The sequence below is a fragment of the Lolium rigidum genome, chromosome 2 (genome assembly GCF_022539505.1).
Source record: "Lolium rigidum isolate FL_2022 chromosome 2, APGP_CSIRO_Lrig_0.1, whole genome shotgun sequence".
Taxonomy (NCBI): Eukaryota; Viridiplantae; Streptophyta; class Magnoliopsida; order Poales; family Poaceae; genus Lolium; species Lolium rigidum.
In genome coordinates, this window is record NC_061509.1 from 27,153,322 (window position 1) to 27,224,943 (window position 71,622).

The following is a 71,622-nucleotide window of genomic DNA, read 5'->3' on the forward strand; positions in this document are numbered from 1 at the left end:
AGGTGAGAGAGGAATAGCATTCTCTCCCCACAAGAGTCTTGACGTCAATGGGTACAAATGGCATCATGCATTCAATGTACTTCTCCTTGATCCAAGTGTCATTGATGTGGGTGGCACCAATAAGCCGGAAGGCATCGGCAACGGTGAGAAGTCTTCCATACATGACTTCATGATCTTCATCCGGTAGCCTCATGAACCCTTCGGCTTTATTCTTAAGAGCATTATACTTGTTCCTCCTTGTGCTCTCACTTCCAATGCAACTAGCGGCCAAGCCATCCCAAGCTTCCTTGGCGGTGGTGTAGTTCCGGACACGATGCAATTCCGGTGTCCCAACACTAGTTTGAATCATGTGTAAGGCGGTGTTGTTGAGTTGACTATCAATCGCTTCTCTTCTAGTCAACTTGTCGGGGTTGTATGGCTTGAAGCCCTCCAAGATGATTCTCCATAGTTCATTGGAGGCACTACAAACATGAGAGCGGAACTCAAATTGCCAAGTATCGAAATTATCAATAGAAAATTTAGGTGGGTCGCCCCGAATGTTCAAATGGGGATGGGGAACCGGTATATCGGGAGATAGGAAAGTTGGAGCTACTCGATTGTAGCTTTCACCTCCACTAGTTCCCCTAGGAGATGCACTGGTAGATTTGATAGTGTTTAAGTTATCACCTTCCACGGGTTTGGTAGATGAGGGTAAGTCCGAAGCCTCTCCCTCATCTAACGCACCCGTGTCTTTTACCTCTACACTAGGAGCCTTGGGAAGGGCCGGAGCCAAAAGCTCAGCAATCATCTTTTTCATGCTTTCCATTTTGGCTTCCATGGAGGACTTCAACGAATTGAAGTCTTCCATGGAGACCGTCTTGGCGGCCCCTTCCGAGGGCTCCTCGTCCGGCATACTCTTAGGCGGTTAAGCCCGAAATAAGAGCCGAGGCTCTGATACCAATTGAAAGGATCGTATGCCGCACCTAGAGGGGGGGTGAATAGGTGCTAACCAATTTTTAGTTCTTTTTCAATTTAGGCTTGACACAAAAAGGTAAATTCTCTAGATATGCAACTAAGTGAATTTACCTATATGACAAGGATATCAACTAAGCAAGGTATAGCTACGCAATAGGAGATAGAGTGGGATAGAGGTAACCGAGAGTGGAGCACGCGATGACACGGAGATGATTCCCGTAGTTCCCTTCCTTTGCAAGAAGGTACGTCTACGTTTGGAGGAGTGTGGTTGCTACGCAAGCCAAACCAACAGCCACGAAGGCTTCACTCGGATCTCCCGTGAGCAACGCCACGAAGGCCTAGCCCACTTCCACTAAGGGATTTCCTCGAGGCGGAAACCGGGCCTTTACAAAGTTCTTGGGGCACACATCCACAACCAAATTGGAGGCTCCCAAATCTGTAACAATACAACAATCAACAACAACACATCAACAACAAATCAACTAGGGAACCAAATAGGAACACTAGCATGAGATCCCTCAAACAAGAGAGGGGAAATGAAGAACGCTTCGGTGAGGATGTAGATCGGTGTCTTCTCCTTCGAATCTCCAAAGATCAAGAGCTTTGGTTGGGGGAGGAAGGAGATCTTGTAAATCTTGAGTTTCTTGAGGTGGCTCTAATGGAGGTGGCTTGGCAGATTTCTTGTGTAATGATTGAGCAAGCAACCAAGGTAGAAGAAGGGGGGTATTTATACCTCCCCTCAAAATGAGCCGTTGCAGCTTCCGGGGGGCCGGATAATCCGGCCTAAGTAAGGGCCGGATAATCTGCCCTCCCCCCCACGGATAATCCGGCCTTCGAGACAAAACTGTGACATTATCTGGCCAAATGTCCGGCCCCATGCCATACTTGTTTTTCTTCCAGTCCTTAGCCAAAATCGAGGGGGCCGGATATTTCCAAAATATCCGGCCCGGCCAACTTTTTCTGATATCTTTTGACAGACGATCAAATCCAACACACATGAATAAATATCTATGTAATCCCTGTACCACTTAAACAAACATTAGAGTATCACATATATTGACATCAAACACACAAAACATAATGTGAGAGATGTTCTTTCACGCACCCTGCCTGTAGACAATGCGAAACTGCAACCCCATGAGTCTAGCCATCGCCTTGCGCTGCAAAGGAGACTGCAGTTCCTGTTTTTCCAAGAATGTGAAACTGCTATGATCAGTCTTGACAATAAACTCTCCGCGTTGCAGGTATGGTCTCCACCGTTCTACTACCATAATGAGAGCCAGAAATTCCTTCTCATAAATGGATAGTTGCTGATGCTGTTTAGTCAAAGGTCTTGCATGAGTACAGCGCCGATACCTGTGTCACACGCATCAGTTTCCACTGTGAACTGCTTTTGGAAATCTGGAAGCTGCAGAACATGTGTAGTTGACATGGCCTTTTTTAGAGCCTGAAAAGCCACAGTGGCATTGTCATCTCACAAACTTTCTGTAATACCCAGTTAATCCAAGAAATCCACGCAATTCAGTTACAGTTGTTGGTTGAGGCCAATCTTGCATAGCATGCGTCTTTCTGGGATCAGTAGCCACACCCTGTGCAGATATTATGTGTCCAAGGTACTCAAGTGTTGTACAAGCAAATGATCATTTGCTGGCTTTCACGTATAACTTTTCTTCTTGTAATAGTGTCAACACTTCTTTCAAATGTTCAACATGTGCGGACATATAGGACTCTAAACCAAAATGTCATCCATAAAAACCAACACTGATCGGCGTAAACACGGCCTGAGAACAGTGTTCATCACACACTGAAATGTTGCCGGTGCATTGCATAAGCCAAAGTGCATGACTCTGAATTGGTAGTGCCCTTGATGTGTTTTGAATGCCGTTTTGGGTTCATCAGCTGGAAGCATTCTTATCCGATGGTAACCAGCCCTGAGATCCAATTTGAAAAATATCTTTGCACCAGCAAGCTCATCTAGAAGTTCATCAATGATGGGCATTGGAAAAACATTCTTGAATGTAAGATCATTGAGGCGCCGATAGTCCACACAAAATCTCCAGGACCCATCTTTGTTTTGAACCAAAAGTACTGGAGAAGCAAAAGGCGACATGCTTGGGGTAATTATGTCAGCATCTAGCATTTCCCTAATTTGTCGCTCAATTTCATCTTTATGAGCTGGACTGTATCTATATGGCCTGACATTGAATGGAGAAGCATCTGCTTTGAGAGGTATAGTATGCTCATATTGCCGTGGTGGAGGTAATTCTATAGGTTCTGCAAAAACTGACTCAAATTGAGAGAGAAGAACTTGTATTTCTGGTGGATAGGTTGATGCTCCTTGCGGTATTACAGTGGGTTCAATATGGACCACGGCCGCTGCCCACACTTCATTTCCTTTATTCCATTTAGCAAATTGTTCAATAGGAATCTCCTTGAGACATGCTGCAGTAGCAGGTTGAACGCCGTGCAGGGTGATCTGCTGTCCTTGATAAGGGAATGAGATGAACTTTTTGTTCCAATCTGTAGTCATGGGACTGTGTGTTTTGAGCCAATCGATACCCAAGATGGCATCATATCCTCCCAGGTCAAGCACACGCATGGGTTTAGTGAATGTTGATCCTTGTGACCACCAAGACAAGGCAGGCACCAGCTTGTTAGTTGCCATATATTGACCATTCGCCACCTTCACTTTCACTTCGGGCACATCAATAGTGTCACACTGAATTCTGGCCAACATGTTGGAGCTGATGAAACTAGTACTGCTTCTGGAATCAACCAATATCAACATCACCTGGTTGCCCACAAGAGCTCTTAGGCGCAAGCAGTGAGAATCTTCAGAACCAACCAAAGCGTTCAAAGATACACTTAAGAGTTGTGCTTCTGCCAAGTCCCTTATTTCCATTATATTGAGGATTTCATCAGATAATATCACCGGATCCTCTTGTATTTCCAGAGCATTGGCAGTGGCCACCATTTTCTTGCCGCACTGATGAGTAGGGTCATAAGGTTCACCGCACTTGTAACATAGGTTGTGCAGCTTTCGACATTCTCTAAGCTGCCTCTCTTTCCAGAATTCTCCAGTAGCCCCTTTGTAAGCTGGTTTGGAGGCCTCAGTTTTTTATGTCTCGTTGCGGGGTTGATAAGGTGTTCGGTGGCCTTTGCTTTTATTTTCCTCTTGAACCTCTTGCTGAACTCGAGCCAACAGGTATGCACGTTCCAATGTTACAGGTACTTGTGACTCCACCGCTGCTCTGAGTTCTGGCTTCAATCCACGAATGAACTGAGCAATGAAAAATGGCTCATCATAATGAGGGTTGTGCATCGACACTTGATACATCATGATACATCAGAGACTGAAATTCACACTGATAGTCTTCAATAGTTGTCTGTTTCAAAGCCAGCAGGGTTTTCAAGCTTTTCCGTTGGTCATCCGCACCAAACTCAGACTCCACAGCCATGATGAATTGCGGCCATTGCCCCAGTGAGTGACGCTGCTTATAAGCTTGCAGCCACACAGCAGCATTCCCCTCCATGTGCAATATCGCAGTAGTGAGCCACAGAGTTGGGTTGATATTGAAAGCACGAAAATAATCATGACATTTGTCTCGCCAGATTCTCGGATGCGTACCGTCGAATCGAGGGAATGGCATCTTCGGCATCGGAATGCGTCCGCCTGGATCATGGTTGGGGGAAACTGTTCTACCGCCGCCACCGCCACCGAACCCAGCACTACCACCACTCCCTGCTCCAGCCGATGGTCCGCTCCCACCGCCACCTGGTCCACCACCACCACCACCCCCCGATCCACCGCCGCCCAGAAATCCAGCGCCGCCCGGATCGAGGTCCAGAGCCGTGAACACGCCCTTGTCCTTGTTCGCGGTGCTTGTCGACGCGCCCTTGATGATGATGGAATTGTCGCGCTCAGGATCCTCGCGCGACGCACTGCTTTCCCCGATCTTCAATTGGCGCAGAGCGCCTGTAGGATCCGTGTTGTGTCATCATGCTTGACGTTGCTCGCTGCGATCGCCTCCACTTGGTGGTCGAGTTGGGCGCGCATCTGCTGTTGCGCGGTATCCACTCCAGCCACCACGCCGTGGAGGAGATCCAGGCTCTGCTGGAGCTTGTCGATCGCCACCGTCGTCTCCGCGGCTGAGTCACCCATACCGTCGAGCACGTACTGGGTCTGCAACGACGGCTTGGCGGGAGCCGTGGTGTGCAGCTGCTAGATCGAGCGACCGGCGCGAGGATTTACTACGCCCGAGACGAAACCGATCGAGATCGATTCCGCTTAAGCACGGCCCGACGGCGGAATGACAACTCAAAATCTAGAGCGCAAAATCGCGAAGAACACCCGCACGAGCCACCAGCGAAACGCCCAAATCTGATACCAAATGTTCTATCCCCCTTGGCAGCGTGAGGATCCAACCACCTTGACGTGTCTTGCAAGGGAATAAAGAAGAAACATAAATGAAAACGAGAGAGAGAGAGAGGAGATTTCATCTTGGAATTCGTTTCTTCCAACTTGACTTGTCCAGATACAGGGCTTCGTCTTATAACATGGCGAGGCTCAACTCACACACGCCCGACACTGACAGAAGGGTACCCACACACACACACCAACTCAACCCAGGTGCCACCAACTACCGCACTTTGCTCCAAGGTGGCGCCACACACGGCTAAGGCGTGTCCTGGGACACGACATCTGTAGCCATGGTTTAATTTCGTTAGGCAGAATCCCTTTTGTCAAGGAAATAACCAAGCAAGATATCGGAAAGTGTCTTTGACACATGGACACCAATGCTCTCCTCACTTTTAGATTTTTGAAATTTTTAAAATCTCACGTTTCTGTATCTCAAAAAATTATAACGTTAAATATATAGATAGATATATACGGGTGGGGTGTATGCAAAAAAATCCTGTTAAAAATTACTTTGTATTTTGAACAATATAAAAACGACAACTTTAAATGGTAGTAAAATAGTATTACAGTAGTGTATCCTTTTATCAGAATTTCTTTTTGTATTTCCCAAAATTTAAAGTATTTTTACCTGGACTTTTTTGCATACACTTTTCATGAACATATCTATCTACATATTTAACATCATAATTTTTAAAAACATAAAAATATCAGATTTTGAAATTTTCAAAAAGCTGAAAGTGGAGGGAGCACTGATGCCCATGTGCACCAAATCCCTGTCGGCAAGATATGCACTGCTCATGTATTTCTTGGCTAATTCAGTTCTCACTGACGTGGAAACAGAGACTCCGTTCTGCAAACTCCGAGCTTTGTCAATGAAATTTCAGATGTATTCCGAGCTCATGTATTTCTTGGCTAATTCAGTTCTCATCGTCTAAGTTCAGACCCTTGCTACGATAAGGGCGAGGCGATATATGTCTGCATTCTGCATCAGCTAAAACATGGACACCTGACATTGAAAATGCATGACTTTTATTCTACAGTGTTATGGATTTTAAAAAAAATACTTTATCATGATGAGCATGTATTCTTGTTCATAGACTTCGGCAAGCAACACTCGGAGTTCAAGAACTTGCATGGATGGATGGATATATGGGTTAGCAAGTACTCAGAACAGGCAATTTAAGATTTAAGAGCCGAGGCACCAAATGCAAGATTTAAACCCAGCTTAACATTAAACTACTTATGCAAAAACAGTTCTCCCAACCGCAGCTGTTGTCTCCAAATCTATGATTCACTCACGTGCAAGCGAGGTAGGGATTGTGAGCTTTTCATCCCGGGAGTCTCTTCCTCTCCGATGAGATCGAGCTGAGAACAGGCTTCCATGTCTTAAAATAATCTCGTGAAAATTGGCTGCATGAAACCCTGAGGATCAGCTCACTCTATTTGTGCACATCAAAATTTTGTGCATTGTAGTTTCAGCCCTCCATTGTCCAGTGACGTTTCAACCATCACCTGCGAAGGAGTAGGCCAAAAATATCTGAGTAGCTGAAATTTTCAGTATACTTGCAGAGTCCGCTAGGTTCCATGTTGGAAGTTTATACCTCTTCGATTCCATACAGCGAGAGGGCCCTATACTTGTGACCAACTAAAGATGCCATATATACATGGTAAGTAACGTATGGCTTCCTCGAACTGATACTCCTTTCATGTTCAACATACATCCAAATTATGACCAGGTCTCGATGATAAACCTACCACCCATTTTCAGCTTCGTCAGCCATCCCTCAACATGTTTTTTTGGAAAACCACCCTGCTGGCAAACAACTTGTTCCAATGCAGCTGAAACATCAGCGGGCATTCTGGTAGAAGACCCAGCAACGTATATCATGGCCTCCTCGGAGCACAAGATGTTCAACACCCTCCCGGCCTGCTCTCTTATCTTGTCTTGTACATAGACCTTTTGAGGTTGATCCCTAGAAAAAGCAGCAAAGAAACCACCACCCTTTTTAAGGGACAGCACCCCCTGCTCCTGTGCATGACTTAACCAGAATTCCTTGTACAGAAAATCACTGTCCTGATTTCTACAGCCAAAGAAGAATAGAACAGGAGCAGTTGGTTCTGCCACACTCTGTGCAGCCCTTTCCTCCACGAATGCGCGGAACGGTGCACATCCTGTTCCTGGTCCAATAAGCACGAGAGGAATCGATGGCCGTGGAGGAGGCAGGGATCCTCGTTGTATCCAGCATGGTATAATGTTCTCTTCATCTGGACAGAGCCCTGCTAGCCATGTAGAGCAGAGACCCTGCCGTGTCCTCTTCAAAGGAGTATGCCACGATACAATACTAACAGTCAAGTGTATCTGGTTTGGATGGACTAATGGGGATGACGATATGGAGAAGGCTCTTTTCTTCAGTGGAGGCGTTAGTTGTACCAACCACTCAAAAGGCATGTGCACCGAGGGAAACTCCTGCAACACCTAAAAGGAGAACAAATTCATGACACTTTTGAAGAACAAACAGTTCAAGTCAAAGGACAACAGGCATGCTATGTACTGCAGGAACTTTGTTATTAAAATCAATGGCAAGGACAGTACTTACTTCCAGAACAGTCCGGTTCTCCTTCTGATTGTACGAGTACATGTCGTTTCTTCCTTCAGGAGAAGTAAAATACTGGAGTTTTTCCTTTTCATTTTCATTTGTAGCAAAATAGCTCATGACCTACAGAAGAACATTGGTGTCTTATGAGCATAGAGATGGCATGTTAGTCATATATAAACATCAGGTTTTCAGAGGCCAATGTAACATATCAAAGAACTATAAAATATGTGCATCAGATGAAGCATTCGGGCTAATTTTCCTTCTTGCCTCAAAGAAATATCGCCGAGGGGAAGCTGATGTAACATCCATTGTTAAAGCAACAAAGGTCTTTAGCTTGACGGGATCCATAAAACTGTTCATAGGTGAACCTTTGGAAAGTTTGTTCCCACCCTTTGCTTGAATCTGGGAAGAATTTTTTTTTTGTTTCCACTTAGGTTAGCAACATAACTGCAACAAGTTGACTAGTTGAGAAGATATACAACAAGATATAACCACATCTACATGTCCCTTTTAATGGATAAAGTCAAGAATCGTGCACTAATAGAGAAAAAAAAAGGTATACTGTCTAAACCAAGATAAACTGCTAGCTGCTAGACAAAAAATCCTGCTAAAGGCAGTTATATTTGATTTTCCAACAAAGGAATGTGCACATAGCTACTATTGTGGGCCGCGAAAGTGTTAAGAAACTAAAGCTACCTCTGTAGCAGAGAAACACACAGAAAGAAGAAACAAAAACTGAATCCAAAAAGCGACAAAAACAGATCCACATACCATTATGTAACATTCTGGATCCAACTTACAGCGTTTAATGAAATTATCAATAGCTGACGGATTCTGACTTGGTAGTATTTCTAGGACATCGCCAACTTGATAACTGATGGGCTAAAATGGAAAAAAGTAAACAATCTTTAGTTTCTTTCACATGTTCAGAAGATGGTTACAACCGAATATGATCATATGGATCAAAGAACATACAGAACATCGATCTTCCAATTCAAAGTGGCGGACATCTCTGTCAGAATTTCCCTTGGTCAAACATTGATTTGTTACCTAAAATGGTTAGCAGTATCATCAATGACAGAAACTAAGCGAAAAAATGGTACAACTAAATTATATTGCATCATTAATTTATTTTATAGTCACAATACCTACGAAGCATCCCCATAATGAACAATTACTCTCCCCAGCCTGAGTTTGTTACACCACAGCCCAGTTATTCTTTGTTCACGGAAATCCCAGCTATTATGTAGAAATTTGTTAATCCAGCATAAGGTGCCTCACGTGGTCATGCCCTCATCACCAGTCAACAGAAATTCTACCATGCAAGGGCGTGCATAATACTTCAAGGCCGTATAAAAATAGCCTACCGCCTACCAGTTAGGAAATCTACTTCTATGAAAATGAGTTCAAACCTTTCAGCCAGTGAAGAATTTGGTGGGTTACAGCAAATTAAAGTTCCTGACTCAGCGACCTAATACACAAGAGATAGGGTGATATCTTATATGTAAATGCAGAAGATTCCCTACAGATGGATGTATATCCACATGTAGAATTTCTTGTTAAGCTACACATTCATAAGGATAAATAAAAACTGTTTTCAACTATAAAGCTCTTACAGAGGGTGCAGAACAAAATACCATTTGTAACATGAATTGTGGTTCTCCTTCATTATGGCACTTTAGAGCAGGAGACATTGAGCGTGATCTCTCAATTAACATTTTGGGGTCTGGGGAAGATGACAGAGAGAATTTATAAGAAATATTAAGGGCCTTTACAGATTACTGGTAAACATTAGCAAAACTGAGACCTCCCACCTGAAATGGCAGCATCTTCTGGAGCAGAGTAATAGATGACTTCAACCATTGCATCCCCCAAAGTATTTAAATTAGGATGAGTGGCATCAGATATTCTTGGTAACAGTGGCGAATTTTTTTGATTCAGAGATTTCCACAAAGACTGCAACCATGGATCCAGAGCTCCTTCATATCTGGTATATAAAAAAAAAATTCAGTACTTCCTCCAATTCATATTACTAGACACATTTGAGTACTCCCTCTTCAGCAACCATGGAGTAGATAATTGATTTGGAACTCCCCGAAAAAGATGCTTTCCATCAAAATGTTAAAAACAATGTTTAAATGTAACCGAAAAATCATGTTATTTGACTTCTCAAGAGCCCACACATGAATATAAAAAATATATCAACTACAAAAGAAAAGAGGATAATAAAAGCATACCCTGAATTATCTTGATCATTTCCCAAGCCTTTTTGTATGATTCGATCTGCACCAAGATCAAAAAGCCTTTGATCGAGCATTATTGCAGGAAACTGCAGCGCAAACACAGCTCTAAAGAGGAAAATAGAAACAAGAAGCATGTACGATTTTGAAAAATCATAATAGTGATGATTGCAGAGTAATAATAATCTACTAGCCAAGATTTTCTTGAAAAGAAAATTAGCATAAAAACATGGCAATACGGCCGAGAAAGTAATGAGAAATCAGCATGGTTGGTCATGCAGCAAATATGCATGTTTTGGAACATAAAAAAAAGTTACTTCCTGATTGTGATGTAAAACTGGCTATTCCAATATGAACTTGTTATTTTGATGATGTTTCTACCTAAGCATTTGAATATGGCATAACTCTAGCAATGTTTGCAACATTTTCACAATCTGTGAAGTAACTGAAAAAACCTTTGACTAATGATAGGTAAGGCACAAACAAGTTGTATCTCCAAAATCATCCTTTGCATCTGCCACCAAAACAGATGAATAGAGTCTTGGTATAACCATATACTTCTTTTATAATCCTGCACACCATCACGTGTTGCTAGTACTTTGGAATGCCATATCAATAATTAATTCCCCAAAATTAACTAACTCCAGATCATTTCAACATATGAACCAAATGTTTGTATTAAAATTTATAAACAGCACATAGCGCAATAGCAGGCTGCAGAATCTAGTCTGAAGACTCACATTGTACTTCGCATAGCTTGAATCGCCGAGCCCAAACACAGCATAATGTAACCCTTCCAGCCACTGTGCACCCAGATGCTTTTTGCGAAGGTATTTCCAAAAATCCTGATCCGAAACCCAAACAAAAAATGTCGATCAGAAAAATCGGCACTCTAAGAACTACCAAACAAAAGAATTGTCTCAATCTCCCTACCTTCATGGGATCTGGGGGATCGCCTTGCCCCATGGTGGACACAATGAAGACCGCATACGTTTCACCTGGCAAGTAACTCTGCACAAACAAGTGGAAGTAGCAAGTGATGTTCATATGACATCACACGGATGGTTTTTCAGGGGTGGAGTTTTCTAGGGTTCCCAGCTTACGGGATTGAATCTATCCATGGAGAGGACGTCGACAGCTGGGCAGCCTCCGCGCTCAGCCTCTCGGCCTACACGTTCAGCAACGTCGATGGCGTTGCCAGTTTGCGATGCGTAGAGTACGACGAGGCGTCTGGCCAGCGGTGATGACGAGGGCGCCATGGAGAGGAGGTGCCTTGGGAGAACAAATGGAGTTTGGCCTACACGTTCCACATCCAGTCTATCAGACCCAGGCATAAATCATGTTTGACAGAGATACAAAGTAAGAAAGTTCATTATGTCTTTTTCAATGTCTAGTTCTATTGCAACAACTTCTACAAGGACAACCAACTCCAAATTTATCATCATCAAAAACACATTCAAAAGCACCAAGAAGGCCTGATTCATGTTGCGCACCCACTCTTGGGAATGAAAGTCATTACCATCCCATCCGATATACACATTCTACTAGGGTGTTCTACCAGCATGATTTAAATGCCAACAGAAAACTAAAAACAAACAAATAAGGTAAGAGAATTTTCTGCTTTGACTAATGAGTGATGATGCCTCGTATTTCATAAACTAGCCATTAGAGAAGTATAGGTTTTTGCCACAAATAGACAATGGGTATGTTGCAGAAATACCGTGTATACATGTTTTTATAATCACCGCAAACATACCCAAATACATAACTCGAATTAAATAAAGCATAATACAGTCGTTCAAAAACGGAAACAACCAAAGTTGGGTCACATTTCATCTTAATAAACTGGTAAAAAGGGAAGAAATCAGCACACAATCGTTTCATAAGAAAAATAACAGTGAATAAAAAACCATGAGAAAGATTACGTGCACTCTATCTTATATCTTAGCCAACAAATGCTCTAATATAATTCAGTGTCATAATTCAGGGACCATACTTTGGTAGCTTCAAAGGTATTAGACAGGGGGATCCTTTTGCTCCCTTCTTGTTCAACATGGGTACCAACAGTCTCTCCAAAATGATTGTCTTGAAATGGTTTGCTGAAAGGCTTGGCTGATAATTTGGTGGAACAGGGTGTGGCTATTCTTCAATATGCTGGATGACATGGAGGGAGCTAGAAACTTGAAATTGATGCTATATATTTTTGAATCTATGTCAGGCTTAAAAATTAACTTTGAGAAGAGTGAGACTGAATCTGTTTAATTTTCAAAAGTGGGAGTTGGCCTATTAATTATCTGGCCAGAAGACTGTGGCTGAAATGCATTTTATTGAAGAAAAAGTAAAAAAGAGTATGGGTGGTTGGATGGGTGGAGCTATGTCTATTGGAGGGAGACTGGTCAAAATTGATGCTTGCCTATCTAATATTGCAGTATACCAAATGTCCATGAGATTACTGCACAAGTCAACTGTTGAAGCAATCTCAAAACCCATTAGAGCTCTCTTTTGGGCTGGTGATGCCAATAAAAGAAAATACCACTTTGTCAAATGGAGATGGATTTGTAAGCCCAAATGCAAAGGAGCCTTAGGGATCAAGGATTTGTACAAATTCAATATAAGCTTGATGTGCAAGCGGTGGTGGAAATTGGAAAAAGAAGAGGGGCCTTGGCAAGAGTTCATGAGGAGAAAATATCTGGGAGATGCAGGGATTCAATGGGCTAGACACGGGAATGGTGACTCCCCCTTGTGGTCAGATATGCTTCATGTCAGGGATATATATTTGTGTGGCAGAAGAATGAAAGTGGGAAATGGTTGCAGAACTAGTTTCTGAGAAGATGTTTGGTGTGGACACTCACCACTTAAAGACAAATTCCTTGAGATTTATGATATTTGTAATGAACAAAAAATTTCTTTGGCTGCTGCTGCCCAGTTGGGCTGGAGACTGACCTTCACGAGATGGTTAACCACTGATCTATATGTGCAATGGGATGGGCTGGTGAATATTTTGAATCAGGTGACCCTATCTGATGAGGTGGACAAATCAGGCTGGAAATGGACTAAAATGGTCAATTTACAGTAAAAAGCTTGTACAAACAGCTGTGCAGGAATGGTCTGGATAGATCTTTCAAACACTTGTGGAAAAGTAAAATCCCATTGAAAATCAAAGTGTGGCATTGGCTGATCTGGCATAATGCCATAGCTAAAAAAGATAATTTGATGAAAAGGAACTGGACAGGGGATCCTCTTTGCCAATTCTGTTCCACACATGAAACCATTTTGCATCTTTTCTTTTCTTGCCCTGCAGCTAAGTATGTTTGGAGCTTGGTGAGGACGGCTGTGGGTGCTTCTACCCGTCCTAGATCATTTGCTCAGTACTTCTGGTGGATGCCACAGGTCTCCCATGTGAGTCGCAACGTTCAGATCGCCGGCATGGCAGCCATTTGCTGGGCGATTTGGAAAACGCGTAACAGTTCCTGTTTTGAGCGAAATTTTTAAAAAAATCCAGTTGATCTAATTTGTCTTGCTTTTGCCTTTATGAAATACTGGGCAGGTCTTCACCCGGAGGCTGACGCGGTGCAGCTCCGACAAGGCGCGGATGCCCTCCTCAACCTGGCCCTGGGTGCTGGAGTTGGTGATGGTGGAGGAAGCACAGCAATGGCTGGCACTCGTTGTCTGACCAACCAAGCTGGTGAAGACATGGAGACTGACGCACAAGATGCTGCTGATGATATGGAATCCTGATAACTATCTGGAACAAAGAAAATGGCTCTCTGTTCCGTTCGTCGTCTGTCGTGCTTTTGATCCAAAACTTGTCCTCTTTGTTGTTGCTGGGAAGGCACTTGCTCCCTCTATGAGCATGTTTGAGGTGGATGTGAACTTATGTTATAGTTTGGGTAGCCTGATTCTTTTTGATGTAAATATAACTGACGAAGAACGGCTGACGTTGTATTTTTGTTATCTCTAGTAATGAAAATTCGATCCCTGTGGGGAGTCGCTTGGAAAAAAAGTGTCATAACTCTGCAAACCAGCTTGCAGGAATAGGTCATCTAAAATAAAATAAAATAAAAGTTTGCATGAATAGGCCAAACAGGGAAAAGGAGGAATCGCCCTAAAATCAATCAGCAAAGAGGAGCGCAAAGAGAATGAAATTGGTGGAGGAAAGGTAACAGGATGAACAAATCTGCTAAAATTGGATGTGTACTGCTTGAGCCTCTAGGTAGGAGAGGATGCAAACCTGAACTGAACGCGGCGGTGTGCGGGCAGCCGGGGCCACGAGAGGGGAAGCAAGCTTGTTTTGACGGCCGCGAGGAAGGCTGCCAGAGAGAACGGAGGAAGAGGTCGACGGCGCCGCCAGAGGAGGAGAACCCGCTGTCTCTCGCCGGGAGAAGAAACTCAGAGCGGCGGCCGCGTTCTCGTCGCGCGGATTTCTTCTACTCTGAGTACAAAAAGAAAAACAAGGGACCCCTATTCATGGCTTTTCCGCTTGGGAATCCTATTCTCTAGCATAAGCCGGTTGCATCTAGTAATCGTAGGCCCCCGCTGATTCCGTGAAAGTAGGAATGCTCATAGCTGTATCCAATGATATGAGATAAACAAGTGTTCCACATTCTAAAGAATCACAAAAAACGACACTTCATACATCCATTTTATTTTCGTTTGGCTAAATTATTTTTCGTGATTATTTGACTACACAAGTTTGAGGTTCTGGCTCCCCCACCATGTCCGAGTAGATATCGGGAGTTGCTCCTTGAGATTCTCTAGGAAGATTATCTTTACGAATTGAAAGGTAGGCTTATTCATTGTACATTAAGATTGAATACAGATGGAATAAGGTTACTGCTGTGTTTTTGCTGAGCAGATTCCTCCAAAAAAACGCTAGGCTGGTTTTGCACTACTTGTTCGCTATGTTGTGAACTGTATAAACGAATTGTACTAGCCTTTCCACCAGTTAGGACTTGGAATAATGTTACTACTATGTTTCTAGCTTCATAACTATGCCGAGCAGATTCCTCCAGAAAAAATGTCACGCTGGTTTCGCACTACTTGTTCGCTATGTTTGTAAAGTGTATTAGTGGATTCTACCAGCTCTTTTTGTCAGTTTGAATTTTTGGTTGCGTTGATCAGTGCATGAAGATTGAGATGGTATTAGAGTCCAGGGATCTCAAGTTCATGTCTAGTCCCAGGGTCTCTTTATTCATACTTAGGTTTGCTTTTCTTCTTCTGTTCACGTCTTGGCTTTCTCTTCCCAGGGCCTCTTTATTTATACTTGTATTTGCCTTCTTCTATTCACGTATTGGCTTTCTCTTCTCCCTTCATGTGGCAGAAATGTGCTCGTTGAATTCAGATTACTAGACCTCCATTGCTCGATACATCGACCATGATCACCTTTATCCCAAAATTTTGAGCCAGTTACCCTGTGTATCCATGGCGTGAAAAGCAGCCCACTTGCATCCCATGGATGTATCAGCACTCCACTGACAAAAAGAACTCAACTCAACACACAATATTTGAGATTTAAGGGCTGAGACACATAATTTCAAAATTTAAACCCAACTTAGACAGTAAACTACGTTTAGATAACAGCTCTCCAACCACAGGTTCTGTCTCTCGGTTAATGATTCTCAGGTGTGTTGCCCCGTTCGGACCATGGAACCTCTATAGAAGTTTATACAAAGGAAAAAGACCCAGAGATTTACAAAGTGGTCGAAACCGACAGTCATCCAGTTGCCTTACTGTTCTACGGGAGTCTCTTCACCTCCGACAGGATCAAGTTAGCTATATAGGCTTTCAGACCTCAAAATGATCTCATGAAAATTGGCTTTGTGCAGTCCCAGCATGGAGGCCCCGATGATCAGCTCACTCTATTAGTGCACATCAAAATTGCCTCTTTCAGCCCTTCTTTGTCCAATGATGTCTCCACCATCACCTGCATAGGAGTAGACCAACACTACGTGAGCAACTGAAAGTTTCAGCACTCATGCTGATTCGGATAAGCTTAACATTAAAAGCTCGTACCTCTTGCACATTGTTTCCATACCGCGCAAGGACCTTATATTTGCGGCCAACCAAAGATGCCATGTATACCTGGTAAGTATTAGATGGCTTCAGTTCCAGGAACCAGACTGCATAACTGTGTGACCACTAAACATTTAAGTTTTATTCATCTCACCTGAAACGTTGGAGCTAATCCTGGGCTACGGAAGAACCTTCCTTTGTACACATCTTTAACTTGCTCAATGTTTTTCAGCTGCTCGATCAGGGAATCCACCTCAGGCCACTACAATACAGCAGCCTTAGTTTCAACACCCCTAACCATGAAATGATGCTCAATGAAAGATGAACTCATACATACCTCAAAGTCTGCCTGTGCAGGTTCAAGAGAACCATCAAGTGACTCTTCATCGCCAATGACTGGCTCCAAGGCCCCTACTGGCGGACTTGGCTGCATAGCATTGGAAAACAAGGACAGCAACACATGAGAAAAAAAGTATCTATAACCAGCAACTTAACGTTATGGAAAATACGAGAACAAGGGGGGTACTGCTGAACATCCCAGTACCTTTACATCTTTAAGTGACAAAAAGATGCGGCTATTGTTGAAATCCAGTTGAATAACTTTAGCATCAACAACCTGGAAGTGAAAATAGTTTTTTTGCATCATAAAATTATATAACATTATGAGCATTTTAGTGCTGCTAAGTTGAGTTGTTAAATAAGCGTGACCCATGTAACAAGTGAGGAAAACACATGGTTGTTCCAAGGGAGACATAGCTTCAGTATACAGAGGCAGCTTCAATAAATAAAACTTTAAAGAGAAAAAAGTTAAATAAAACAACTAATCACGACTACTAAAGTACTACCTGACCAATTCTGTATGAAACTGATGGATCTAAGGTCTCATCCCAGGACACTTCCCACTGCTGAATCAGTGCAGGAACTTCTTCAACCTTTGAAAAAACCAGTTAGCTGCTGAACTTGAAAAGAAAATCATCCAAGGCAAGAATGGGACCTACCTCAACAAATATCCCAAAGTAAACAAATCTCTTTATGGTGCATGTGACAATATCTCCAACATTAAGCCTAGCCTGCAAAATAAGAAATTAATTTGTATGGTTGTGTAGAAATAAAATTAGAATAACAAACACTGCCTTCACTCCAATAGGATACAAAACAATGACAAGTGACAAAGATCTATTTATTTCATCTCAAGGAATAATTCTATTGCCAACACTTAGTAGAAACAAATATTTGTTTGTTTTAAAGAAAAGGGTGCAGCTAAAGAACTAGGATGTGGATACAGGAGATTCAGTATATGTTTGCGTGTAAAACTTGACTCAAACAACCAAGACAACTGAACTTGACATGTTCAATTGGCTTCCGCAATATTACCATAAAAACTTAGGAATATAAATGAGAGAAGAAGTACCATCAGACTTTTCCTTTTCTGAATCAATTCATCACTTTCTTTTGGCCTCATAGAGAAAAATAGTCGCTTGGAATTCCTGTCAGCCAGGACAACTGATACTCGGAGCCTCTGCAAAACAATGGCATGTTACGAAAAGAATACACACGAGATTGAATGTTGGGACACAAGCACCAGAGTCATACTTGACCAATGAATGATGATAAGAACTTGGATTTCTCTTCGTCGTATGTTCGGAGAAGTTCTTCAAACTTCAGCCTAGACTGCAGAGTTCCTTGATCCTGATGAGCTACTTCTGAAACTGAGCTAGATTCTTCTTCTATGCTCCTATCATTAACCTCAGAACCTTCCTCCATGCTCATACTCTGCTTATACAATGAAGGATCACCACCCTTCCTTCTTAACCAAGTCTCAAAAGCTAAGTATTTCCATTTTGTAGCAAGATTACGATATGGTAAGAAACCTATCATTGAGTCGAGTGACACCTGGTACGAATTCATAACGAAGCTCAGACAAACATTAAACAGGAATAAATTTGATAGTAAAAATTGTTGATTCGAAAAGGACTAAGCACATACGACAAATCCCTTCGCACTGCAGTTAATCAGCTCCACCTCAACCCTTTCTCCAGTACTTGCATAATGCTCTAGCCTTGCCCAGTCACTCTCAGTGATGTCCTGTGTTAGTGATTCAGCAGCTCAGTATTCATATTTGCAAGAACTAAAAGGCTACTAGGGGGCCATCTCCTCCCAAAAAAAAAACTGCATTCACTCCAGTAAGTTCGATGGTTCATTCTGCAAGACTATAAGATCCTGAAGCTCTTATCGCAAAAAAAAAAAAATGTCCTGATGCTCAAATATCAGGAGTCGCATTACCTCCAATGTTGATGCTAAGACATTCCCTCCATCGTCAACAAAACTTTTTTTATCTTCATCACTATCAGCTTTTTTCCCAGCATCCACTTGTGATGGCAATGTTTCAACAGACAGGTCTTTCCTACAATGTAATAATTGCATGTTAGGTCGCCGGATGAATCAACATGGAGGAAAAGCACGACGACAATAGTACTTCACAAACACAAGAACAGGGATAAAAAATACAATATGAACTGGTGCAACTAGAGCTTCAACCAATCATTGGAAATCAAATGATGAAAATGTTTTATAAAAATATAACTGCAGTGTTGCATCAGAATGTACCTCGGTCTTCCTTGCAAGAAAGCTTGCATAGAGAAATTATTGCTGGTCACTGATTGGTTCTCCAGAGGAGAAGTGTCTACTTGTTGAATTAAACTTTCCTCAGATGGTTGTAGTCCTTGAGAATACTAACATAACATTAACACCATGGATGATAGAAAACTAATCATAGATCTCTTATGTCTCCCTTACCTGCCTCACGTTCATCAGTATCCTCTCCAGCGGCAATTGAGGCAGAGCCAGCAGAGGCAAGTGCAGCAGCAGTATCTTTTGTGGCCTCTGGCTTTTGAAGAAGAGAAATGTTGGATAAATCCTCATCCATATCTTTCCTCATTTTCAAGTTGACATCTGGTTTCGTCTTCAGCTCTGGTTCATCATCTTCACTCTGATGCACGGTGGGTTTGCGCAGGGTGACGTCCACATTATCCTCTGTTGAGGTGCTTCCATTCTCGCCTGACTCTGTTCCTGCAGCTAAACTCTCCTTGCTAGGCCAACTATCTTGCACCAGCTTTGCTTGTGCTCTTGGTTTGCTCCCCATTGGTCGCATCAAGGTCAAAGAAGGCTTATTTACCTTTACTTTGCTCACTGCTGGTCTTTGCAGAGCCAAAGGTGGCTCAACTCGCTTCGGTTTGCTTCCTACTGGCCGTAGCAAGCTCAAAGAAGCCTCATCTAGCTTTGGTTTGCTCAGTGCAGGCCTTGGAACACCCAGAGGTTGTTGGGCTTTCACTGGATTGCTGACTGCCTCTTCTGTGGTGGAAGCCTTGTCCTGCTTATTAGCTTCCATGAACTCCTTCAGAATAACATCCAACCTGTCCTTTTTGCTGGCAACTAGTTTATCCACATCAAGGGATGATGCATCCGGGTCCGACTTCTTCAGCAGTATCTGAAAGTGTAATTCAACAACGCGCAAGGCAAGGGTTCATGATTGCTGACAAGAATAAAACTAAGGAAACCATGTTTCCACAACGTAGCACCAATGCGTGATGCCAATTTGTTATATCATGTGGCAAGCAGGTTCGTGGTTAACACATCCTGAAATATAAGCAATATATTGGGATCTGTACTTGAAATCCCTCTACTTCCATACGTGCAAAACAAAACAGGAATACACCTAGCGTAATTACGTATTTGTGAAGAAAAGTAATTCACCTACTCACATAGTGTACTGCTAATTATAACTCCGAGTCCATGACGAGTAGCAACGGGGAACAGTCTCTGTTGCTAGAAAATTCGCAACCAGAATGGAACTATATATAATGTCTATTAAAAATGGAATATTTCAACCAACTAGTTTAGCATGATTGATATAAACTATTAAACCATGAGACGGAACTTAACGGAATATGGTACACACGCCAGCCATCCAGAATCAAACGCAGACGGATAACAGCACATGGGGCAGTATATTTTTACTGGATGTTGCAGTGGTTCAAAGTCATGACAGATGCAGCCAAGTTTCAGCGCAAACGTCATACTCGCAGTGATCATATAGCTATAAGTAGGACCAATGTGACATGGCATCTCGAACTGGAGTAGAAATTAATTTTGCATTCCAGTGTTCAGATAAGATAACATCTTAAAATCTTATCCACAGTTTTCTAAGGGTGAGATAACGTGCAGCAGGAAGAAATGGTGACATGAGAGGAGAGAGTTCCACCTTGGCGAGGGTGAGCTTGGGGTCCTCCCCGAGGAACCGCCCGAACTCGAGCTCCATCATGTCCCACTTGTCCAGCGGCGGCAGGTCCCCTCCGTCCCCGCCGCCGGCGCGCGGCGGCGGCGCGCGCACGAGGCGCACCAGCCCGGCCCCTCTGCTGCGGCGGCGGAGCGTGACGGCGGGTCTCACGGTGGCGCCGGCTCCCGCGAACACGCCGGCCGCGGGGGCGGCGGCGAAGGCTTCCATGGCCGGAGAGGTTTAGCGGAAGCGAGACGCGCGCGCGGTGGTGGTAACGGATAAACCTGTGGCCTTGGCCCTTCTTCTCTCCTGCGTGAATGACCGGATGCTTGCCACGTGGTGGCATATTGACCGTTTGATTGTAAATGCATGTGCTAAACTCCTGACTAGATTTTGTTTCCAGAAGAAAAAAACTTATATTATTTATATTTCTTTTTGGAAGAAGTATATAATACTCCTAGTAAATAGTGCATAACTATGTATGGACTGGAGTGCTTCTTGTGAAGTTTCCATGACACAAGTACTGGAAATACGTAGTTGGGAATGGAAGCATGAGGGGCGCGTGTGGTACCCTATATCCATTTCGTGGCTCACCGTGCTAGTGAGATGGGCTCACCTACGCGTCGCGAACGGGCATGGGCCATGAAAGTCGGGTCGTTTGGTAGTCTATCCGGTCTTTTGCGCGCTGGAGAAGTAAGGTAGGCCACATCGTTTGGTTGCATGTTTCCACTACTTTCTTCGCTGCTGGTGCAGCCCACAGCGTGTTTGGTTGCACATAGCTGCATACTGTGGTAACCCCTTCCATTAGAGTGGTGAGGTTACCCAGTACTGAATAACAACACACATATCTGATTCAGTTTATCACAAAAGGTGTTGGTAATACACAATAACTACTTAGTGGGTGATGCATCACGAGCGAAACAACTATATTTCGTGATGCATCACAAGTTTATCACAAGAGGGGCTAGTATATACCACCTCGAACAAGTTCATCATTACAGACTGAGGATCAGGTTGTAGCAAGTCCTAGCTATTGGAGGGATACAAGATCACCTCCCAAATTCAGCAGATCATGATGAAGGAAGCAGAAGCACTAAGCAGAAAACTGGTTGCGGAGCAAGATCCTAAGCAAGCTCCTCCTCTCCGGTGGTTGCAGCTTACGATACGCGGCATACTCTGCTTCGTTGTCTGCAATGAAGTCGATAGCCCTGACCATCAAGTTAGGCTGGAACAGCTGCGCCTTGCACACAAACCGAGGCGTGAAGATCGTCTTCATCTGAGCGTATTTCGTGATCGGGGTGCCGACGTACTGACGGTGCTTCGGATAGCGCTGCAATCCACAATGAACAACTGTTAGTGCGGATGACATTCACATATATACTTTCAGATCTATGCAGGAACTCAATGAGGCTTCGTACCTGATGTACTCGTCCGCCGTCTCTTCATCACCGTCGTAGAAGCATCAACCATCTTCGCTCCAATCCAGAATGCGATCGGACATCATCTTTATAATGACGCTCCACTTCGTCTTACAGTTTCTGATGTGGTTGTACAACTGAAGAGTGGTGACATGTACGCCGCTACGGACGAGTTGAACCAACCGATTCAGCACAAACTCTGATAGCTCAGGTTTCCAAATCATGGCTGGTTTGCTTGTAATCAGACATGGCTGAGCATTCGCAGTAGGCGCAAACAGATCAGGGAAGCCCAAAGGTATGATCGCCTACATGACAAACACTAGCAAATCAATGAACTACCACTACCACATCGACATCCTTAAGCACTAGCAGATCAATGAACAATCACCACTACCAGTACCACATCCACATCCACATCCTTAAGCAGTACCACATCAATGAACTACCACTACCACTTCAATGAACATCGAGATAAGTAAGAGCGGCCTTACAGTCAAAGGATCCACACGTAGCATCGAGGTCGGGGAAGCAGGCACCCTGGCGAAGATGCAGGCAGCACCAACGTCCCAGTGGAAGAGTCAACGGCGACAACGGTCCCCGTGGTAGAGTCAGATGCAACCTAGACAACCTCCACAACCTCGACCGGCGACGAATGAATGTCCTATAGTGGATTCGTTCAGACCCCCCCTTGTGTACCCAAAAGATCAGATCTAATGCTAGAATTTGTAGAAGCTTACCACAACCGAAGTCATCGACACAGAGGAAGAAGACGACCATCCGCGGCTAGTTGCCGCCGTCACAGCCGCCACAGCCGCCGCAAGCCTCGCCGACCGTGCGGGTGAGGAAGAGCCGGCCATGTCGCTAGATCAGGTAGGGTGGATGAGCTCGAAATGGGGGAAAATGGGGGATTTGGATTTGCCGGTGAGAGAGCCACCCCTATATACGGTGGCGAAAATTCGAGCGCGGTGACCGAATTCATCCCGCCGAGATTTCGGCGTCCCGCGCAACCTCCCGCCATCTCCCGTGGTGGCTCTGCGACGACGCGGCGTTCTCCAGTTCTGCGGATAAGGGGGTGGCTCGCTGGAAACTGCCGAACCGGGCGTTCCTCCAGGGCCTGGCCCGAGGGTGCTTTGAGAAGCGGTTTCTGCAAAAACGCAGACTCGGTCTCATAACCAAACGGACAAAAAAAAACTGGGCCGATGCAAGCCAAGGAGCATGCAGGCTACCAAACGTGCCCGAGAATTTTGTGGCTTGTATGTGATGGTTATACATCACTATCCCCCGTTCCTATCACAAGTACAGTATCACAAGTACAGGTCATCATCTACATGCGTCGAAAAATCAGAAATGACCGGAAACAATAGAGTAGCACATCAGCAGTGAAATTTTGGGAGGTTGGCCTTTCTCCTTAATTATAGTTGTAACAACGGCAGGGACAGACAATCAGGCATACAGCAAGATCACACTTAGTCTGACTTCTTACAGAGTCTCGGTTAAGCTGATGAACTGAAGGCCGTTAATTCGTTGTCTTATCCGACAAACAAACGTGCCAATCAATGTCGGATCAAGGCACACAGGATGAACACTCCAGGTTCTAATATATCCATCTGGATAACCATATTACAGACCAAAACAGAGCAAAAAAGCGGGCCAATTTAGTGGTCAACTGTGAGTTGCGTTGCAGGCTCAGCACCATCTCCAATCATCGGCGCATCAGCCTGACCTCCAGCATTTGCATAAGCGCTATTCTGAACATGTTGGCTATGCGCTTGAGCTTGCAGCACAGCCTTGTTCCAGCACCTCCTCAACCCCTTCTGCAACACCTGCCCAATGTCTCGAATTAAGTGTACTCAAATTGCAGATATACAAGAGCGTGTGAACAAATAGGAACAAATCTGACAAACAAATGCAACAATCCGTGCCGGATCTAGGCAACTAAGATAACATTCCAGGTTCTGTCATATCCTGCTAGATGGCCATATTACAGAGAAAAACAGGGCCATAGCATACCAACTTATTGGTCAACTGTCGACAACATCTCGGATCATATAAACATCAGCCTGACGCTCAGAATTTGTATCAGCACTATCTTGACAGTGGTCACTAAGCGCTTGAGCTTGCAGCACAGCCCTGTTTCACCACCTCCTCAGCCTAGTTCTCAACACCTGCACAAGATCTCAAGTTACGCATATGTTCAAATTGCATATATTCAAAGCTTGAGGAGTAAAAGATTGGCCTCATTGTCGGGCAGTACTTGGTAAATTGGTTACGGAAAAAGCAGAATAGATGAGATGGAATATTAGGATTTAAAAGAAACCACACACAATACATGGGAAAACTAGTTTTTGTACTCAAACAATGGATTTTACGTGTTGACCAACATAATTAGTTGTAGAAGTTGAAAAAAGTAGCTACAGACGAGACTCGGGGGAAGATGAGGTCCAATGGTCCCTCGAAGCCTCGGGGGAATTCTCCACTAGGTCCATCTATGGACGTCTTACGCAGGGAGCGGCAGTGACCCACTTCAAGGAGGTCTGGAAGACGAGGGTTCCGCCGAGGATTAAGATTTTCCTGTGGCAACTCATCAGGAGCAGATTGCCATCTGGGGTTCAGGTGGCCAAGCGTAACGGTCCTACCAACGGGGCGTGTGCACTCTGTGGTGGGGAGCAGGAGGACTGTGACCACATCTTCTTCTCTTGCCACCTAGCGAAGTTGATGTGGGCGGGAGCTAGGAAGCTCCTGCACTGCGATTGGAATCCGGCGGGGACTGGACACTTCATTGGTCTCGTCCAGAATCTATCGGGGTCCTTACGTAGGCTAGCTTGGTTCACCTTTGCGGCTCAATGTTGGGCGCTTTGGAACATTAGGAACAAACTAGCTATGGAAGGGTAAACAATTAACAACCCCGCTGATGCTTTCTTCCATATGATCACTTACATGCAGAGGTGGAGGGTCCTTGTCAAGCCAAGGGACCGAGAGATGCTGGACGTGCTGATGGGCGAGCTTAGGGGCCTACAGACGAGACTTCGAGCAGGAGCCTGAGAACCGGGCGCAGCGGTGGACGAGGCTGCCGTATCCTCGTCGTTGTCGTCGTTGTTTCTCATGTGTTAGCCGGCTTGGACCAAGTTCTTTGTAATATGCTATCGTAGAGTGCGGACTATTCGTCTTAGGATGTGGTGTGGGGCTCGAGGAAGCCGGTGGTTTTATCATGTACTCGCTAAACTTCGTGGTTGCCGTATGGCTTTATATATAAAGCCGGGGTCGTGGGGCCTTATGTTTAAAAAAAGAAGCTACATAAAGGCATGTCAACACAAATAAACAGATCGTAAATAGCTTGAAGGTTTAAAGGCCATCAAGAAATGGTAGCTTGGTGTTGCATTACTTCATAAACTACCTAGTAGTCCCCGGTGCTAAATACTATAAGATTGAACTCCTAGAACATCTTATATTTCTGAAGATCGAGACTGATAGTTGCCAAGTTTCTAGCTGAAGTGAAAGAGAAAATACTGAGGGGTCTCAGCAGCGACTATCAACAATCAAGTCATGTAAAGAAGCATTACTAATCACAATACGAACTATCAGGCTTCAGGCTTCAGACTAACTATGCGATTAAAAAAAAGGAGATGACTAGGATGTGACAGAAAGTTTACCACGTGGTATTGTCGGTAATGACAGCAATGATGGAGGGAAGTTGCTATATGCGTGCAGGTTAAGAAAGCTAGACGTTGAAGAGTCGCACACCTTCTCAAGATGGAATGTTTTGACGTCCAGTGTGTAAAAGCCTGGCCCGTCGGATGAGCTTCGCAACCTAAACAAGAGCAAGTACCTCTTAGTTGAACCTATGAGGTAGTGCCCACTACCTAGTGAGATTGTTTTCTCCTCCTGCCAGTGGCCCAAACTCCCAGTATCGTTTTGCATAATGCAATAGCTAAGGGTAGATCCGCTATCTTTAAGCATAAAAAACCCAGGCCTGCTTTCCCCTGCCTCCACCATGGCTATAGCCAAACTGTAAGAAGATTTGGCTTCAGGTGGGAGTTCAGCAATCGAGAACTCCATCCTCCGAGTGTCGAGCACCAACATACTTGTTTCTGCGTAACCTGTCCTCCAGTAAAAGGATCCATACACGTATTGGCGAAAGCGAAACACAGTGTTTCCTGACGATAGCAAGCCAGCAAACAAATTATTGCAACCCTGGGAAGGAATGGCTCTCCATTGTCCAGTGCTGGAAGAGAAGACAAAGGCGAACAACTTAGTTTTGCAGAGCACCAGCCGGATCACTCTGAACGGCATCTCTTCCGCAGCTGGTGCATCGTCATCGTCGCCAAGAGGGACAAGGAAGGTCTGGCACCAGAACCGGGGTTTTATTGGGAGCGGGTTCTCCACGGAAGCGGCTATGTCATCTGGGACTGGGGGAACGAAGAGGTATCGCCGATGCAAGGGGTCACACACCAGCATCTCTGAGAAGATGGCTTCATCAGTCTCGGCGCTCTTGAGGAGGATGTGGCCGTCGCAGCTGTCCTGGACGACCCAGGCGCAAGTGCGGGCGGGGAGGAATGAGAAGGAAAGGTCAGCGGCAAGAGCGAAGGCACATGCTGCCGGCGCGGATGGGTGTGGAGGGATGGCGGGGTGGAACACTCGGTCGTCAAAGAAGCCAAGTAGAGGCGGGGCATGGAGCTTACGAAATCGCCGAACAAAGGAGCGATGTGCAGCGACACGGCGGAAGGAGACACAGGTGGCGGAGGCGCGGAGGATGTCCGCCGGGGTCGGCAGCCGGAGGAAGATCTCCACCAGGAGATCGTCGGGGACCGGCAGAGAGACTATTTCCTCGTCCATCTCTGAGACTCCGACATGGAAGAGGAGAACCGGCCGTTAGCGGAGGCCCAGTTCTCTGCAAAACATGTCAGGCTGATTGCTCTCTGTCTGTTGAGTTGGCATTGGTAGCTCGCCTTGTTGCGACTATAACAGCCACTGTAAGGTGGCAACTTGTATGTGCTGCCGAGTCTACCTGATGTAGCTCATCCATCCCAGCACGTTGCCTCGCCATACCTTCTTCACCTCCGTAGACTTTTTTTGCGAAGACTTGATAAACAAGTGCCAGAGAACAGGCACTACTCTTACACCACCACACAGCCGAGTAGGATATCTTCCACCAGGCCTTTGCAGACTTATATTTTACTCCAAGTGCCACAGGCCCATGCCCACAGGCCCCGCGCCACAGGCCCATGCCCACGAAACTCCTTCCGCTCACGTGGCCGCTGTACGACCGCACCTCCCGCGCCGAGCCCGACACCGCCGTCGCCGCCGGCCACTCCCACAGCCGGTGCGTCCCGTCGGCGGCCGACGTCACCACCCTTCGCGCCGGCGCCCAGCGCACGTACGTGACGGCGCGCGCGTGCCCGTCCATGGACGCCACCGCGCCGTGGCCCAGCGCGCGCACCTCCTCGATCGGGTCATGAAGCGCAAAGAAGGTTGATCGCTGCTGCGCGACGGTGCGTTTCCGTGTTGTGCGGCCACGGCCAGGCTGGCATCATAAATCAGAAATGAATTCATTAATCTCCTCACTCCCGTGCCCGTCAGCTTAATTTGTTGGGAGGTTGAGCGAGCGAGTTCAACTCCGTATATGCGCTCACTGCAAAGGAAAGAAGCCGAGTGTCGTTTCGCTGACCAAAAGCGCGCAGGCGATCAACGTAAAGTAATTCCGTTCGCTCCCTTCACCATATAAGTACTCCGTACACCCAATCTAAAGCCTTGCTCCCTTCCCTTTTTCTACTTCTACGACTTTTTTAGAATTCTCTCCAAATTTAAATTATTCTTTTAACTATATTTCAAAACAAAACACGCTACATATAGCCCGAGTTTCAGTATAGCAAAAAAAAAGTGCTATTGTACCAAGACATCGACGGAAAACTCGCCGGAGAACCATCTTGCCGGGCGACTTCGCGACCAAGGCGAGCTACACAAGAAGGAGCCAGTGTTTCCTCGACGGGAGGCTGCTGCCATCAAAGATCCGTGCCGGAGCTTGGAAGGCGCTCTGTGCCATCGACAAACCAGGCGGCGAGCGCCCTGCTATAGCTTCTGGGTGCGTGGGGGAAGACGACGAGGCAACTGGGATTTTGGCCCACGACGATGGGCGTGGTGGCAGCCATGACGAGGGACACGTGTCACTTGTGGAAGGCGAGGGTTGCAAGTCGAGCGATCTCCCGGGGCGTTCGATCCTTTTCTCAACGAATATGCAGCTGAGCGGATCCAAGGAATTACACAGAGCGGAGCGTTTCCGAACAGGCCCTTAAACTAAATATACAAGTTATGTTACGCTACCACACATGGTAGCCCAGCCACACTTGGTATTTATAGACGGAAGAACAAGAATTCATCTTTCCTTCAATTTTTCTTTAGATTTGGCGCCATTTTTTCGTCTCCGGCGGTTTCCCGCTATTTCATTTGTTTGGTTCCATCATTTCCTTGACAGGGAAGCACAATATTTATGATAAACTGGGGCCGTTGCATCCTCCGTAAAATTAGGACCTGCCCGCTTATCGCAGACGCGTATTCTCTAACTTGAACCGGAGCCAGACTCTGACGTAGGCCGTCTATTCTAAAATATGGGCAAACCGACGGAGATGAAAAAATAACTTAGCCCATGCATTAATTCTCAATCGTGTGGCTGCTGCTTTTTTATCCTACCTGTTCTCAACTCCCAACAGAAAACCCAGATGCATAAAGATGAGATGAGAGCGGGTAGGGCAGATGGGCATATATAGTCTCACAAATAAATCCGCCCCATTTGTCCGTTGTGCTTCAGGCAACGGATGGAACCAATCAATACAAATTAGAGGCAAATCTATGGAGATGAAAAACTGGCGCCAATTCTAAGAATTTGAAGGAAGGCTGAACCCTTGGTCTTCTGTCTAGTAATTACCAAGCGGGGTATCAGATCGCTCATCATCCGTGCGACCACAGCTACTGTAGGTAAGAAACATCACAACAAGGACAAAGAAGATGGGGAAGGTCCTTGCGATTGCCAAGATATTTCCTCGCCAAAATCGAGTCACGTCCCTCAATTCCCTCGGAAACGCTTGGTTTTCGCTCCTCTGTTTTGAGTTGGGCCACGGACATCATTTTTTGTTCAAACAAATACTGACTGGTTGGTTTTGATATGCTGGAATTATTCCCTAAACAGTTTCATACGAAGACTTTGTTTTGGTGGTGGTTCCTATCTTTAGACTAGATAGACACTACGACATAGAAAGCTTAGCTAGCTAAACAATTAAAGTTCAGAGATTGCTCGAAATTTTGGCAAGACCTCCACTAAATTTCCAGCAATCACATGACGTAGAAAATATTAACACAGGTTGATAAGTAAAACACTAAAGCACAACCAATGTCAACCTCATACAGTTCAACTCAATCAGGGGTCTAATCAAAGGGAGATACCGCAATACAGAACAATGCACGACAAGGAAACTTGATCTACATCATGAAGTTGTTGCGTTACAGAACTCGTTCGAGCCTTGAAATCTCGGCTCAATGCATTGTAAGCCATATCGCAGAGCTAATTAAGGTGCTAGGAAGCTGCTGCGCATAGATAGCTCGACCAAGCTAGGCATATGATGTTGTCTCCTCCTTGTCTTAGGGTCTTCCAGCTTCCAAGTGATGCAGGCTGCAACCAGCTACAGGTCCAGATACTCTGCATGTCTTCTCGTCCTCCTCTTCATTATCCTTGAACAAGAATGGATGGTCGGCAGATACGAGATCTAGAAGAATAAATTAAGACGCCAATCAAAACAATAAAAACTTGTACCACACAATTTGGAACACTAGTATATAGAACAATTCTTGACTTGTGTTTTGCTGTGACAAAAGCATCTTCCCTTAATCAGTATATACATACAACAACCTTATATATTGGCTCTCAATAACCTCTGTGTACCCTCCATCATGATATATGCACTACCAGCAAGGCCCACTAAAAAAAAGAGAAATACCCAAAGATCTAGCATAATGTCAACGGCTAATGCTCTATTGCTGATAACGGAATTATCCATCCGATTCAAATTAATGGACTCAACTTTGTCTAGATACGGATGTATCTAGACAAAATTGAGTCAATTAATATGAATCGGAGGGAGTACTGATTTGCACCATTACTCAAGACTTATGTCAATATTTAAGTGATCTGAATTACGCATAGTAATGCTATGAATGAAAACAGCTCTACATGAAAAAACTTTCATTCGAGGAAACTAATCTCACATTTTAAACTTGTACGCGAATATGCAATCATTCACATTAAACCATCAAGAAAAATGATTAAGAGAGTTTAAGATAATCCACGAAAGCAATAAAAAGGAATGGCAGTTTAACAATCATTTGGGCACTCTTCTTGTCAACGTCATCTCATAAACAAGAAATTTTCCTACAAAATAAGCCACACAAGGAGCTCATAGTTGCACAAGATAGCAGTGCAAAATAAAACCATAGAAAGCAAAACTACACGACAAACCAGATGTTCAGGACCATCTGGTACAAACATAGATGCCATGGGAGTCACTGACTCACCTAAACTGAGTAGCTTCACCATGTACACAGTGCTTGAACTTTATAAACCACTTGCAGCCTTTGCATCCTGGTTCCGCTGCAGTAAAGCCTACATGAAGTTTTACATAATTAAAGTAAGAAAGTCCTGGAAACATACAGTATGGACTACTACAAGTTTGTATTGACACTAAAGAAAAAGGGAGCACGTAACCGAGTAACCTGCAGCTCTAGCATGAAGCCGAGAGTTTGTTCTGGCAACTCCAGGAACAACAGAGGTATACCTTGCTGCACCCGAAGCTACACCTTGGTGAGATGTACAGGAAGTGGTGAAGTAGACTAGAGAGGCGGCGATCCACTCGGATTCGGCTCCCCATTGTGCTCATGAGGACGCGATGAAGCCCCAGGTGGAGACCGACGAACAACGCCACCCCCTCTTCAAAGGAGATGCTCCTTCCTAAAGCGTGGCGGATGACAGCCCCCCTTGGCTCGCATTGCCGCCGTCGTGTCCTGGTGAGTGACACCCCCTTGCTGGTGTGCAGGCAGCCGCACGTCAATCTGATGTCCATGCGCGTGACGCAGACAGGCAAGTTCGACGGAGCCGCACGCACCATCCAATAGATGCACGTGCACTCCGGCGAGCAAGCCAGTCACGCCGCAATGCTTCCTGGGCGGCTACACTTCTCTCCCCTGTATCATACAAAGAAATAACAAGAAGAATCAATGCATGAAGATATCCCTGGCACTTTGGTGCAGCTTATTGTCTGAACTTCAGTAAATATGTTTGAGGATAACTTGAAAGTGCAGTGTGAGAGTTTGCCTTATAACTACTATCTGCAAACAGAGCAATATCTGCAACCGGATCACAACAAAGATTCAAAAAGAGTCACCTTTTATTGGGACTTGCAGATGATCTGCTCCATCTACGGCCAGGACATCGTCTCCATGTCTTCCTCAGCGATATAGGCGGTCGCGAGGGCAGCTCCGAGACGACTTGGTTGAAGTGTGCAGGCCAAAGTCCACTGAGTTTTGCGTCAACCAGAATAGAAGAATTATCGGGACGTGATACTCCACTCACTGGCTATCTGTTTCAATACAGCATACATTAGTACCTATACCAAGTTGAGAAAATGGAGAAAAGATCATTAATGTAATAAAACGGAGATGGCTACATAAGAAATACTACAACTTTGTTTGTACATCAAAGCATTCCACCAAATAAAAGATGGAACAGATCTGATTTGTGTCACAAAATTATCAATATCAGCAGCGATCACATACACGAGAGAAGCATATATTGGTACTTACTCTAGCTAATATTATCTCTGTTTTGTTCAGATGCATACAAAAACTACCTACATACTGAAGCAGGCAAGTAGTAAGCACAAGAACCACCAGATGGTTATACAAGAGCAAAATTGCCTACATTGATTTACAAGTCTCAAACCTATTGCTCGGTATGACCATGGCTAAGACAATTGTGATATATCCATTAGTATCGTACTAATATATAGGGAAAATTGGCCAAAAGACATTGCTCAAACCATTGAAAGACATTGGAGCACGAATACAGATCCCCAACTACATGATTCAGTAAACAAAGAATGGTACAGATCCCCAGCTACATGGCCTACTGAACAAACAAACATATCTGGCCGAAACAAGGTACTAGGAGCATGGTTCGTGTGTCCCTGCCCATTTTTCTGCATTTTGACATTTGAGGAGCAGCCCCAGGTAATTCGGACACGTGAGACAGTACAATCAGGTTGGGGAGAGGACAATTCGGAGAATTAGAGCGAGGGTTTATTATACCTGTAGGATGGAGACAGACAACGGGTGAGCTGCGGGGGTGGAGGCCTATGGCCGTCGGAGCAGACGACGCGGAGCTCGGGGCAGCTCCGGGACGTTGCAGACGACTTGGACAAATTTCTCGTCCACGGCCCCGGACGCCCTCCACGAGTGAGCTGCTCAACCACCGACGGACGGACGAACGTAGCTGCATCCGTCTTGCCCTCCTCGCTCTGCTCGCCGCCGTCTTGTCGAGAGGAACAACAACCCGCGAATAGGCCCTCGTCGACACCGGCGACGGCCATCCGCCGGTGAGCTCCTGCGCTCTCCGCGTCAACTCGCCCTTACCACTCAATGCGCGCTTCGATCTGGCCTGGCCGGAGATGGGATGGAGGAGGATGGCCAGACTGGAGATGGGGAGTGAGGAGAAGGACCTGATGGCCGGAGCTGTGATGGACGGCGGCGGCGGCTCTGATGGAGGAGAATGAGGAATCGAGAAGGGGATGCGACATTTCGGGGTGGACCAATAATTTCGACTCCTACTGTTGGTTGGGCCAACATTTTCGTATGGGCCTCTTTTGGCGCTCTGGTTAAATATTGTCCATGGCGGGATTTAATTTACTCGCCTGATTTATGAAGCTAGCTTTGTACTCGTATTTGCAACTTGCAACGAATTAATGGATCAGCTACTCCGTGCATACATGTCCTGCTATTATCGCCTAGTTCATGTACCTACTTTCTTCTTCACTTGATCGATGCATGTGTATGTGATCAATTCTTAGGCAGACTAGCTAATTAATTTCTTCTTCATTTTGCCTTTGTGTACGCGATCGATTTTAAAGTAGGAGTAGCACTAGCTAGGCTAGGTTCATACGTGGGACATGACAACTTGCTAGGTATGCATGCCTTGCCACGTGTGATCGATGAAGATACGGTGGGACGCCGACGTATCTGCACCGGTTGGCTTGAGATGAAGACTAGCTAGGCTCCATGTCGTGCACATCTCCGGATCTAGCCTACACATCTTAAACATATCGATCTGACAAGAGATGGGTCAATCTTTACTCCCCCTTTCTATATTGGTTAAATCGGTAATTAGGGGAGATGATATATTACCTATTGAAGCGTGATTCATAAATGCTATTTTATTTATGGTAGGGAGCATTTCGCGGGCCTGATGGAAATAAAATTAATTGGATTGCCAGCGTCTTATTCAGTTCCTTATTTGCTTCGTTTACCTAACCTGGATATGTCATCCTTCTCTTCATCCGTGCTTATTAATTAATTATTGGGGTAATCCAACCAGAATATTTCACATAGTACATGCATTTCCTTAACAACGCGAGAGAAAATGAAGGAAATAAAGGGGATATAAAAGCGGAGTCTGCCGAGATAATTTCTCCTACATAGAATGATGGACGGCTAAGATTCATAATACCCCGGATTGATGGCATGGACCAAATTAAATTCATGTAAATAAGGCATGTCCTTTTTAAGAGCATCTCCAACACGCGCCTAAAAATGATCCACGTCGCTAAAAATTGCTTTCTCTTACCTCAATTTTTTTGTTTTTTTTTTGTGCCGGGGTGCAATTCGGCGCTCCAGCAGGCGCTATAAGATTAAGCGCGCGGTAAAAAAATCCGTGTGTCGGATTACTTGCTATTGATCGCGGCATATTTGGTTTGTTTGCTCCATCGCGCGGCAACCGAGATGACTCGCACGAAAGCCAACCGCCGAGCTGAATCCTCCATGCGTGTTCCCACCGTCGCCTATTCCGTCACCCCTCTCCTCTAATGCATAGTATAATGAGGTGGTATCATAGGTTTATCGTATTTAATGTTTTTGTAGAATCTCAATATAATTTTGTGTACATGATGTATTTTTCATTATATTTTCTATTTTTACGTGCTATGATACATTATCTATCTTTTCACTCTCACCTCTTTCCTCATTAATTTTTTTTGACATGCTCTCCTCATTAATTCTTGTGTCACGTCTTGCCAAGATGGCATTCATACCAATAATACTTCACATTGTGGCTAGCCTTACATATCCATATTATGACCCTATGAAAGTGGAGGAGGGTTCTCGAGTTTTCCTTGTGTGATTTTAGGCGAAACCCTTTGTTGTTGGGCCATGTAAGTTTGCCCCTAGTTTTTTCCTTTAAAGTGTCTACTTCATGCGATGTTTCTCTTTGTTTGTGTTAAAGTAGGGCATAAGAACATAAACAACCCAAAAATAGGGTAACTTCTTGGGTCATCGGCCCCGAAGTGGGAGTTGCACTATAAGTCCATAATCTTAATGTGAGATAGTCATGTTTGTGTATCATGTGCCACTCCAGGGTTGTGTATTGGTTTGTTCTCGTTACTCTACCTTTCCATCTCATGATATGACCCATATTAGGACCCAATGAAAGAGAGAGAGGGTTTCCAACCCTTCCCCAAACCATTCCAAGCGTAACCCCATTACATGGGCCCTACGATGCCTACCCGAAGTTGAGTCGATGGTCTTCATGCAAGATAGTAGTGTTTGTGAAGCAAATGCCAATTCAGAGTTGCATATGCTTTTCATCTCTAAGCACACGTCCTTCTATACAAATATGAGTACCACCTTGAAAGAGGGGAGGGTTTTGACCATCATTATGTGATTTCATGTGAAACCATCTGGTTTGCGCCCCGCAGTACATGTCAACACCTATCTCTTCTTCGGAAATGGTGATCCCATGTGAGTTTTATGTTTGTTGTATTAGAAAAGGTCATAGGACCATGGAAAACCTTAAGGAGACCAAGTTTTACAAAAGTTGGTTAAGTGGCCTTGAAAACATGAGTTTTGCACTATCACACCTAAATGGCGATGTTGACATGCGACTGGTGGTGCTCACATGTGGTGACCTGATACCTCAACCACACGCTTTAGATTTCATGGCGAGCGGACCACATTTTTTATTATTTATTTTGCTTCCCCTTATGTCAATCTTATTTGGGAACTCTAGCTCGCCATAGTTGGATGGCATGCGATCTTGGGGCTTAGGGTGGGGGATCAACGACGATGGCCACAACCACGGTGAAATCATGGGTGGCTCTCCTACTACACACGGGGCAGCGAGGGTGATCCCGGTGATCCTGATGGAGGCGATTGCACGTGAGCATCGCAAGCAATGCCACCAGAATCGCCCGCGATGGCGTAGGGGGATTCTGGTCCAACCACTAATTACTTTTTGTGCATAGACTGGATAAACATTACATGGTACAACTACTTTGACAGAAACAATTAACATACATTATACCACTCAAACTTGTTTGTTGTTAGGAAATAATGCATCACATCTACTTTTTTTTACTTGTTACAAATTCTTTTTATTTTCTTTGGGTTGTTTCAATAAAAAAATGTTTTTGAATAAGTAATGGAAAACACGTGGTCTTTCAACATGTCTAATTCTCATTTAAACATATATTTTGTCTAGTTGTATTTTTTAAGAGGAAAGATGACACATGAATGAATCAAAATATGTACGTCGGTATACCTGCTGCATGGTCACCATGCATGTTGGAAGCATGACGTTGCCACCTTTTCCCTTCTCTCACTCTCACTACGTCAATTCGTTGGACAAGTATATGAGATAAAAAAAAAACCATAACGGGAGTGTATAGGAATGAAATAGTGATGTATGCAAACTTTCTACGTGCATGCATACGCATGGCTTGGATATTCATGGTTGATCCTCCTCCAAATAGTCTTTTGTCCCGCTTTATAAATAAAGCAACAACTATACAAGCGATTCACACACACGAAAAATACTGGGGCAGCAGAAAAAACATGCCCAACAAAAATGAAAAAGATACAACTAGGAGATTGCACGAACGAAAGCGACTAGCGACTAAGCGAGATAATAGCCCTCCACCATGCCGTCCTCGGAACTTTCCCTACCACCACACTTCTTGCCACACATCCCCGAGCACCAAGGCATCACCTTCAAGAAGGGATGTGACCTCATGACGCCGCTACTGCCCGGGCCAGCAAGCTGGTCCTAGGGTTTCCCCCGGCACTCGATGGGGAATGGATAGGGGGAAAACCACGACGCCCTCCAAGGAGGAAGGACGACACCCATGTGCGTCGCCGCGTCGGTGCTGGACACGCCAACAGAGATTTCTCCCGTTCCTCCAACACACCGCCAATAAGCCCCAAGGGTGCCGCCAGGTCCATACCACTCAGACCTAGAACTAGCGCACACGCGCACGGGAAGGAGGACGCAACAACAATAGAATGGCAAGCACGCCGGCGCAACATCCGTAGAACTCGGGCCCATCCGGCCTGCAAAGCATCCCCCAAACCTAGGCCCGCCTGGCCCGGTTCTAACGCGTACGATGGAGGACGGCACCGTGCGACCACCCCCACGTCCGTCCGACCCATAGCACGAGCGTTGGCACACGGACCGGCCATATTTGGCCGACCGACGGCCGAGCACCCCACCGCCAAGCGTGTCACCACCAACCACCTCGCAAACCACCACAACATTGGCGCGAACCAGCACTGCCTAGGCCACAGTCCCCAGATACCAGATCCATGCCCGCTTGGCCCAGATCCAGCCAGCAATGCGGCCCACCAAGATGCTTCCCACGCGACCCTTGCACCACCGAGCGTCGGAAACGCCGAGCAGGACTGATGCACGGATGCAGTCCGCCGCCGCCGACCGAGAACCTGCAGAGATGTGCTTAGAACGCCTCCACCGCCATGGGCAGCAGCAACCGCGAGCACCACCACCGCCGCCGCCTCCACATGCGGGAAGTCGCCCCTGACGCAGCTTGCCGGCTGCCGCCACGCTAGGCCATGCCGACCCCCGCCGACCTGCACTGCCCCAAGGAGAGCGTCGCCCCGCCCGGAACTCCTTGTGTCGGGTAAGGAAAGGCCCGCTGCCGCTGGCACTGCGCGGGCTTTGCCCGGCGGCGGCCGGGAGGGGAGGAGAGAGGGGGTGGGGTAGGAGGCGCTCTAGGGATTCCGCCCCAGGTCGCGCGGGGGCAACCCAGGAGCGGTTCGCTTCGTAGGGTTGATATTCATGGTTGATGATGAGCTAGTTTTTTACTTCAGGGAAGATGATTGACTGTTGTTTTGCTAAAGTACATGCATAGTTACGTAAGGTTAGCTCATGTACCAAACTAGATAGCTAGCTAGAAAAAAAGGTAATCGTGCTGCAAACTAAAAACATGTTAAGAGAAAACAATGAATTAATCATTTGAAGTTCAATTATCTAGGTTGCTTGCTCCTACATGCATACATGTATACAATACTAGTACAAATGCCCGTGCGTTGCTACGGGTACTCAAATTATATTTCTCAATACATATATATAATTCAAATATCATATATGAAATTTTGAAAATAGATTTATAGGTGGGTAGATAGAGTAGCAAAGTGTAGACAAATAAAAAAAAGGACCGAATGTTGGTTGAACTGTATCATAGAAGAACTTAATACATAGTCACAACAATGCCCGTACTTACAATTTTCATGTTTTTGGTGTTGAGTTTATTTAATTATATTTTTGTATTGCAGAATATCACTGTCAGAGTACAACGAAGGGGATATACTGCGCATTGTTGCAAGCTGCATAAATAAGGGAGGCACTGTGTTGCATGTTGCTTGTTGTTCATTTGATATTTTGTGTAAACAAATTGTTATCTGAAAACTAAATTTAGTCACTTGCAAATTTATTCAGTGTGTTAGTCTCAGTTTAATGCAGTTTGAGCTTCAGAAAAATATGTGTTTTTATCTAAGGATGAGCATGGTGAAGCATTGCGGGTTTTTTTGATTTGGCATACGTCAAATACCTCATTTGCTATGGAGGTTTGATTTTCCTATGCAGGGATAACCATTTGCTATGCAAGGTAATCGTGCTGCAAACTAAAAACATGTTAAGAGAAAACAATGAATTAATCATTTGAAGTTCAATTATCTAGGTTGCTTGCTCCTACATGCATACATGTATACAATATTATATACAACTCCAACACAAACCAGCATGTATAACCGGTCGACACCTCGAACATCCTCATTGTCGCCAAAACAACAATGAAATGGGATTAAAACCAGAGGAAGATTACTGTTGCGCCTTTCATGCTTCTATTTCTCTAGGGTCGGCATGCAGGTCCATTGTGGCTGTTGCGGCCCCCAATCCTCCTAGTAGGGCGAGCCTCCATCATCGCTTGCCTCAGCATGCGCCTTTGACGTAAATCATGGACCAAAGACCGAAAGACGGTGCCAACGATATCATCCAGCTGACATCAAAATTAGTTAGTGTCATGTCATTGCGTATTCGACGAGTTTTCGATGAGGGAGCCTCACGGAGGGGAGAGATCGGGGGAGCCATGGGGCGAGGAGTCACCGGGACGGGGTCGCACTAGTTACCCAGCTTCAGACTTCGCAACGACAGCGAGATCCTATGTGCTGCTATAATTCACTATAGGGCAATAGGTGCGTGATTACAGCTTCAGACCTCGAAACAGGACGAGATCCTATGAACTATACCCATAACCATGCCCTTTTAAAATTTTGACTTTATTTGTTTTTATTTTTTATGAAAGCTGATTGACCAACATGCATGCCAATTTCTTTTTGTACATGATAGCGTGAAAAAATATATTTTTTGTATTCACTATTTGTTGATTTTTTCTAATTTTGTTTTTCTAACTGTAGCTCGCTTATGAGCTGATTTATTTTTTGAGCTATATAGGTCCTAGGTAAAATATACCGTAGGGGCTTTTTTCCAGATTTTTATGCAATTTCTAAATGTAACCTATGTGAGTTAATTCAGCAACAAAAGAGGTTTATAGTACAAGAAAAGACTATTCAAAAACATAACGCCGGAGTTGGCAACCATCTAGCTATAACGCTTATTATTTTCTTCAAGTTTTGAAGTACATATATATACGAGGTCATGTGTGCTCAAGGTGATCATCATGCAAGAAAGAAGCAGACATACGTCATACACTAACAAATTCAATGCGCTAATTTAGAGCTGAGCCACGAATATTTAGTTACGAGGTTAGCGGGAAAATTTGTGCCCCAAAACGCGCGCGTAGAAATTCAATGCGAACCGAAAACACAGTAATGCGAACCGAAAACACAGCATCTCCCTTAATTCCCCTCAAAACCCATTTGTAGCCGCCGCCACCACCTCTTCTTCTCCTGATCCGTTCTGCCGCCACCATTATCGCGGCGATTCCGGCTTGCGCCAGCGAGTTCCCCGCGCCACCGATCGCCGCTCCCAGACCGCCTCCTCCTCGATCTACAGTTTCCATGCCGTAGAAGCCCTAGCCGTGCCGTCCATGGGAAACCCTAGACGAGCAGATCAAGTTTCGATCTTGCCATCCATGGCGCGGCGGTGGCTGCGCGGCAGCAGGTAGAGTTGGCGCTGCACGCCGACACGACCAGCGATCCGGTAGTCCAGCTCCGGCAGGCCCTCCTCCTCCTCGTTCCGCACCTCCAAGAGTGCCACCATCGACACCCCAACTCCAATATGCAGCAGCTGCACGGGTGAGTTGATGTGGGGGACACGGGAAAGTGAGGTCGACGTTAGGCCATGCGCCACGGTGCTCTGGCCTTCAGCCCCGAGGTACCTGTCCACCAAGGCTGCCAGCTAGATGTTGCTGCCAACGTTGACTCCAGCTACAGGGAGGTATAAGTTTTTTATCTTCTAGTACTAGCGATGTGGTCTGCGGATTGGTTGTTCTCTGAACTGCAACCTGCAATTAGAAAATTCAGAACTTGTGTTGGTACGTCTGAGGACTGAATCCTGGGTGCATATCATAGTCTATTTTGCCTTGGTATGCCTTTAGTAGATCAGCAGTATCAGTCTTCTAGTCTAATTACTGCTCTACGTTTAAGGGGCCGAGTATGGCTACAATTTTCTGCCAAAATAAGATGAAAATGGACGTGGTAATTCACTCTAAAAACGAATATAATGAATGAGTAAATTATTGTTTGTCTTAATCTGGTACTAGTAGTAGGGAATTCAATGCAATTCAATCATGCTTGTCTTAATCTCATATTCATCCAAGAACACATTATTGTTTGCCTTAATCTGGTACTAGTTCTAGTGCATACAATCCAATTCAATCATGCTTGTCTTAATCTCATATTCATCCAAGCACACATTATTGTTTGTCTTAATCTGGTACTAGTACCAGCGAATTAGATCCAATTCAACCATGCTTGTCTTAATCTCATATTCATCCAAGCACACATGCACATATGGAAAGAACTAACAGTAATCTATATTTTGTACATGGCTTATTAGGCTCTATATGAAAACATTATAAAACTACAGCTGTTTATTTTGTCTCTTCTTTAATATGGCAATCCAGTGATGCAGCTGCTCTGCTGGGCATGAGAACTACCTGATGCACATCAGTTTCAGCCTTAAAATTAGTCATCCAAATGGCCCTTAAGTTATTTTGGTGTTCAGGTAATAACATAATTTATGTTGCTCTTCATTATTGTTTCAATCTGGGATTGTAGTACTGAAATTCTTTACACTACTTTACACGTCCTTGAGTATTGTACTATTGTTAACCAGAAATGAAAGGGAGTTAGTTATATAACAACTTAAACTTTGGGTTATACACCGGAAAAGTACTGAAAGAATAATAAGTGGCTGAGTTATACAACATTCAATAATAGTTCTAAACTACAACCATTCATGCAACTGAATGGTCGTTAATATGAGAAATGAGAATATGTGGTGAGTGATAAGTAGATATGTTATTTCAACGATGATGAGCACTGAAAGCTCACTTGTGGTGATTAATTTCGACAAATGAGCGCCAAGATGAGGTCAAGGCTTCCCTAGCCTCGGACATGCCCACCACTGGTCTCCCGCGCCAAAGATGCGGATGTATACCAGAGGTTCTCTCGCTTGCTGTCGCGCAAACACGGTGTGCTGAGATTGGCTGTAGTCAGTCTCAGGTGAGCACTTTAATATGCTCTCAACTATGGCCATGTCATTCTAATTAAAAACTGCATTTGGTCCTGATCATGCCTGTGTGTGTGGCTGCTTTGATTGCAAACTGGGTTAGGGCCTGATTTCTAGCAAGGTCCTGTTAGTGGTTACTTGAGTTTCTATGGGAGCTAATGCCTTTATTAGTGAAAATTATGGATATGATTGCTACCTTTTGTTACCTATTGATGATTGTCTGATCCTATTTCTCTTACTCATGGATATATATTATATATATTAGCTTATCATGTCTCCATTATTTATTTTCTATGTTCATTTGATGCTAGGGTTTGGCTCAGTAATTTTCTAATTAGTGGGCGGGACATGCTCCATCTGTTTTTGAAACCCTTGTGCTCTGCTGCACTACAATTTGGGACATGCTCCATCTGTTTGCTAGAGGTTCTCAAAATGTTTTCTCTTACTACCAAAGCAGCATGTTATACTACATTGTTTATGCTTAAGAATTCCTATTCATTTTCAGTTCCTGTCCCTGAATGCCTCAACCTCAACTCTGCATTTTTGTTTCAGGATAGGGCATCGTTCATTACGAAGGTTCTTTTTTCTTGTATTTAGTTGGTTGAGTGCGATCTGGAGAAGTAGGGAGAGTTAGGCGTCGAGGCGGCTGGAGATGCTTGACTGTTGGTTTGTCAGTTGTGTCGACAACGACGTCAAAGTGGGGCGGCGGTCCCGCAACACCTAGCGTCCAGTTGTACATGTGAGGTTAGAGTTTTAGTGGTTATCTTATCTATGAAATGTTATTGGCTGCAGTACTTGCAAATTTCTGTTTAAACAGTCCGTACCAAGTTTATTAAATAGATGTCATGCTAGAAATGAAGTAAGATCTCTAATAACCATGATACCTAATAATTCGTTGTTCTCTTTATTTGTCACAACCGACTCTCAAATAACAAGGCATCGGCCACGTTTCCGCAACTATGCGCTGTTAAGATGAAGCACTGATGACGTGTTACACCAAGAAGCCGTAAATTTGCATCGTGCTATGTAGGCGGCGCGGCGAAGCGCGTATTTCTGTCTAGTACAAATTACAACCTGGTAACATCCTTGTCGTGAATACCGCCACGTATAACAAAACCAAGACCATGCGACTCGAGGTCGAGAATCCGATCGAGATATTGTGCAGACTAGTGTAATGTACGGCTGCTGCATATACATAGTATGTACAAGAGTATTTAATTTAGCCCTGCACGATGGACACACTTGCAAGGGATGCCCTTGCATGCATTGAAATATCTAACTGAAAAATGATCTTGGTTCATTAAGCTAACACGGTTTCAGTCCTTGGTTGCTACTTGATGGTTTATTTTCGTAAACAGACAAATATCTACCTTTCTTGGGAATTAGTGGGAGAAGGTTGTATGCATTGTTTGCTCAGTTTGTGCACTTATCTATATTTTTTAAAACCATGGTCTACATGATTAGTTTACTTTGCTAAAGAGAGTAGTTCCCTTTTCGTAATAATTTGATATTTACTTATTACTAGAACATTATCTGAGATTATAATTATACAAACCTTTTTAATCATATTGTGCATTTTTATATCCCCATATCTGTATGAAATAGATCTTCTGTTATTTAGGCATGATTACATCCGTGAGGGTCAAATGATGAGGAATGAGCTGCAACAATACGATGGAGTTATGCTCCTGATTCTTATTTCTTAGTACTTGAGCCTATGATGATACCTCAAATGATTTTTTCATCTTTTATTATGTGGTTATAACTTCACATGATCTTGACTATTCTATCTTGCCATTAATTAATGGTGTTCATGCACTCCTAGAATGAAAAATTGTCGATTTCATAGTTGTTTTTTTTGTTCAATTACATACAGTGCTTGTTATGCTTTTTGAATAGCACCTTGCTCTGCTTTTGTGGGATTACTGGTCCATGTTTCAACCTTGCTAGATACACATTTGATTTGTGCTGTTTCAATCTTTTATGATTTTGGATAAGCTTAGTGTTAAAGAAGTGATTAATTATTTCAGAATACTAGAATGTGAAGGTCATCAGGTGCAAGACCACCATAATTGGTAGCAAAGTTCGAGTCATGTTTTACAAAGGGAAAATGATATCGGTAATAGGAAGTCAACAAATGGTAGTACTATGTGACTAATTTTGCGCTTTATGAGTTGCATTGCTGAAACTTGTTGCATTAGAAAGCCAATTAATCCATTGTTTACCAAAATCAATCCATTAGATTAATTTTCTTATTGCATTACTGAAACTTATGATATCCCTAAATGAATATATATCGTCACTGTACCAGCTACTCTATACTAACCTTCAGTGCTGCCAATGGATGTTGTGTTACACAGGGAGCAGCCTCGTACATGGATCAATGCTAGACATCGAGATGTGAAGACCTCACAAGGAGCGGGGAGAAGGTAAAAATCCTATATGTTTAGCCTATGATTAATTCTTGAATGGGACATCTAAAAGAACTGAATGCGAGCACTTTTATGAGAAATTACTTCTCATTACTTTGTTTATCCAGGTCACAAGATAACACCGATTTTTTTTTTTTTGATAAAATACAAATTTGTCTAGAGTATGTGACCCCAAGTTTCTCTGCAAATTTCCTTTGTGAGAACATGCTCATAATTGGTCTTCTGTTTCTGCACCTTTATGAAGTGAATCTTCAACGATGTAGGTTGATGCTTTATTTGGGGAGCATCTCATACTAACCTTAACTCCATTGGCAGAGTTATCCTCCTATTTTTGTTCTGTTTATTCTGTTAGAAAAATGAAAGAACTTATTAATGTGATGTTTTGGCTGTTGGGTGCTTTGTAACTTATTTTTCTGACTTTGAACTAAGGATGGTTTGTGGTTGCTTTGTATTGCTAATTGTTGCCTTTCAATAAGTATTGGACGGTTCTTACTTACTGTTGCTTTTGGTTAATTAGTACATTCCGGAAACATTTACGGACGAGTTGACAACGTGTTTGTGCTTGTGTTATGAACTAGGACCTTTTATTGATTTGTTGTTGCCTATTCTTCAAGTTCCTGTCGTGTTTGGCCTGGAGCAATGAGGCACTGTTTAGGTGCTTTCTTTTTGCCGAAGAATTGGTCTGTAGATGGCTCATTTAATTTCAAGTTCGAGATTTCTTGTCTTATAAATATTTTTTTCATCTCTGGAGTGGGCCTGCTAGTTTGAGTTCCTTTTTTAGTGGTGAAACATGAACTTGTTTCTATCTTGATTAATTTGTATGACAATTTGGTTATTATGCTTCATTGATGCCAGCGCGAATGTTTGGGTGTCATTTTATGCTGGAGCCAACAATTTTTATATTGTGCTGAATTTTTTTATTTCATTTCATTTCCTTGAATGTGTATGTCAACCTTGAACTTAACGTGCTTGTACAGCCCATTATATGGTTTTAGTTCTGGTTAGCAATTGTGATTCTTTTTTTAGGCCATATCTTAATAAAATTATTATGTGTTTGCGTTTCCACCAGTCATAATAACAATAATTTCCTTCTTTGAGTTTCCATCTTGTCTAAAATTTTCCTAATTTGCAGGAGGTCAAGCTGCTCGCCCTCCAAGGACCACAGGGGTGACCTCGACGTTGACATTACATGGGCATTCAAAGGTATCGCCTCACCCAATCCCTCTTTACGTGCGCTAGAATCGATTGCTGCTATTTTATATTGTCCGATGCAGATGTTGTTTAGTTTCGCCTTGCTCCTCAACATTAGCCCTCCATTACAGTCAACATGGGTGCATTGAGTCCTCTGTAAGCTGGATGCACAACTCAACTCTGTTTAGCAGTTGCGGCATAATTAGCAAGAGTTAGAAATTGATATCGTCTGCCTTGATTACTCTCGCTTTCTTCCAACAAACATATTTATGTATTGGTTTATCTTCCTCGTACGCTTTCGAGATATCATGATTCTCTATGCATACCAACACAATGTTCGGGTTTCTCTCATGCTGACACGCATGTGGCTATTGCTTTTATTTTCTCCGCTGATAATAAAAACCTGGTCTTGATAGCATAGAGATTTGACTGAAGATACTGTTGGTGCTCTTTCATTGATGCTTTTGATATCCTTTCAAACTATAATACGTCCTCTATTCCCAATTCCTGATGGATCTGGTAGTGGTGACACGACATGAAGGTTAGGGACCTCTACATTAATATTTGTTGATCGCGCATACTAGGCATGTTCATTTTATGTTCGTTGTCATATAAATTAGTAGTTGCAGTCATGCAAAGGATGTACATGTATGTCTCCTTTCTGGTTACTGTTTGCAACATCTAGTCTGCAGGGGAGAATCTTCGTCAGTTAATATTTATTTCCTGGTATCTAGAAAACCATGGGTAAGAATTTTGTACAATCAATCTACTTTTTGGTATTCTGGGAATGAAATCATGTAACTGTTGCTACCATACTGTCTCCAATGAGAGGTTTTTTGTGTTTTTGCTGGTAACACCAGGTCATGTATATGGTCACAGACTTCTGCTAAAATTATCATTAAGTGTCAACAAAGAAACTAAGTCCCCCTTATCCAAATCTTAGATTCTTGTAAATTGAGTGCTTTTTGTACATGTGTTGTCCGATCTTATACTCCGTCCAAAAAAAGTTGCTCACTTTTTTCTAGTTATGTCGATGTATCTATGACTAAAATATGTGTATATACCTCCGTATCTAGGCAAAGTTGAGCAGGTTTTTTTAGGGACGGATTGAGTACTTGGAATGCTAGCTGATGCGACATTATATCGGAGCAATTTTACTCACTAAATTACTTGGAATATTTTCATTTGCTGGTATTACATAGGACCTTATTTGGTATTGCACAGTAGAGAGCCGGAGCATGTAGAGTTGGAGCTGGTGTTGTTGATGGTGTAGTTTACACTGCAGGGCACATGGCCACATGGGAGTAGTTTGTCGGCCTGCACACTATAGTAGTTGCGTGCACTGACTGGCCGGCATTCGGCACGCTTCTTACTGGTTTGTGAGTTGCGCGCGGTGACTGGCCACCTACGAGTAGTGTGTTGTCATGAATGAACTGTGGAATTTATTGGTTCATCTTGACATTCTTACTGGATGCATTCTCATTGTGGTTGATCTTCTTACTAGTGAGTGCTTTTATGTTGTTGTCATTCTGATTCTCTATTTCGGGTTTGATCTTTGTATATTCATGTTTGTCATCTCGGGTTATTTATAGCAATGGATCTAGTAGTTACGTGTCCTGCTAATACATGTTGGTATTTTCAGTGGATGCATTTTTGTGGTGCACTTGTGTTGTAGACAGTACATAATGTTGGTTAGAATTTGGTGGTTGTCGTGTTAGTGTTTGTATGATGAACTAGGGATTTCTTTATCGATTGCTGCCTATTCTTCAAGTTCTTTTTTTAGTTGTTGTAAACCACGAATGGCTGCTTGTTGCTGTTTTGCCTGGAGCATGCCTATTCAACGATGATGTATTGTCCGATTGTGCTTGGCTTTCTTTTGCCAAAGCATCGGTCCGCAGCTTTCCGATTTAATTATCTGGTTTTCTTTTATAAGTTTTTGAGCTACATGTATATTATGGACTTTGGACAAGTGGGGACTAGGCTAGTTAGGTGGAAGTTACAATTTTGTTCCTCAATCATTATAGTTTTATACATCTAGCTTCCTTACATTTTACTTCTTTTGAAGCGGAAAATGGTGAATGGTTCATTCAAACCTTCCTTTATGCTTGTTCTGATGTACCATTAGATTCATCTTCGTGGGATCCATTTTGAGTTTTATTTGTGCATATGTGTGCAAGTCAATATGCACTGCTACTTATTGTTTACACACATAGGAAAGGTGGCAGCTTAGGCTAAATACTTGTTGTTAGGCACCTTGTGATTGGCTAATCTGCCAGTACTAGTTGAGTGGGTAGCTGATTAATTTAACGCTATTTATATGTACTTATAGGTAACTGAATTGGCGTGTTTGATAATCAGTTCACTTTTGTTCTTCCCTAAGTCAAAACTTGTGAAATGATTAATGTTGTGTTATCAAACTCGTTTTGCTGTTGTTGAAAAAAGATCATGTACTGTTAATAGCCATTTTCTTAATTTTGTTTTGTTACAAAGTTTAGCATGGCGGGAACTAACTCTACTAGCTAGTTAATTTTATTACATGTTAGCTTGTGCTAATTGCTCTCGAATTTTTCTTGAGAAGCCAGAGTAGTGGATGGGTGCGGCAAATTGGTGGAGGCCTGCGTTGCTTCTTGCACAGCCTTGGTGCCGCTAGGAGGTGGTCCATCTCATCGGCTCGAGAAGGAGCTTGCACCTGCCACCTAGGAAGTCCCATGCGAGCTACATTAACGTGCACGTGGGCAGCTTAGTGGTCGCCCTGGCTGAAGCGGCTGGTGAGGAGTCCAAGGAGCACCGCGACCAACCGAAGGTTGATTTTTTTCCTACCAAATACTCGATATTCTGCTTTGCTACATGCATTTGTAGTTGTGTAATCAAACTGTTATTGATTTATGTGGTTGCAGATCGTCAAGGAGAAATTAACTCTTCCTCTCCTGGGATTGTGAAATGTGAGCACAACATTATATTGCTTCCCTTCTTCTGGCTTAAGTATCTCTGATATCACCATCTTGGGCATTGTTTTTGTCCCAGTGAGATATGAGAAGCAAGTATCATACCAACTTATTTATTGGTATTATGCAGTTGACACCTAGATGGCTAGGTGTGCCATCTCATTAGGCTTTTGTTGGGTATTGAATTAGTTTATTGGGGTATGCGTCCTTGGATTGCTGTTGCATACTCATCTCCTGTTGCGGCTGCTACTGCTGTTTTCTTGATTTACCCTATTGGTCAAGGAAGCTTCTCTGATGGTATGCCTTTAGGAATATCTGGTACTTTCAACTTTATGATTGTATTCCAGGCAGAGCACAACATTCTTATGCATCCATTCCACATGTTAGGTGTAGTTGCTACTGCCACTGTGTGCTTTTGAAGGTGTCAGTATCAGCTCTTTATTGTTCATAGTTTAGCTCTGCGATTTCTGACTTAATGTTTGTCATAGTGTTTTAATGTTGCCCCTTTTTGTACTGTTATTTTCTAGTGTCTGAAAATAAGGATGGCCTTGGTGGCTTCATTAGACATAGTATTCAATCAAGGATTTCTTAACTGTAAGTGACTAGAGGATTCTCTTAATCCATCAATCACTATGTTGGCAGAGTTTTTTGTGATGAATTTGCTATGGCGTAAACAACTGTTTCTTAGCTATGCTAGAAACTGAAGTAGAGCAAGCAGTAGACTATTAAACTGGCCTGACCTTTAGCTTGTCCTTTGTAGTTGTCCTGCCAATCAGAAATTTGGTGAATAGGTTCAGTTAGACGACGTGCTCTCGTTGGTTCTTGTATATGATCTTTGACTTGTAACCTGGACTGATTGGTCCATAATTTCGAGGTGCTGTCCAAAGATAAGTTGTAGATTATGTTTGAGCCTTTCCATAGAGTACCTTTTTGCGCATATTGGTTCGATAGATTGCAGACAACGGAGTACCTTTCCATAGAGTGATATGCATTGAATATAGAGTTTTACAGCGGGAACTGTCGTAGTTAGTATTGTTTATATGTGTGCACTCTTTTTAGCTTGCAGAATTGTTGACTATATGCAAAACATACTATTACTATAGTTTTTCGGTGGTAAATTAACGATGTTGTGTTGTGCCCCTACTATAGCCTTGAGGCAATAGCTGCTGTTTTTTGAGCTCTAATATTTCTTTGTGTTGACTGACTTTCACTGTGAATTTATGATGTAAAAACTCACCACCAACTAGGTGAAGCTAGCACGACTGTGGTAAGCGGTCTGGACATTGCTTCTCCTCCCAGCACACACCAAACTTTCAAATCACGTTAGATGATTCGTCGTTCTTATTTCTGGCTGGCAGGGGAAAGCATGAAAGAACCAAGAACTGCAAGGTGGAGTCACTCATCTGCTTGATCTTGTTACACATGTGCAGTTATCAGTGTGGTTTTCCCTGCATTTTGGGATATGGGAGGGGGCACCTTCATTCTTTGTCCATGAAAGCATGAGGTAAGCTGCAGGCTGTTGCCACCAATGCATTGAAGAAGAGGTGAGAAGTGAATGACAGAGCAGCCATTTTCAGAGATAGCTTCCTTCTTGTTCTGCTAACTATCCCTTGATTTCTATTTCTATTTTTGTTGATAGCAGAGATGGTTTCTCATTTCTATGCTTTTTGTTTGGAGGTTTAGATACTTGAATTGTGTTTTAGATTACTTGACTAGTTTGTTACTGTTTATTTCAGCCAAAAAAATTATCACTTTCTTGCTCATTAATTGTCTTGTATTTTTTTCTTTGGACTAGATCTTATAGGTTCCATTAACTATGACTTAGGTTTGATTTCATCCGTTGTCTCTCTCTCTGGCAATTGTTGAAACTCGTGAGGTCTTCATTGCCAGTAACTTGGCTTAGGTTTGATTCCACATGGCTTTCTAGTTATTGTTTGTGTTGAATCATGCCATGATGCGTTTTACACAACAAATGAACCTCTTTGGATGGCCCCTCTTTTTCTGCTAATACAGTAGCAATATTGTGCACCAGAACTATCCTTGATATATGTTTATAGGTACAAGTTTCATTTATTTCTTCTGACACGTTTTGCTGCAAGTTGCAAGATCTTCATTTCTTCCAGATTGTGATGTACCTGAATCTAAACTTATTATGTGTAAGTTTTCTGCTACTTGTGATTGTGGTTCTGACAGAATTCTTCTTCTTTTATTCTGTTTTGGCTGGAATGTGCGCTTTGCCACCATTTTATTATGTGATTCTGACAATAAGTTGTGATCTACTCATTTAATTTCCTATATAAATGCTGTTTTATACTAGAATGATGTCCTTTATCACATTTTGGTTAGAGTTCTTCACTGTAAGTGATTTGAGGATTCACTGAATCCTTCAATTGCTCTGCGGGCAGAGTTCTTGTAGACTTCGCAATTTTCTGAATATTAGGGTGTGATCATGTGCCTGTTTGCTTCGTGATGAGTTTGCTATGGCATAAACAACTATTTGTTAGCTATGCTAAAATCTGAAGTAGACCAAGTACTATACTAACAACCTGGCCTTACCTTTAGCTTGTACTCTATTAAACTGCCAATCTGAATTTTGGTGAATGGTTTCAGTTAGACGAAGTGCTATAGTTAGTTCTTGTATATGCTGATCTTTGACTTGTAAGCTGAACTGATTGGTCCATAATTTCGATGTACTGTCCAAATATAAGTTCTAGATTATGTTTCAGCCTTTCCATAGAGTACCTTTTTGCGCATATTGGTTGGACATATTACAGACAATGGAGTATCTTCCATAGAGGAATTTTGTGTATTTACCATCCATATGTAAACCTGTGTTTCATTTGCCCTGTTAGTTTGCATCACATCTTGTTGGTGCCAAAGGTTTTGAGCGATTCTCTTGGCATGTCCATGTCGTAGTCCCAAACGTGGGAGTATATCCAATCTATGGGAGCAATAGGGGAGCTGAGGTGATAAAACAGCTTGGTAAAGCTGGATAGGAATACATGTTGGAAACTTTGGTTTCTTTGGGAGCCATCAGTTTTTTACTTTGAAGTAGAGCTTGTTTACTCGGTTGTTTTCTCTCTAAATGAGGCAAAGAATATTGAGGCGAGAAGACTTATATGATTGGTAGTACCTAGCTAGTGCTATGTGTGCATACATAACTAGATGCACCCAATGTTTGGGTCCTCTTATGGTTGTAGCTTCTCTTAAACAAAGATGGCAATTCTTTGTATTGCATGGTTAGAAGTGGAAGTGTGTTTAGCGGAACTGTTTAGCTTCTACTTCTGGTAATTTGGAGTTATGTTTTCTTTTTTCGTTTATAAAACATATATCAATAGTTCGTCTCAAACAACAATGTCATGTTCCTGAAGCTATTGATGGGACTTAGGAACCTTATTTATCTTGCAGTACATGAGAACTGCTTGGTAAGAGTTTTGCAACAGGAACTGTCATACTTAGTATTGTTTATACGCGTGCACTTTTGTTAGCTTGCAGAATTGATGACTAAATGTAAAACATACTGCTGTAGTTTTGGGGGTAAACCATAATGTGGTGTGCCCTACTACATCTCTGGTGCAATAGCTGCTATGTTTTGAGCTCGGATATTTCTTTGTAGTGACTGACTTTCACTATAAATTTATGATGTACAGAGTAACCACGAACAAAGTGAAGCTAGTCTAGCTGTGATGACGGGTCTGGGTATTGCTGCTCATCCCAGCACACACCAAACTTTCAAATCAGATTAGATGAGTCATCCTTCTTATTTCTGGCAGGCAGAGGCAAGCATGAAATAACCAAGATGCGCAAGGTGGAGCCACTCATCTGCTTTATCTTGTTATGCGTCCGTGTAGTTATCGGTGTGGTTTTCCATGCAGTTTGGGATGCGGGAGGGGGAACCTTAATCCTTTATCCATGAAAGCGCGAGGTAAGCTGTTGGCTGTTGCCATGCATTGAAGAAGAGGTGAGAACTGAATGATAGCAACCATTGTAGAGATAGCTTCCTTCTTGTTCTGCTAAGTATGCCTTAATTTCTGTTTCTATTTTTATTGATAGCAGAGAAGGTTTCTCATTTTATTGCTTTTTGATTGGAGGTTTAGATAATTGATTATATTTTAGATTACTAGTATGGTTTGTTACAGTTTATTTTGGCAGCCAAAATATTATATTACTTTCTTGCTCAGTAAGTGGTCTTGTGTATTTTTGTTGGGACTAGATCTTATAGCAACTATTTCATCCTTTGTCTCTCTCTATGGAAATTGCTCAAACTCGTGAGGTCTTTATTTTCAGTAACTATGGCTTAGGTTTGATTCCACCTGGCTTTCTAGTTATTGTTTGTGTAGAATCATGCATGATGCGTTTTACACAACAAATGAACCTCTTTGGATGGCCCCTCCCATTATTCATTTTATTTCCTGTCTTGCATTTTGCCGAACCTTCAAGACATAGAGTTTCTTGTGTTCTCGTTGATGCAAGTGCATTTGGTAGTAAGATCAAAGTTTTCTGTAGCTGATGAGTTAAATTATTTGTTTCATCCATGTGAAATTATTTGCCCGCTGAAACACTTTCCACATTTGCGTTGATAATCATGGTCCGACGAATGGAGTTTAATTATGATGTGTGGTTTCTTGTAGGTCGCATCCATCAGCACACCACACATAGCAAGAAAGTCCAGCTGCTGGCAAGCTAGAGAATACATGTCCTACTACATCTAGTGAGCTGTAGGGGTTGTCGGTGGCGAGCTGCGAGCGGAATAGGGAGGATCCATCATATTTGTTGATATGTGTGTGAGGACCTGGTGGATGGTGAGATAAAATCAGTGTACTTTAGTGCACCTAGAAACGAAGATCAACTTGTGTACAAACTCAGTGTCCTTTCTGGTCGGTGTGCTTGAGAGTTCTGGTGGCTGCCAATTGATCCCACTATATGTATTTTTCCTTGTATTTGTACCCACACAACTTTAGGAATTGAATACCAACTTTTGTATAATCTTTAGAAATAAAGTGATGCCAAATGGGATTCTTGCTGTAATGATGATTATTCCCTTCAAGTAATGTTGCTAGCTGAAGCAAAAAAGGATTACATTTGTCTTTCCCTGGCATGTTTGATTGTTAACTAGAAGCAACAACCAAAAAGTGCACTGATCGATCATATGGTAGCCAACAAATCGATTAACCAATCACACAAAAGAACATAGCTAAGGAAAACGAGTCGCATGTATATGAGCTTGTACTCGTAGTGTGGTAGATACATGGATTTGATGGCTAGAAGTCGCACGCACACCGAGCTGAGCATGTTGGAACCCTGAGGCAAATTCATACTCTGGACGCATTTGGATACACGGAACGTTGAATGTATCCAAGCGTGGGCGCTTTAGCTAACATCTATCGCAGCTGACCGACTGGTGACTTCCGCACAACACGAGGACGTGATTAGCATGCAGAAGCAGTTATTAGGAAACAAATCAATCGGTAATTACCGCAGGATAATCAACACAGGGATGTGATTATTATGCAAAAGCAATTATTAGGAAACAAATCAATCAGCAATTACCGCGAGATAATCAACACGGGGACGTGATTACCATGCAGAAGCAGTTATTAGGAAACAAATCAATTGGCAATTACCGCGAGATAATCATTACAGGGATGTGCAGAAGGATTACTCGTTAGGGAAAAAGGAAAATCTGTGAGCAATTACTGCTGCGATCGAGAATCAATCTCTGCTTGCCATGCGCGCCCGATAATTGCGGCTCATGATGGGCACCTCCACGTCACTGATTCGTGTTACAGGATTGCGCATCGATCGATAATCTTGGTCCGACGAATGGTGTTTAATTATCATGTGTGGTTTCTTGTAGGTTGCATCCATCAGCACGCCACACATAGCAAGAAAGTCTGGTGAGCTGGAGAATACATGTCCACCTACATCTAGTGAGCTGTAGGAGTTGTCGGTGCTGAGTTGCGAGCAGACTAGGGAGGAGCCATCATATTTGTTGATATGTGTGAGGACCCTTGGCTGATGTTCATCTGCTTGAGAAGTGAGATAAAATCAGTGTACTTTAGTGCACCTTGTGTACCTAGAAACAAAGATCAACTTGTGTACAAAATCAGTGTCTTTTCTGGTCGGTGTGCTTGAGAGTTGTGGTGGCTTCCATATGATCCTACTATATGTATTTTTCCTTGTATTTGTAGCCATACAACTTTAGGAATTGAATACCATCTTGTGTATAATCTTTAGAAATAAAGTGATGCCAAATAGTATTCTTGTTGTAATGATGATTATTGCCTTCAAGTGATGTTGCTAGCTGAAGCAAAAATGACTTTGCCTGGCAGTTTTGGTTGTTAACTAGAAGCAACAGCCAAAAAGTGCAGTGATCGATTATATGGTAGCCAACAAATTAATTGATCTAGCAAAAGAACATAGGCAAGGAAAACGAGTCACCGGACTGTATATGAGCTCGTACTCGTAGTGTGGTAGCTATGTGGATTTCACGGCCAGGAGTCAGCACGCACACCGAGCTGGGTAAGCCTGGGCATTCACGGTTTGAGACGGCCGGTTTTTACTGGTTCCTCAAACAAACCTAATTGGACTGGTTTGGTTTAAACCGCGCTGAGGCAGAAGGTGATAGTACGGGCTGGTTAGACGGTCTAAGCGGTCTGGCACCGTTTGATGTACACAGCGCCTTTCACACCATGGACTGGACTTCAGCAACGGTATGATGTCATCCACGATCAAGAACAGCAACGGCATGTTGTCCAAGAGCGAGAACAACAACTTCAGGCACTCGTCCAAGATCGAGAACAGCAAACTGCAGCTCCTTCGTACGTAAGGGTGGAGAGACCACACGGAGGCGGTGTTCGCGTTCTAGAAGAATGTCACCGCCTACGCACTCGGCGCGCTGTCCAACTGACGGTGGGGCACTTTGCTTCCCGGCGACGTCGACCACCTACGCCTTGTCGCTCATCTTGACGGTGAGCGCCTGGGACATGGCTACAGCCTGCCTTCACCACCCAGCCCAGCTCGCTGCTCGCCACCATAAACACCTCCGCCCACTTTGGCGTCGCTCCACCCAGGCCGGCGCGCGGTGAGCTCCATGATGCCGCCGTTGGCGATGGTGGCTAGCTACGAGTGCGGCCTCGTCCTTGGGACCCAGGTCGAGTCGTCGAGGTGCGGCGTCGGCATATCGTACTAGGAATCGCCCAAGAGGCAGGGCGCGAGCGAGGCGGACCATGGGCGGGTAGTGCGGATGCTGGTAGGTGTCGGCGTGTCGCGGATGGTGCGCGACTTGCCGTTTGACGAGCCATGGTGGTGCAGAAGATCGAAGCGCTCGAGCAGGAGCACACGTGCCCATGCGACGCTGCTGCGTGCGCCGCTCAGCTTCCCATGATGCCCGCACCCACCAGGATCTCGTCCAACCGCTCGGACGCCGGAGCTGCCATGTTGCAGGACGAGTAATCAAGTGCGGTTTCAAACGGTTTTTTGGGTTTCAAACGTTGAATGTATCCAGCTAATTAACATCGATCGCAACTGGCCGATTGGACACTTACGCACAACAAGGGAACGTGATTAGCATATGCAGTTATTAGGAAACAAATCAACCGGCAATTACCGCGAGATAATCAACAAGGGATGTGATTACAATTTGGAAGGAATAGTTAGGCAAAAAAGGAAATCCTTGAGCAATTACTGCGATCAATCGAGAATCAATCTCCGCGCGCACGACGGTTTCGGCTCATGATTCCACGTCACCGATCCGCGGCACAGGATTGCGCATCGATCGATCTCGGCGGTCCATGTAATTAATCTCAGCGCTTAATTAGCAACAGCTGACCGGGAAGGAGAGAGAGAGCTGAAATTTTGTGCAACTTCACTTTCCTCCCGCCATAGCATTCCCTCCAATTAATTCCTTGAAATTAAAACCTCAAACTTTGGAGTCTATAAATATGAGAGGAGGGGTTGTGCCAACGCGTGCGTCGTGTGTGACGACTTAGACTTATGTCAACTGACCGCAAAGTTCTTAGTCACCTGGGAATTAGACAGACATACAAAAAAAGATCAACAATAGCTGTTAAAATGAACTTCGCCTAGAGGGTCAAGAATTTATAAAAAAATGAACTCCAATGTGAGCCGAGATATATAAAAAGATAGTCAAACATAGCGGTCAAAATAAATTGGCAGTGTAATGGGTCAAGAATTTTTTTGATTTTATTGCTTAAAAAATAGATCAGTGCGTACATAAAAATTGGTCAGGAAGCCAAGTCACAAAAATCAGAAATAGAAAAAGAGGAAGATGGAAATAATCTCTCTTTCCCAGTACTAGTACTCTAACAAGTAGTATAATCATAAAAATTGGAAGGCATGAAGAATGAATCACACACACGCACTATTGGTGTGCATCCGAAGAAACAGGGATTGTGGCTTCGCGCGCTATTGGTCGTCGACTTGTGGGTTATCAGCATTCCGGCGCTGGCACGTGAACATCTTGAGCACGCCGTCCGACCTGCCGGCGACGAGCGCCCCTCCGCCGGCGTCGGCGCCGCCCTGCCGCCATGCGACGGCGCTGACGAAGCCGCCGCCGGCGTCGGTGTCGGCGAGGCCGAAGGGGTGCACCCAGACGGGCTTAGCCCACCTGAGGTCGTAGACGAAGACGTGGTTGGACTCGGACCCGCTGGCCACCAGCCCGGCGCCGCGCCACAGGCCCATCCCCACGAAGCTCCTCCCGCTCACGTGGCCGCTGTACGACCGCACCTCCCGCGCAGCGCCCGACACCGCCGGCGCCGGCCACTCCCACAGCCGGTGCGTCCCGTCGGCGGCCGACGTCACCACCCTCCGCGCCGGCGCCCAGCGCACGTACGTGACGGCGCGCGCGTGCCCGTCCATGGACGCCACCGCGCCGTGGCCCAGCGCGCGCACGTCGTACACGGCCGCGCGCCGGTCGGCCGAGCCCACGGCCAGCTGCGGACCGCCGGAGGGGTCGAACTCCACGCACAGCACCGCGCCACCGGCCCGCGCCGTGGCCACAGCGCGCGCACGTCGTACACGGCCGTGAGCCACTGAGCCCCGCGCCGCGCCACAGGCCCATCCTCTGCTGCGGGTCGATCGCTGCGGCTGTCTGCTGCGTGAGCGCGCGCGACGGTGCGTTTCCGTGTGGGATCCGTGTTGTGCGTCCAGGCTGGCATCAGAAACGAATTCATTAATCTCCTCCCTCACGTGCCTGTGCCTGTGCCCGTGCCGTGCGAGTTCAACTCCAAAAGCGCATCCAAAAAAAAAACGAAAAATTATATGCGCTGCAAAGGAAAGAGAAGCCGAGTCTCGTTTCGTTGACCAAAAGCGCGCCCAATTCCGTTCGCTCCATTTATTGCCTAGCTGCCACCTCCCTCACTTGCTCCCTTCACCATGCATATATATACGTACTTGTACGTCAAATCCAAAGCCTTGCTCCGTTCCTTTTTTTTCCTACTTCTACGACTTTTTACCAATTCTCTCGAAATTTAAATTATTCTTTTAAATATTTCAAAAAGAAATAGCCTACATATAGCCCGAGCTTCAGTATAGCAAAAAAATTGTCCTATTGTACCAACAAAGAATGTCCTCAGAGACATCTACGGAAAACTCGCCGGAGAACCATCTTGCCGGACGAGCTACAGAAGAAGGAGCCAGGGTCTCCTCGACGGGAGGTTGCTGCCGCCGCAAATCTGGACGGAGCTTGGAAGGCGATCTGTACCAGCGACAAAAGACTGCAAGCGCCCTACTAGAGCTTAAGGGTGCAGGGGGAAGACGACAAGGCAAGCTGGGATTTTGGCCGCCCACGACGGGCGTGGTGGCAGCCATGCCCGCACCTTGCGGCGGCGCAGGAGTGCTACAGGAGCACATGGTTGCCGGCAGCGAGGGAGTCCCGCGCGGGAGATCCGGCTAGATCTCTGCTGGCGGCGAAGGAGTCCGGTGCCGAAGAGCAGCGGGAGAATCTACGGCGGCGGGCGGGTCGCTCGTCCACATGTACGATGGTACGGTGGTTAGCATAAAAGGAGAAGATAAGGAAGATATGGTAGCGTCCACCCAAATTAAATGTCACAAATTAGTTGGATTTGCATATATTTATACATGTTTTACTAATAAATGCATATCAATCTAGATAAACCTGCGATACTTGTTTTGGAACGGAGGGAGTACAACGCATGCATCCATGTTTTTATTCTCCACAAAGAGCATGACCATGCAATCGTGTGGCGAAACTCTTTGGGTGACCACATGTACAAGCGGCGATGTGCGTTCGAGCCCGTCCTCCATAGAATCAATCATTGGTATTTTAGTCTTTGTCGTAAGCCCTAGGTTGTGCAACGTGTGGTGAGGACATGCCCATCTCTTATATGTTTTGCTCGCAAGATCGTTGGAGATCCCGAGCACGATGACGACTTCTATATTTTGTCTTCAGTTGTTGGAGGTTGTTTTAGAGGACTGGAGTCCATCTCACTGTCTCAGCGAGGTCTTCAGGTTCATCACCCAGCCTCGCTTCATGAGAGTTTCTCACACTCAGACTGTCCATCACTCCACATCCACGGCCAGAAACATGTGACCTTGCCACGATCTCCCGCGTAAGGGTTACACAGCTTAGTTTAATTCATGTATCCTCTCCATGGCGCCAATCGAGATTGATTTAGCCTCTAACTTGTTGAACCGAAGTCAGACTATGACGTAGGCCGTCTATTCTAAATATGGGCAAATTAACCGACGGAGACGAATAAATAACTTAGGCCATGCATTAATTCCCAATCGTGGCTGCTGCTTTTTTATCCTACCTGTTCTCAACTCCCAACAAAAAACCCGGATGCATAAAAATGAGGGGTCGTGCTGATAATCCTCCGGAGGATTTTTCCTCCCGAGCCTCCGGTTCGAGCACCCGACACGTGTCCCCAGGACCACCAGCGAACAGAGTAAACAACGAAAAGAAAAATACCCACACACGGGAAATCCACAAGCGCTACGCTCTGCCTCCAAGCCATGGCGTGAGGCCACGCTTGTAGCACGATGGAGCGCGTTAATCCGGCTTGCAGCTCGCCGCCGGCGCTTTTCTCGCATCAGCACCCCAACCCGCCGTCGCCGTTGCCGTCACCGGAGAAGACACCCATCGTTGCAGCACCGCCACCTGCACCGTCGCCGTCGCCGGAGAAGACACCCATCGTTGCAGCACCGCCGCCTGCACCGTCGCCGTCGCCGGAGAAGACACCCATCATAGCAACGTTGCTTCCCTTGCAGCACCGCCGGTGACTCCCGGTGGCGGACATGCAGCACGGAGGCGATGTTGACGTCGGCGAGCCTGAAGAATTGCGATGGCACTCGGCGGCGACGACGGCTCCGGTGCCTCCATGACGAGGCGGCGCTGAGAACGACGGCGTTCGCCGCTTGCAGCTCTGGCAGTAGAACTTTGCAGCAACGTTCTGCGCACCTCTGTAGCTCCCGCCACGCACCATTGCAGCTCCAGGCAACATCGATTGAAGCTCCCGCCGCGCACCATTGCAGCTCCAGGCAACGTCGGGTGAAGCTCCCGCCGCGCACCATAGCAGCTCCAGGCAACGTCGATTGAAGCTCCCGCCGCGCACCATTGCAGCTCCAGACAGCATCAATTGGAGCTCCCGCCGGCCGCCGCGCACCATTGCAGCTCCAGGCAACATCGATTGGAGCTCCCGCCGCGCACAATTGCAACTCCAAGCAACGTCGATTGGAGCTCCGGTCGTGCACCTTTGCAGCTGCCGCCACACACCATTGTAGCTCCATGCAAGGTCGATTGAAGCTCCCGCCGCCCACCTTTGCAGCTCCACGCGTCGTCGATTGAAGCTCCCCCTTCCTTGCTTTGCAGCACCGCCCCCTGACGATGGTAGCACCACCGCTTTCCCTTTGTGGCTCTCTGCACGCTCGGTTGGGCGCCCCTGGTCTCCTCCTCGGACCCAGCGAATGGAGACGGACCTCCAGGGTAAAGAACTTGAAGTTGGTCGGCGACTGCGAGTGCTCAGCGTCGTGGGGGTATCAGTAGGGGGCGCGGTGGCCGGAGATCTAGGAGGAGGAAGAAGGTTGGTGGCGGTTGGCGCGGTGGCCGGAGATCTAGGAGGAGGAGGAAGATTGGTGGCGGCTGGAGTGGAGGGCGGCGGGGATAGGTGGCTGCCGGAGCCGGGAGGCTCGCTGCGCAAGATGGAAGGGAGCGTCGGAGCGACCGCAGCTGTCGATTCCTTTCTGTAGTCTGGCGAAGAGGAGAGTATAGGAGCAAGGAGGAGGACAAGTCGTCCGTGCGGTCATGGGCCCGCATGGGACGCGTGTCGCTCGGAAGGTTCACGCGATGGATTGATCGGACGAAGCCTGACCCGGAGGTTGCGTTGCTCGCAGCCTCCGGAGGAAACGAAGCCTTTTCCAAAAATGAGATGAGAGCGGGTAGGGCAGATGGGCATATAGTCTCACAAATAAATCCGTCCCGTTTGTCCGTTGTGCTTCAGGCAACGGATGGAGCCAATCAATAAAAAATAGAGGCAAATCTATGGAGATGAAAAAGGTGGCGCCAATTCTAAGAATTTGAAGGAAGGCTGAACCCATGGTCTTCTGTCTAGTAATTACCAAGTGGGGTACCAGATCGCTCATAATCCGTGCGACCGCAGCTTACTGTAGGTATTGTAAGAAGCATCACAAGAAGGACAAAGAAGATGGCAAAGGTCCTGGCGATTGCCGACACCAGAGAGATGTTTCCCCGCCAAAATCGAGTCATGCCGCTCAAGTCCCTTGGAAACGCTTGGTTTTCGCTCCTGTGTTTTTAGTTGGGCCATTGACATCATTTTTTGTTCAAACAAATACTGACAGGTCGCTTTTGATATGCTGGAATTATTCGCTTAACAGTTTCATACGAAGACTTTGTTTTGGTGATGGTTCCTATGTTTAGACTAGTTGGCCAGATTGCTCGAAATTTTGGCAAGACCTCAACTAAATTTCCAGCAATCACATGACATAGAAAATAAGAATTAACACAGGTTGATAAGAAAAACACTAAAAGCACAATGAATGTCAACCAATCAGGGGTCTAATCAAAGGGAGATAACGCAATACAGAACAATGCACGACAAGGAAACTTGATCTACAGCATGAAACTGTTGCGTTACAGAACTCGTTCGAACCTTGAAATCTCGGCTCAATGCATTGTAAGCCATATCGCAGAGCTAATTAAGGTGCTAGGAAGCTGCTGCGCATTGATAGCTCGACCAAGCTAGGCATATGATGTTGCTCCTCCTTGTCTTAGGGTCTTCCAGCTTGCAAGTGATGCAGGCTGCAACCAGCTACAGGTCCAGATACCCTGCATGTCTTCTCGTCCTCCTCTTCATTATCTTTGAACAAGAACGGATGGTCAGCAGATACGATATCTAGAAGAATAAATTAGGACGCCAATCAAAACAATAAAAACTTGTACCACACAATTCGGAACACTAGTATATAGAACAATTCTTGACTTGTGTTTTTCTGTGACAAAAGCATCTTCCCTTCATCAGTATATACATACAACAACCTTATATATTGGCTCTCAATAACCTGTGTGTAGTACCAGCTAGGCCCACTAAAAAAAGAGAAATAGCCAAAGAGCTAGCATAATGTCAACGGCCAATGCTCTATTGCTGATAACGGAATTATCCCTCCGATTCAAATTAATTCACTCAACTTTGTCTAGATACGACGTTCGTATCTAGAAAAAGTTGAGTCAATTAATATGAATCGGAGGGAGTATCTGATTTTGTACCATTACTCAAGACTTATGTCAATATTTAAGTGATCTGAATTAGGCATGGTAATGCTATGAATGAAAACAGCTCTACATGAAAAAAACTTTCATTCAAGGAAACTAATCTGACATTTTAAACTTGTACGCGAATATGCAATCATTCATATTAAACCATCAAGAAAAATGATTAAGAGAGATTAAGATAATCCATGAAAGCAATAAAAAGGAATGCCAGTTTAACAATCATCTGGGCACTCTACTTGTCAACATCATCTCATAAACAAGAAATTTTCCTACAAAATAAGCCACACAAGGAGCTCGTACTTGCACAGGATATCAGTGCGAAAATAAAACCATAGAAAGCAAAACTACATGACAAACCAGATGTTCAGGACCATCTGGTACAAACATAGATGCCATGGGAGTCACTGACTCACCTAAAGTGAGTAGCTTCACCAGGTACACAGTACTTGAACTTTATAAACCACTTGCAGCCTTTGCATCCTGGTTCCGCTGCAGTAAAGCCTACATGAATTTTCACATAATTAAAGTAAGAAAATCCTGGAAACATACAGTATGGACTACTACAGTATGGACTACTACAAGAAAAAGGGAGCACGTAACCGAGTAACCTGCAACTCTAGCATGAAGCCGAGAGTTTGTTTTGGCAACTCCAGGAACAACAGAGGTATACCTTGCTGCACCCGAAGCTACACCTTGGTGAGATGTACAGGAAGTGGTGAAGTAGACTAGAGAGGCAGCGATCCACTCGGATTTGTTCATCGATGCGGCTCCCCATTGTGCTCATGAGGACGCGAAGAAGCCCCAGGTGGAGACCGACGAACAACGCCACCCCCTCTTCAAAGGAGACGCTCCTTGCTAAAGCGTGGCGAACGACAGCCCCCCTTGGCTTGCATTGCCGCCGTCGTGTCCTGGTGAGTGACACCCCCTTGCTAGTGTGCAGGCAGCCGCACGTCAATCTAATGTCCATGCGCGTGACGCAGACAGGCAAGTTGAACGGAGCCGCGCGCACCATCCAATAGATGCACGCGTACTCCAGCGAGCAAGCCAGTCACGCCGCCATGCTTCCTGGGCGGCTACACTTCTCTCCCCTGTAGCATACAAAGATATGACAAGAAGAATCAGTGCATGAAGATATCCCTGGCACTTTGGTGCAGCTTATTGTCTGAACTGAAGTAAATATGTTTGAGGATAACTTGAAAGTGCAGTGTGAGACTTTGCCTTATAACTACTATCCGCAAACAGAGCAATATCTGCAACCGGATCACAACAAAGATACAAAAGAGTCAACTTTTATTGGGACTTCAGATGATCTGCTCCATCTGCGCCCAGGACGTCGTGTCCATGTCTTCCTCAGCAATGTAGGCGGTTGCCAGGGCAGCTCCGAGATGACTTGGTTGAAGTGTGCAGGCCAAAGTCCATTGAGTTTTGCGTTAGCCAGAATAGAAGAATTATCGGGACGTGATACTCCACTCACTAGCTATCTGTTCCAATACAGCATACATTAGTACCTATACCAAGTTGAGAAAATGAAGAAAAGATCATTAATGTAATAAAACAGAGATGGCTACATAAGAAATACTACAGCTTTGTTTGTACATCAAAGCATTCCACCAAATAAAAGATGGTACAGATCTGTTTTGTGTCACAAAATTATCAATATCAGCAGCGATCACATACACGAGAGAAGCATATATTGGTACTTACTCTAGCTAATATTATCTCTGTTTTGTTCAGAAGCGCGCATACAAAAACTACCTACGTGGTGAAGCAGGCAAGTAGTAAGCACAACAACCACCAGATGGTTATACAAGAGCAAAATTGCCTACATTAATTTACAAGTCTCAAACCTATTGCTCGGTATGACCATGGCTAAGACAATTGTGCTATATCCATTAGAATCGTACTACTATACAAAGAAACTTGGCCAAAAGACATTGCTCAAACCATTGAAAGACATTGGACCACGAATACAGATCCAAAACTACACGATTCAGTAAACAAAGAATGGTACAGACCCCCAGCTACATGGCCTACTGAACAAACAAACATATCTGACCAAAACAAGTTACTAGGAGCATGGTTCGTGTGTCCCTGCCCATTTTTCTGCATTTTGAATTTTGAGGAGCAGCGCCAGGTAATTCGGACACGTGAGACAGTACAATCAGATTGGGGGGAGGACAATTCGGAGAATCAGAGCGAGGGTTTATACCTGTATACGATGGAGACAGACGACGGGTGAGATGCGGGGGTGGAGGCCTATGGCCGTCGGAGCAGACGACGCGGAGCTCGGGGCAGCTCCGGGACGTTGCAGACGACTTGGACAAATTTCTGGTCCACGGCCCCGGACGCCCTCGACGGGTGCGCTGCTCAACCACCGACGGACGGGCGGGTGCGCCGCCGCCTCCGCTGGCCGGAGATGGGATGGAGGAGGATGGCCATGCTGGAGATGGGGAGTGAGGAGAAGGACCTGATGGCCGGAGCTGTGATGGACGGCGACGGCGGCGGCGGCTGTGATGTGAATGAGGAATGGAGAGTCTGGTTTACTGAATGCAGTAGGGGATGCGACATTTCGGGCTGGACCAATAATTTCGACTCCTACTGTTGGTTGGGCCAACATCTTCGTATGGGCCCTTTTGGTGCTCTGCTCAAATATTGTCCATGGCGGGATTTAATTTACTCACTCACCTGATTTCGAGTATTTGCAAATTGCAAAGAATGGATCAATGGATCAGCTACTCCGTGCATACATGTCCTGCTATTATCGCCTAGTTCATGTACCTACTTTCTTCTTGACTTGATCGATGCATGTGTATGTGATCAATTCTTAGCTAGACTAGCTAATTAATTTCCTCTTTATTTTGCCTTTGTGTACGCGATCGATTTTAAAGTAGGAGTAGTACTAGCTAGCTAGGCTAGGTTCATACGTGGGACATGACAACTTGCTAGGTATGCATGCATTGCTACGTGTGATCCATGAACATACGGTGGGACGCCGACGTATCTGCATCGGTTGGATTGAGATGAAGACTAGGCTCCATGTCGTGCACATCTCCGGCTCTAGCTTACACATCTTAAACATATTGTTCTAACAAGAGACGGGTCGATCTGTGATTATGGTTACTCCCCCTTTCTATATCGGTTTATCGTTGATCTTATGTCTAGATACATCCGAATCAGCGAGAACTATTACGAAATAGAGGGAGTAATAACTATCCAATGAATCGACCCATTTAGGGAGAGGAAGCTCGGTTACCTCACGACAACAACACTCCATGCACCGACATGAATAGAAGATGGGTTTCTATTATGGTTAACCTGGACAAAGTGGACGACGAGGGTGGCGTTGCAGAGTACGTGCCTTGCAACAAACGGGCTCGACCAAAGATGAAGAAATATGGCATGACAAGATCACACGATACTAGCTAAGTAGCTACTATCTCCGAGGAGAGCGCCCTCCATCGCCGTCCACCACGCCACCCTGCTTGGTATTTTAGATGGAAGGGCCAAGCATTTAGCTTTGGTATGAATTTCGAGACTGTCGCCTCTTTCTCGCATTTGCCCTTGTTTTATTCTGTAATCTCTCATGCATTAAGCAGTCAAAGATGGTGATTAAAATCCGTACAAATAGCAAGTACCCAAACACATGGTATCAAATCAGAATTAGGGGAGATGATATATTACATACTGAAGCTTGTGATTCATAAATGGTATTTTATTTATGGTAGAGAGCATTTCGCGGGCCTGATGGAAATAAAATTAATTGGATTGCCAGCGTCGTGTTCAGTTCCTTATTTGCTTCGTTTACCTAACCTGCATATGTCCTCCTTCCCTTCATCCGTGCTTATTAATTATTGGGGTAATCCAGCCAGAATATTTCACATATACATGCCTTTCCTTAACAACGCGAGAAAAGGAAGGAAATAAAGGGGATATAAAAGCAGAGTCTGCCGAGATAATTTCTCCTACTCCATAGAAGAGTAGAATGATGGACGGCTAAAATTCATAATACCCCGGATTGATGACGTGGACCAAATTAAATCCATGTAAATAAGGCATGTCCTTTTTAAGAGCTTCTCCAACACGCGCCAAAAAATGATCCACATGCTAAAAATTGCTTTTTTTACCTCAAATTTATTTTTGCTATTTTTTGGGTGCGGGGGTGCAAATCGGCGCTCCAGCAGACGCTGTAAAATCAAGCTCGCGGTAAAAAAAAATCGTGTGCGGAATTACTCGCTATCGAGCGCGGCATATTTGGTGTGTTCGCTCCATCGCGCGGCATATTTAGTATGTTCGCCCCATCACGCGGCAAACTGAGACGACTCGCGTGAAAGCCAACCGCTGAGCTGAATCCTCCGTGTGTGTTTGCACCGTCGCCTATTCCGTCACCCCCTCTTCTCTGGCAACCCTGCCGCACTGAGTCGCCGCCGCCGACGCCGAGGGAAACCTAGGCCGCGCCACTCCCCGCGCCGAGTCCAACCAGGCTGAATTGTCGGCGCTGCAACAACAATTTGGATGCCACCTACGTGAATTCGCTGCGGTAGCCCCCCTCCGGCTTGTGCGCCCGGCCGGCAGCGGGCGCACGCAAGGTGCTCGAAGGTATGTCGTCCGGACAACCGGCCTCTTTTCATTTCAATGTTTTTGTTCGTTCGTTGAATGAGTAGTCCGATGCGCATTTGTGTGTAGATGAGTTCGTCGTACGATTCATATGATGAGGAATGATATCTTCAAGAAGAAGACATGGCCACACTATTGGGTATGCACCTAAATAAAAGACCGAAGCATGTTGGTTCTGTTTTCGGTCGACATAAATTATGGCGGGAAAGGATCATCGAATAGTTCTCCACAAAAGCTAGCATGATCACTTCCAAGATATTAGCAATCTAAATTTATGAAGCTTGTGATTCATAAATGGTATTTTATTTATGGTAGGGAGCATTTCGCGGGCCTGATGGAAATATAATTAATTGGATTGCCAGCGTCGTATTCAGTTCCTTATTTGCTTCGTTTACGTAACCTGCATATGTCCTCCTTCCCTTCATCCGTGCTTATTAATTATTGGGGTAATCCAACCAGAATATTTCACATATACATGCCTTTCCTTAACAACGCGAGAGAAAAGGCAGGAAATAAATAAAGGGATATAAAAGCGGAGTCTGCCGAGATTCCTACATACAATGATGGACGGCCATAATACCCCAGATTGATGATGTGGACCAAATAAAATCCATGTAAATAAGGCATGTCCTTTTTAAGAGCATCTTCAATAGGCGCAATTCCGCCGCGCTGTAAACTGATAGCGCGCGTTGCGGTGAAAATTGCCCCGCCGGATACGGCATTTTGCGGCGCGTGCTCGGGCGGTAAAAGTGCTCCTCCGCTGGGCGCGGCGCGAACGGCTATTTTGATCGTTTTCGTTTCGAAACAAATCAAACGAAACACGAAAATTTAATTGAAAATACGAAATATATTAAAAGTTTGACGGTACGCCGCGACATTTTATTAAACTACCCTAAATTCCACTCTGAATCCCAGTCGAAGTCTGACGAGTGGCTACTCGGAGTAGTATCGGACACCGGAGTTGAAATCCACTTGAAGGAGGAGGAGGAGAGGATGATCGTGGACGGCCCTGCGCCGTTTTTTCTTCTCCTCCGCCCTCCTCGCCGCCTTCTCCGCCCTCGCCGCGGACTCCGCCCGGCGCTTCTCGCGGCTCGCCTTTTTCTTCGCCGCTGCCGCCTTCTGCTCCTCCTTCTGCACGTAGAACGCCTCCATCGCGGCGACGTCCTCCGGGAACTAGCGCGCCCACTCGAGGCGGAGGCGCTCGTCGTGCTCGGCAATGAGGAGCCGCTGCTCTAGCTCCCGTTGGCGACGTTGCTGCTCGCGCGAAACGGCCGGCGGTGGTGGCGTGAGCTGCTCCGCCTGCTCCCGCGTCCATACATCATGGAAGTTCATCTGGCGGCGGGAGCGGCCGAGGCGCCAGGCGACGGCGTCGGAGGCGCGCGCCGCCTCGTGCGCCGTGTCGAAGGTCCCGAGGCGGATGCGCTCCTCACCGGAGCGAATCTCCGCGTCGAAGCGGCCGCTTGGCCACACGCGAACGCCGCAGTAGCCGGAGGCGGAGCGGCGGCGTGGAGGCATCTTATCGGAGCCGGAGCGTCGGTGCGGGCGCGGCGTGGGGAGGCAGAGTAGCGATAGAGAGAGGCAGAGGCAGAGCGACACGCGGTGGAGAGGGAAACTTCATGACAGTTGGCATACGCGCGCGGCAGCCGAAGCGGCAGGTTTCCCGCGCGGGATAGCAAAAGCGCGGGCGCGGTAAACTTTTTAGCTCGCGCCTCTTTTTCGCGCGTCGACTGGGGGTTCACGCGGGCGCCCGCGCGCGCCAACCTGGGTTTTTTTAGCGCACACGTCTTTTGTGGCGCCTGTTAGAGATGCTCTAAGAGCATCTTCAACACATGCCTAAAAATGATCCACGCGCTAAAAGTTGCTTTTTCTTACCTCAATTTTTTGTTTTTTTGGGTGCGGGGGTGCAAATCGGCGCTCCAGCAGGCACTGTAAAATCAAGCGCGTGGTAAAAAAATCCTTGTGTGGGATTACTCGCTATTGAGCGCGGCATATTTTGGTGTGTTCGCTCCATCGCGCGCCAAACCGAGACGACTCGCATGAAAGCCAACCGCCAAGCTGAATCCTCCGTGCGTGTTCCCACCGTCGCATATTCCGTCACCCCTCTCCTCTGGCAACCCTTCCGCACCAAGTCGCCGCCGCCACCGCCGTGGGAAACCTAGGCCGCGCCACTCTCCATCAGGTGACTCGCGTCCAACCAGCTGAATTGTCGGGCCACCTACGTGAATTCGCCGCGGTATCCCCCCTCCGGCTTGTGCGCTCGGCCGGCAGCGGGCGCACACAAGGTGCTTGAAGGTATGTCGTCCGGACGACCGACCCCTTTTCATTTCAGTGTTTTTGTTCGTTCGTTGAATGAGTAGTCTGATGCGCGTTTGTGTGTAGATGAGTTTCATCTAATGAGGAATGATATCTTCAAGAAGACATAGCCACACTACTGGGTATGCACGTAAATAAAAGACCGAAGCATGTTTGTTCTGTTTTCGGTCGACAGAAATTATGGCGGGAAAGGATCATCGAATAGTTCTCCACAAAAGCTAACATGATCACTTCCAAGATATTAGCTATCTAAATTTTGCATCACCCTCTCATACTTCTTCTTTGCTTCAATCAAGTTCATGTTTCAACATAAAATGGAGACATAATATAAATATGAATAGATAGATGCACAATGCATGGAATAACAATATAAACGACCTCATTTTGAAATGGCCTAAACAATTCATATATCTCGCATTGATATTGCATTATACAATCCGGAAAGAATGTCATGTTGGATATATAAATTTAAAGGGAAACTTTGTTGTGGCTGGAAGTTCTTTGAACTTCCATCTGAGAATCGCACATATGGGAGGAAAGACTAGATAGCTCTCTACATGTTAAAACTGCACTCATCCCTACTTTTTTTTTGGATGTGCACTAAATTTTTTTGCGTATTTTTTTTTCAATGCACTTGATCATCGTTGATATAATCACCCTGCTTCGGGCAACATCCGATGTCAACCAAAGCAACCTTTCAAAGGAAGGTTGATATTCTCATGGTCTAAGGATTTGTTCATAAGACAAGGATATGATGATAGTACTAACAACTTGTAACAATAAGATCTCGTAGTATATCATAAAACAAGATCTCTTCAGTACCCTTGTTATTACAAAATTGTTGTTGTCATCCTTGTTAATTTAGCGATGATATCCTTGCTACTTTGACACATGAGCAGGTCCTAGAGGCGGGACTATAAACAACTTGGCGTTTATGTCTCTACACATGATTACGAGTTTCCCTTATAATCTCACGCTCAAGAACAATAGAAGTTATAGCATAAAGAAATAAACATAAATTTATAATAACATTTAGTATCTCCTTTAGGGCATATTTCCTTCACATTAGCCCGATGAGAAATAGCTGATCATCCACATGTCTCCATTTATTGACAACTTAAGTGGTACGCCTCGCCGACACCATCCCACAAGCCGTGGGTATCGTCTAACGTCACTTGGCATGGTCTCGTCTAACGTCACTTGGCATGGTCTCTGTCTATGGCACGGAGGCCAGAGCTCTTTTGCATGATACATAATATGGGTATAAAAGGTTAGCATAAAGAGAAAATTCTAGTTACAAACTTTGAATTGGTACTTGGGCAAACACCAATTGCTCGAAGTTTTTGGATTAGTGGAAAACTCCTTCTTCAAACAAATGACACCATATTTTGTATTGAATTGGCTTCCATTTGACTTGGTCATGTTCTTTTTCTCTATTGTATATCATTAACAAAGATTAAAGTTACATAAGATCACCACTTTGTATGAAAAGTTACCGTAATTCCATTTTGGAAGCCATAGAAAAGGGGGTAGTGAATGCATGTGAAAAACGGTTGCAAACATACATAAGGTTGTTGTAAAGAGTAACTAGCAATATAAACTTTGAAGCGTCACTTACTTCACAAACAAGACAAGCTCGCCTGAAATCTCCTAACTTGAAGTGCAAAACTCTCACATCAAAGCAACCAGACCGATGCGTGTAAAAACTTGGTCTCTTTTTAGTAGGACTTGTTCCAACAATATATTATATCACCAAACAAGAATATAGGCACATAAAATCACCACTTTGTATAAAAGGTTGGCATATTTGCATTATGGGGGTCGTGAAGCAATGGAACACATGAATAACATGAAAAGACTTCAGAAATCCTAGATCTTTATCATGGAGTACTAATCTCGGTACCCCCTCAATCAATGAAACATATCTTAGATTTTTCTAAATTTGGATGTATCTAGACACTAAATATTTTCTAGATATACTTACATTTAAACAAAGTTAAGACATCTTTTATGAGACAAAGGGAGTATATAATGTTAGAGGCAATGAGTAAAAGCCAATAAAAACTTAGAATTAGGTATAGGTGCAAGCAGTCCTGCCCTATTTTGGCGCGAGGAGTCGGTGAGATGGTATCTTTTATGAGCGGACTCTAGATCAACTCTGATTGTGCACGTCTGGACACGTGCATCTCGATGAACTTGTCTTGGCGGGAGAAGATTGTTGTAGACATTCATTTCTATGTAAATGCTACAGATTGTATATTTTTATTTTGTTAGCATATACCAAAATGGTGACCTTGCATGCATGCATTCATACGTAATATGGTCTACCGATATTCTAGGCTAGAGCTAGAAATAAGCAAAAGTATTAATTAAGGAATTTTATTTGAGCAGAAAATATTAATTTAGATGAATGTTGTCAAGGAGCCAAGATAGCCATGGTTAGTTTACACCAACAAGAGCTGAGCACGTGTGCTAGCGTGTGGGAGCTACGTCACATGATTGCTAATTGCTTGCTACTAAATACATTTGTGGATCACCGTTGGTGCCAGGAACGCCAGCGCCACGGCCGCCTGCGAGGTCGCTTCGGGCACGACCTCAATCTCGTTGTAGGGCACAGACCTATGACAACTCAAAATCGCCCACTACAAGGTGGCACTGGCGTGGTCTTCTATGGGATACCATTCACCCCGCCCCCGCTCTTCTAGGCTTGCATGCTGGGTGTATGGGACATGCATCGTCTGTCGTCTTGAGCAAACATTGGATGTCAAGACGATGACGATGACGACGCAACAGGGTGGTCTTCACGGGGTGGTGGCTACAATGTGTGATGTTTTGTCGTGTTGGTGTGGACTTTGGTCACATTTGTGCCCAGGTCCCGATGTCGTTGGCCATCGACGTGTCAGGGGGCATACCTCACAACATCAAGCTTACCATGCACTTTTATACGAGCATTCCAGCTTTTAGGTGACGTGTTTGTGTGTTGCACCATTTGATATATAAGGGTGAGCATTTGTTCACTGACAATAAGATTATTTTATTTTAGTTTGCTCCCTCTGTACACTTAAGTGGTACATCGGGTTTGTCATTGAAGCGAGAGCCAACTCGCTAGATATATTGCCTAGAATAATTAATGACCCGGCACATATAG

The 71,622-nt window shown here is 44.8% G+C and overlaps 2 protein-coding genes, 4 long non-coding RNA genes and 1 pseudogene across 13 annotated transcripts; 2 read left to right on the plus strand and 5 right to left on the minus strand.

Annotated features, from left to right (window-relative positions):
• Positions 1-7,079: 7,079 nt before the first annotated feature.
• On the minus strand, positions 7,080-11,470 carry LOC124689403 (NADPH-dependent diflavin oxidoreductase 1-like). The gene is made up of 11 exons (XM_047222943.1): positions 11,315-11,470; positions 11,145-11,222; positions 10,952-11,056; positions 10,209-10,300; positions 9,786-9,958; positions 9,609-9,697; positions 8,947-9,021; positions 8,743-8,853; positions 8,239-8,373; positions 7,972-8,091; positions 7,080-7,850 (listed from the first exon to the last, which is right to left on the minus strand). The coding sequence occupies exons 1-11, from the start codon at positions 11,468-11,470 to the stop codon at positions 7,101-7,103; spliced, it is 1,884 nt and encodes a 627-aa protein (XP_047078899.1). The 3' UTR covers positions 7,080-7,100.
• Positions 11,471-15,683: 4,213 nt separating this feature from the next.
• Positions 15,684-20,732, minus strand: LOC124691474. The gene is made up of 14 exons (XM_047224751.1): positions 20,485-20,732; positions 19,020-19,710; positions 18,831-18,945; positions 18,507-18,627; positions 18,210-18,308; positions 17,817-18,116; positions 17,635-17,742; positions 17,222-17,293; positions 17,069-17,155; positions 16,768-16,839; positions 16,561-16,650; positions 16,378-16,485; positions 16,224-16,292; positions 15,684-16,134 (listed from the first exon to the last, which is right to left on the minus strand). Exons 1-14 carry the CDS (start codon positions 20,725-20,727, stop codon positions 16,060-16,062), a joined length of 2,250 nt encoding a protein of 749 aa, XP_047080707.1. The 5' UTR covers positions 20,728-20,732; the 3' UTR covers positions 15,684-16,059.
• Positions 20,733-23,351: 2,619 nt separating this feature from the next.
• Positions 23,352-24,206, minus strand: LOC124686134. Its single transcript, XR_006997730.1, has 2 exons — positions 23,928-24,206; positions 23,352-23,740 (listed from the first exon to the last, which is right to left on the minus strand). It is a non-coding gene; the product is annotated as an uncharacterized LOC124686134 (long non-coding RNA).
• A 5,105-nt stretch (positions 24,207-29,311) lies between these two features.
• Positions 29,312-32,364, minus strand: LOC124686135. The gene is made up of 5 exons (XR_006997731.1): positions 32,265-32,364; positions 31,343-31,537; positions 30,737-31,142; positions 30,477-30,564; positions 29,312-29,636 (listed from the first exon to the last, which is right to left on the minus strand). It is a non-coding gene; the product is annotated as an uncharacterized LOC124686135 (long non-coding RNA).
• A 7,945-nt stretch (positions 32,365-40,309) lies between these two features.
• On the plus strand, positions 40,310-52,569 carry LOC124691475. 8 transcript variants are annotated; one of them, XR_006998971.1, is made up of 7 exons: positions 40,310-43,637; positions 44,773-44,843; positions 47,410-47,634; positions 47,729-47,773; positions 51,427-51,584; positions 51,652-51,737; positions 52,408-52,569. It is a non-coding gene; the product is annotated as an uncharacterized LOC124691475 (long non-coding RNA). The 8 variants fall into 8 exon arrangements; XR_006998968.1 differs by having other exon boundaries at positions 51,427-51,737; XR_006998966.1 differs by lacking the exon at positions 52,408-52,569 and having other exon boundaries at positions 51,427-52,390.
• LOC124693841 lies at positions 42,848-42,936 on the plus strand (annotated as a pseudogene).
• Positions 52,570-61,039: 8,470 nt separating the features above from the next.
• LOC124686136 lies at positions 61,040-62,628 on the minus strand. The gene is made up of 3 exons (XR_006997732.1): positions 62,218-62,628; positions 61,961-62,048; positions 61,040-61,134 (listed from the first exon to the last, which is right to left on the minus strand). It is a non-coding gene; the product is annotated as an uncharacterized LOC124686136 (long non-coding RNA).
• Between the last annotated feature and the right edge of the window lie 8,994 nt (positions 62,629-71,622).

Coding starts and splice junctions, on each gene's coding strand:
- LOC124691474 (XM_047224751.1), bottom strand. CDS start 20,727: ATGGAAGCCTTCGCCGCCGCCCCCGCGGCCGGCGTGTTCGCGGGAGCC. Junction 17,156..17,221: donor ACTTTGGGATATTTGTTGAG/GTAGGTCCCATT, acceptor GTTTTTTCAAAG/GTTGAAGAAGTTCCTGCACT. Junction 16,840..17,068: donor TTTCATACAGAATTGGTCAG/GTAGTACTTTAG, acceptor TTTCACTTCCAG/GTTGTTGATGCTAAAGTTAT.
- LOC124689403 (XM_047222943.1), bottom strand. CDS start 11,470: ATGGCGCCCTCGTCATCACCGCTGGCCAGACGCCTCGTCGTACTCTAC. Junction 9,022..9,608: donor CACAATTCATGTTACAAATG/GTATTTTGTTCT, acceptor TAACCATTTTAG/GTAACAAATCAATGTTTGAC. Junction 8,092..8,238: donor CTCGGCGATATTTCTTTGAG/GCAAGAAGGAAA, acceptor GTTCTTCTGTAG/GTCATGAGCTATTTTGCTAC.